The sequence below is a fragment of the Hemitrygon akajei genome, chromosome 1 (genome assembly GCF_048418815.1).
Source record: "Hemitrygon akajei chromosome 1, sHemAka1.3, whole genome shotgun sequence".
NCBI lineage: Eukaryota > Metazoa > Chordata > Chondrichthyes > Myliobatiformes > Dasyatidae > Hemitrygon > Hemitrygon akajei.
In genome coordinates, this window is record NC_133124.1 from 176,432,609 (window position 1) to 176,504,697 (window position 72,089).

Here is a 72,089-nt window from a genome sequence, read left to right on the forward strand (position 1 = left end):
TAAATTTTCTCAGTACTCTTTCAATCTTATTTACATTTAGGCGACCAAAACAGCACCTTGTACTCCAAATTAGACCTCACCAATGTCTTACACAACTTCAACATAACATCCCATCTCCTGTACTCAGGACTTTGATCTATGAAAGCTAATGTGGCAAAACTCTTCTTCTTGACCCTAACCTCCTGTGACAGCACTTTCAATAAATTATGGACGTGTATTCCCAGATCCCTTTGTTCTACTGCACTCCTCAGTGCCCTACCACACGGGGTTGGGGGAGGGAACAGTTTTAGGGGCAGAAGATGTGGCCATCCTGCCCACTACAGGGCTGGAGATGGTGGAGTGTGATAGGAGAGGACAGAAGGCCATGGAGGAAGGAAAAGGAGGGAGGAGCACCAGAGAGAGGCAGTGGGCAGGTAAGGCGATAAGGTGAGAGAGGCAAAGAGGGATGGGGAATGGTGAAAGAGAGAGGGTGCCAGTATCGGAAGTTCGAGAAATCGATGTTCATGCCATCAGGTTGGAGGCTGCTCAGACGGAATAGAAGGTGGTGTTCCTCCAAGCTGAGTGTGACCTCATCGCGATAGTAGAGGAGGCCATGGATAGACATATCAGAATAGGAAGCGTAAGTGGAATTAGTGGAGATGGAAACATTTTGGTTTAACGTGTATTGTCTATTTGTAGTGAAGTAATTGTGTTAGTCACTGCTTTGTATATATAACACTGAATTTGTAATAAAGATATTTTGTATGGGAGAGAAAACCCTCAAAAGGCGACTGGATTTTACTCTATTTTCCTCTCCCTCATCCCTCTCACTACCAGACACTCCCTCACTGGCCCTGAGTCACTTGTTCTCTGACCCAGCGCTGCTTCCTACTTGATCCACACACGCTCCACCTCCGAGGGACTCTCTTTCGCCACTCCCAGCAGCGTTCCCTCCTGTTTCCGGGGTGCTTCCTCATCACAGGAGTGAGCTCCGCCATGGCGGTCTATTATTATTCTCCTCCTCCTCCTCCTTTCTTTTTATGACTTAAATGTGCATTACTTCCAGCAACGGGACTGCAGTGTGGTGTAGAGTGTTGGGAAATAAAACCCCTACAATTTCTTTATCAACTGAAAACTAAATTACCCGAAAAGTCCTATACAGTAACATGCAAACGATTGGGCACCCCTGGTCAAAATTTCTGTTACTGTGAATAAATGGTCTGTGAACCCACGGTCTACCTCACTATTTTCCTCCTTTTTCCAGGTTATACCCCTCTTTGTTGACTGTCCCTGTCAATCCAAATCCTCAATCATCCAGTCCCCATACCATTGATGTCGACTCACTGGCCTATAATTTCCTGGATTATTCTCAGAGTCTTCCTTAAACAGCAGAGCAACATTAACCATTCTCCAGTCATCTGTTACCTCATCTACTCTAAATATCTCTGCCAGGGCCCCTGCAATTTTTGCACTTGCTTTCCAAAGGGACACCTTGTCAGGCCCTGGGGATCTGTCCACCCTGACTTGCCTCAGGACAACAAACCCCTCATCCTCTGTAATGTGTACAGAATCCACGGGCTCGATGCTGCTTTGCCTCTCTTCCATCGACTCTGTCCATCTCCTGACTGAATTCATATTTATTACGAAATGCATTTCTTCTACTCCTCAACTACCTCATTTGTTCCTACCTACATACACCCACAATGAACCTTTTTTTTTCTTAACCAGGAGCACATTATCTCTCAAAGCAAGGTTCCCTGAACCTGTAATTCTTGCCTTTTATTCTGACTGGCACATTCGAGCTTTGCCTTGTCAAAATTTCACTTCTGAAGGCTTCACACTTACCAAATACACCTTTGCTAGAAAACATCTTGTCCCAATCCAAACCTGCTAGATCCTTTTCAATACCATCAAATTTGTCCTTTCTCCATTTAGAATGTCAATCCCAGGACCAGATTTACCCTTTTCCATAATTACCTTGAAACTAATGGCACTGTGAAACCTAGTGTGTTACTTGTCTGAGTTAAACTCCATCTGCAATTCCTTGTCTCCGTTCCCCAGGTCATCTGGAACTCACTATAATGTGAGATAACACCCTTCACTGCCCACTACCTCACCATATTTGCTGATATGTGCAAAGTTATTTGAACAGGATGAGGGTATCTGTAGATTGGGTGTTTGTAAACCTGTGACATATGGTCTCCTGTCTGTTTTCACTCCCTAACTGCTCCCAATCACTCAGTGAGTTTGTCTGCACCTTCCCCCCGTGGTTACCCTGGTTTTAGCCCATCAGAGACATCCTCCACCCCCACTTCCCCCTGCAGTTCCACAAGCAGAATTTACAACTTACCTGCTTCTCCATTTTGAAAATTGCTTTATTATTCTCACTTGTACTGAGGAACAGTGAGGAGCTTTAATTTGTGTGCTGTCCTGTCCTGAAAGATCATGCCTACATCAGCACCTCAGTGCAGTGCAAATGGGAAACAGAATACACAATACTGTTAGAGTTACAGAGAAAATTGGTGCAGGTAAACAATCAGGGCTGCAATGTTCTCATTGGAATATCGGGAGGCCACAAGACTCGTACAAGAGCCCCTGCAGATGCTGACTGACCTGCTGAATGTTTCCATTATTTTCGGATTACATTTCCAATTTCCATCCCCCACTCCCTCACTCTGGGCCGAACACTTCAGTTAACAACAATATATTGCCATTAATACAAGATAACTACAATAAATATTTACAATACTGATCCCTCTCACACAGGGAGGGCTAGTTGGTGTTCTCATCCTAGAAAGCAGACTTTGTCATTCCCACATCCAATCCTTTGAGAGATGTGTGGAAAGGTGGGTATTACTCCCATGGGATTGTGGATTGCATGAAAAACCCATGCTTAGTATCTGCAGTTGAATGCCTGGAAGCTTGGTTTTACATAACTGACCCAGGGGTGCAGAGTTTCCCCCATACATTGGATGCCTGGTAGACAAACAACTATCAATTCCAAACGGGAATTGGTTGGCCTGGAATGTCACAGAACTATACAGGCCCTTCAGATCCTCCTTGCACAGGGGAATTCAACCCCCTCCCAGGAGTTTTTTTTAAGGAGATGACTTTTTTTAAGGAGGTAAGCTGGTTAATTGGATCCAACATTAACTGGTGATGAGAAGTTGAAGGTAGAGTTGGGAGGTTGCTTCTCTGATTGATGTCTGTTACTCTGTGATGTATCAAAGGGTAACTCGTGTGATATGATAACAACTGAGTTGTGAATGTCGAAGATATAATTGGTAGGTTTGTGGCAAAGACAAGTTGATGGTACTGTGGATAGGAGGAAAGTTGGCTTGGATACAGATCGGAGGGAAAGTTGTGCAGAGAGGGGCAGATGGAGTTGAATGCAAAGGAGGGCAAGGTGATGTGTTCTGCCCTGATGGAATGGAGAGTAGACTCAATGGTCGAGTGCCTAATCCAGTCCCTATGTATTATGGTCCAAGTGTAAAAGTGGACTGGCTCCTAGTCTAATGTATGAGAGATATTGGGGTGCAGATCCAAAGCTCGCTGACTCTGGATATGGTGGTTAAAAGGCTAAACTGGTGAATTCGTTGATAACTTAGTTTATTATTCCCGGGGGTCACGTGATGACGTGGGGATTCCAGCTCCCTCGCAAAAAGTAATGAAATAGGGTTTAAATGAAGGAGAGTTATTAAATATCTATTAGAAACAATCTATAAGTAACTCAGGATTATCTTTTGATATGGCTCTTAAACTGAAACAAAAGGAAGTTACTACTTCGAAGACGGCGCAAATCGGCAGGGAAAAAGGCCTAGCCGCTTCGGCGAAGCCTCGGACTCAAGTTGGATCTCCTTCCGAGGAAGTGTATGGCATTTTTGAAGATGTGGGAAAAGAAGTTGCAGCAATGTCGGCGGTCTCGAAGAAGAAACGGCAAGAACAACGCATGCGCGAAAGTATGCTTGAACAGATATTTGCAAAACCACAAACCCCAACTACGGCTGGAAGTGAACTTGGAAGTGAATCGGATTCAGGAGAAGAAAGAAGAGATTAAAGGAGACATAAAAGATATCCTGATGTATATAACAAATGAATTAAAAGTTATAAAAACAGATATGACGAATGAATTTAAAGTTGTAAGAACAGAGATAAGAAGGATGCGGAATACACTTGATAACGTGGTGGAAAAACAAAAGAAGATGGATAATAAAGTCAAAGAGATGGAAGTAAAAATAGAAGAAAACACGGAAAGAATAGATAAGGTAGAATATGATAATCTTGCCTGGACAACAGAACGAAAACGGATGTTGGGAAAAATGGATGCACTTGAGAACTTTAGTAGACGAAATAATATTAAAATTGTTGGTCTTATGGACGGTATAGAGGGAGAAAATCCAATAAAATTCTTTCAAAAATGGATTCCGGAAATTTTGGAAATGAAAGAAGGAAGTCAAGCAATTGAAATTGAAAGAGCGCACAGAGCTTTAAGACCAAGATCGCAACAAGATCAAAACCCGAGATCAATTTTGATAAGATGTTTAAGGTACCAAGATAAAGAAATGATCTTGAAGGCAGCTACGCAAGGTGCAAAAAAGAGAAAAGGGCCATTGATAATAGAAGGGAAATGAGTTTTTTTTAATCCAGACATAAGCTATGATCTGTTAAAGAAGCGGAAGGAATTTAACCCAGTGAAAAAATCTTTATGGGAAAAGGGCTATAAATTTTTATTGAGCTATCCAGCAAAATTGATAATTTTCCTGGAGGATGGAGAAAGAAGATTCTTCGTTGACTACCGGAAAGCGGAGGAATTTGTACAAGAACTACTTGATGTCCATGGAGAAGGCTAAAGAATTATAGAAATGAAATGGACTAATGATGAAAACTGAAATAAGGTTGGATTTGATGGACGATTATAAGAAAAAAATGGTCCAGGAGTATTAATTGGGAGTAGAGACATTAATTATTATTTTTTTCTTTATTAATATATTTTCTTTTTTTTTTGCGGGGGAGCTGGAGGAGCTCCTGATCGATAGCTGCAAGTTCCGCATGTACAACCATGGCGATTGCCATGACCCGAGAAATGGGGGGGGGATAATGTTGTGTTCTTTTTATTTGCAACATTAGTAGGGGGGTATTTTGTTTTTTTTCTTATATATTAGTTATCTTTCTGCTATTTTTCTTCTTCTTTGCCTGGATGATTGGGGAGAAACTCATAGCAACATGGAGAACTTTAAAGAATTCCCAAGGTACTATGAATGATTAATTTACTTAATTTTTCAAGTTTTAATGTTAATGGAATTAATGGACCTGTGAAAAGAAAAAGAGTTTTAACATATATTAAGAAAATGAAAGGAGATATAGCTTTTTTACAAGAAACACATTTAACAGAAATAGAACACAAGAAATTAAAGAGAGATTGGGTTGGAAACGTCATTGCAGCTTCATTTAATTCAAAATTGAGAGGGTTTGCAATTTTGGTTAATAAATTTTTACCAATTAAAATACAAAATGTAATAATTGATTCTGGGGGGAGATATGTGATTATACATTGTCAAATTTTTTCAGAATTATGGACTTTTATGAACATTTATGCACCAAATGAAAATGATGCAAAATTCATACAAGAAGTTTTTTTGAACTTGGCTGATGCACATGATAAAATATTAATAGGTGGAGATTTCAATTTTTGTTTAGATCCAATTCTGGATAGATCAACTAAAGGTGCCATAAAATCAAAAGTAACAAAATTAACTTTATCATTAATGAAAGATTTAAATTTGATTGATATATGGAGAAGAATTAATCCAAGAGAAAGAGATTATTCATTTTATTCAAACAGACATAAAACTTACTCAAGGATTGATTTTTTTATTATCAAAAAATACTCAAGATAGAGTGAAAAGTGTGGAATATAAAGCAAGAATATTGTCAGATCATTCCCCCTTGATAATGACAATGATAATGATGGATAAGGAGGAATCGATTTATAGATGGAGATTTAATTCAACTCTATTAAAACGTCAAGATTTTTGTGATTTTATGAAAAAACAAATCCAATTTTTTTTGGATACAAATCTACATTCAGTTGAGGATAAAATTGTATTATGGGAAGCGATGAAAGCATATTTAAGGGGTCAGATTATAAGTTATACATCTAAAATTAGAAAGGAATACGCAGCAGAAATAGATCAATTGGAAAAAGATATTATAAAGTTAGAAAAAGAATCTCAAAGATATATGACAGAAGAAAAATGAAGACAACTTGTTAATAAAAAACTACAATATAATACACTTCAGACATATCGTACAGAGAAAGTAATTATGAGAACTAAACAGAAATATTATGAATTAGGTGAAAGATCACATAAAATTCTTGCTTGGCAGTTGAAAACAAAACAGGTTTCTAAAACAATAAATGCAATTAGAACAAGTGTAAATAAGGTTACTTATAAACCTTTAGAAATTAATGAAACTTAAAAAATTTTTTATACTGAACTATATCAATCAGAATCACAAAATAAGATTGCTGAGATAGATAAATTTTTATCAGAAATAACCCTTCCAAAATTAAATTTGGAAGAACAGGAAGGATTAGATATGCCCTTTACATTAAAAGAGGTTGAAGAAGCTTTAGGAGCACTTCAGAGTAATAAATCCCCAGGAGAAGATGGTTTTCCTCCTGAGTTTTATAAAAAATTTAAAGATTTATTAATTCCTCCTTTTATGGAATTAATATACCAAGTGGAAAGAATGCATAAACTTCCACAATCTTTTTTAACAGCGATCATAACTGTATTGCCAAAAAAAGATAGAGACCCTTTAAAACCAACATCATATAGGCCTATTTCTTTGTTGAACACAGATTATAAAATAATAGCAAAAATTTTATCTAATAGAATATCTAAATATTTACCAAAATTAATACATATGGATCAAACAGGTTTTATTAAAACTAGACAATCAATGGATAATATAACTCGGTTACTTAGTATAATGCATTTGGCAAAAAAAAGAGAGGAAATGAGTGTGGCAGTTGCTTTAGATGCAGAAAAAGCATTTGATAGGTTGGAATGGGATTTTTTATTTAAGGTATTGGAAAAATATGAGTTAGGAAAATCTTTTATACAATGGATTAAAACTTTAAATACTAATCCTCAAGCTAAAGTAGTTACAAATGGTCAGATTTCAACACCATTTTGCTTAACGAGGTCAACTAGACAAGGCTGCCCATTATCACCTGCTTTATTTGTATAAAGTAAATATACTTTATACCATTAGCAGAACTAATTAGAACAGATTCAGATATTGGGGGCTTTGGAGATAATCAAGAAGAATATAAGATTAATTTATTTGCTGATGATGTTTTGATTTATTTAACAAACCCATTGCAATCCTTGCAAAGATTATCCTTTAGATTGGAAGAATATGGGAAAGTATCAGGTTATAAAGTAAATTGGGATAAAAGTGAAATTTTGCCCCTCACCAAAGGAAATTATAATCAATGTCGATTAGCAACTCAATTTCGATGGTCAATGAACGGGATAAAATATTTAGGTATTAGAGTTGATAACGATGTTAAAAATTTATATAAACAAAACTATTTGCCATTATTAAAAAAAAAGAGGATCTTGATAAATGGATGATGTTACCAATAACATTAATAGGTAGAGTTAATGCTGTAAAAATGAATATATTTCCTAGATTGCAATATTTATTTCAAAATTTACCAATACAATTGCCTGAGAAGTTTTTTCAAGAACTGAATAAATATGTAAGGAAATTTCTTTGGAAAGGTAAGATGTCAAAAATATCATTGGAAAAATTGACATGTAAATTTGATTTAGGGGGGTTACAACTTCCAAATTTTAAGAATTATTATAAAGCAAATCAACTTAGATTTATTGCGTCTTTTTTTGATGAAGAAAAATCAGCATGGATTAAAATAGAATTAGATAAGATAGGAGAAAATATACCAGAGGATTTTATATATAAATGGGAATCCAAATGGATACGGGAAAAAAAAGAATCTCCTATATTAAGACACTTGATTGATTTATGGAATAAGGTAAATATGGACGATGAGATAAAGAAATCTTTATTAGCAAAAAGAACTTTAATTCAAAATAGGCTTATTCCTTTTACAATGGTTAATAAACTTCTACATAATTGGTTCCAAAAGGGGATTAAATATATAGGTGATTGTTTTGAAGGAGGTATATTGATGTCGTTTGATCAATTAAAAAATAAATATCAAATATCAAATAATACTCTATTGTTATTTTCAATTAAAAGCCTATTTACGAGAAAAGCTGGGACAAACAATGTTGATGCCAAAACCTAGTGAAGTAGAAATATTAATTCAGAAAGGAAAAATTAAAAAATTTATATCTTGTATGTATAATTTGATTCAAAAGCAAACAATTAAGTTAGGAATTCATAAATCAAGACAAAAATGGGAATCTGATCTGAATGTTAAAATTGATGGAAAAAATTGGTCAAGACTATGTTTTGATAGTATGAGAAATACAATAAATGTTCGACTTGGATTAATACAATATAATTTTTTACATCAATTATATATAACACCACAGAAAATAAATAGATTTAATTTAAATATGTCTGACCAATGTTTTCGATGTAATCAAGAAATTGGTACTTTTTTACATTCTACTTGGTCTTGTTTTAAAATCCAACCATTTTGGATAAATTTAAGACTTTTATTGGAACAAATTATTGGAGTACAACTCCCACATAGTCCATTATTATTTTTATTAGGAGACATTGAGGGGACAATACCGAAACTTAAATTGAACAAGTATCAGAAAAAATTTATAAAAATTGCATTGGCAGTAGCCAAAAAAGTTATCGCAGTTAGTTGGAAATCTGATTTGATTTATATTTAACTATGGATCATTGGAATAATGAAATACATAGTTGTATTCCATTTGAAAAAATTACATATAATCTAAGAAATGAATATGATATATTTTTGAAAATTTGGCTCCCATACTTACAAAAGATAGGATTAAATACACAGGTCCTTTGAAGATAAAATCATAGTAATTGGGGAAAGTAAAAATAAATATCAAAATTATTTTGAACTCCATGGAGCATGTGGGGGTCCTCCGATATCCAGGCAATCTTTTTCTTCTTTCTTTCTTTTTTTTCCCTTTCTTTAGATAAGGGTTAAGGGGGGGGGGAGGGTTAAGGGGAGGGGGAGGGTCAACATTATTTTTCTTACTATTTTATTATCACATTTATTCTTCGAAATTTCTAAAATTTAATAAATAAATAAATAATGAACCCAGCAAAAAAAAAGTTTATTATTCCCACATTTCCGAGGTACAATGAGTTTTTCTTTTCATTTTTTCTGGCCTGGCGAGATTGTCCTGTAGCAATTCGATTGGGGCCATCAGCAGCTGATTAAGAGGCAGGTGTGTGTGTGTGTGTGTGTGTGCGTGTGCGTGTGCGTGTGCGTGTGTGTGCGTGCGTGCGTGGTCCCCTCTGAGAGTTACTATCTATGTGTGTTTCTGTGTCTGTGCATAAAGTGGAGAGGGACAAAAGGGGACCTTTTGTGCTGTGCTTTTGTTTGGGGACAAAAGGAGTCAGTGTGGGAGGTGGGGTGGTGAGATGGAGTTGGGGTGTCAGTGGTAGGAGAGGGAGAAGGGGTTTCTGAGAGGGAGAGGAGAATGTCGGGTATGTGGGATCCCAGCCTGTAACCTACTCCCAGCGATCTGTTATTCTGTATATAAACCCCCCAATCCCCTGGATTAGACCCCAGCCTGTAACCCACTCCCAGCGATCTGTTATTCTGTGTATAAACCCCCCAAGCCCCTGGATTAGACCCCAGCCTGTAACCCACTCCCAGCGATCTGTTATTCTGTATATAAACCCCCCAAGCCCCTGGATTAGACCCCAGCCTGTAACCCACTCCCAGCGATCTGTTATTCTGTATATAAACCCCCCAAGCCCCTGGATTAGACCCCAGACTGTAACCCACTCCCAGCGATCTGTTATTCTGAATATAAACCCCCCAATCCCCTGGATTAGACCCCAGCCTGTAACCCACTCCCAGCGATCTGTTATTCTGTATATAAACCCCCCAAGCCCCTGGATTAGACCCCAGACTGTAACCCACTCCCAGCGATCTGTTATTCTGTATATAAACCCCCCAAGCCCCTGGATTAGACCCCAGCCTGTAACCCACTCCCAGCGATCTGTTATTCTGAATATAAACCCCCCAATCCCCTGGATTAGACCCCAGACTGTAACCCACTCCCAGCGATCTGTTATTCTGAATATAAACCCCCCAATCCCCTGGATTAGACCCTAGCCTGTAACCCACTCCCAGTGATCTGTTATTCTGTATATAAACCTCCCCAAGCCCCTGGATTAGACCCCAGCCTCTAACCCACTGCCACAATCTGTTATTCTATAAATAAACCCCTGAACCCCTTGATTAGACCCCAGAAGGTAACCCAGTACTGCTGTGTGTGGGGGCACTCCCACTCCAGATTCCACCTGTGTTACAGGTGCATTCTCCTGCTCCATCCCTCCGTGTTACTCCCTCCATATGATACAAACAGCTCCCTCACCACCTTCCAAGAGCTGATGTGGCCCCTGAGGCTGGGGGTCCCGATCACTCCATTATGAAGTTGAGGGGTCATTGAGCCCTGGGAGATGACCAACCCCTGGATTAGATGCTGATTTCTAACCCACACCTGATGATGGGTTATTAAACACACTCCCAGTGATCTGTTATTCTTTATCTACAACCCTGAACCACCAGATTAGATTTCAGCCTGGAGCTCACTCCCGGGGATCTGGGGTGTTCCCCAGCCACCACGCCTCTGGCCTGAGAGAGACTGGAGCGAGATGCTGTGGGAGTAGCCGGGCGTGTGCCTTCTGTCGGCGGTCTGCACTGCAGCCACTGTGGAGGGAGGGGTCGCTCAGGGTGAGTGCGGGGTGCTGATCTATCGGGCAGCTCTGTCCCAGGCAGTGTTGTGCTTCGAGAATTGTTGGAACTGAAAGTGCACGGTGCTGTGTCACACTCTGATTTATTCTAAACCGGCAGCAGTGCACGAACGGCATTGGGACGACATCCTTCTGATTTCGAGACGGGACAGAATGTCGAGGCAATCTGCCTTTTATACTTTTATTAATAGGAAAATAGTGAATACATGTCAATAATCAACAGGACATTCCTTTTCCTTAAAAAGTGCATATTTATTGTTATAAATTAATGATAAACTCTGCTTAAAATTACAATGGCACACGAGAGAGTTCTCTTTGGAACATTACTCCCTTTTTTGGCACAAGTGATCAAAAAGGTTCACCACCCCTCATTTCCACCATTGCCTGATTCTATTCCCAATCTCTTTGCACAGTAACTAACTCCAGGCTGAACACTTTAATAATGTATTGTCATAAATACAAGAATAATTTATAACCATAAATACTGAAATTAATATTTATAACACTGATCTCTCTCACACCAGGGGTAGCTTCTGTTCACGTCCCAGAAAACTACATCCGTCATTCCCACAGATTTGGGAAAGAGGCAGGAATTACTTCCAGGAGATCCCAGACTGTGTGCAAATCCCACACCTGGGCTTGCAGAGCTGACCCAGGGTTGCATGCCCACCCAGGGGTTCTGTAGATTCCCTTATACATGGCACATCCTGGGAGATGTGCAATTTACAAGGGACAATCATGGATCCGACTGGCTTTTGGCTGGGAAAGTCACAGAATTTCCCAGGTACAGGCACTTCAGCTCATCTTTGTAGAGTCAATTCCTGTCCATCTAATTTGCCTGAGCTTTTTAAGGTGGTAAAGTTTTTTAAGGCAGGGGGTTATATGGGAGGCAGGGTTTGAGGGTTGGCACAACCTTGTGGGCCGATAGGCCTGTAATGTGCTGTATTATTCTATATTCTACGTAAATAAAAGGATTGATAAGGGGAGGGAGGTAGATGTTATCTACCTACACTTTAGTAAGATCTTTGATATGGAGGACTGGTCTGGAAGGCACTTGGAATCCAAAGTGAGCCAGATAATTGGATCCAACATGGCTGGTGATCAGAGTTTGAAGGTCATGGTGGGAAGATACTTGTCTGATTAATGTTTGACCTGTCGTTTACCACAGGGTACCAAATGTGTGATTTGTTACCAACTGAGTTGTGAAGGTTGCAGGTATGATTGGCAGGTTTGTGCTAAGACAAGTTGGTGTTGTGGAGGGTTGGGAAGGTTATCAAGAAATCACCTTCATTGTACAACTACCAGGATGAAAGATGTCTTTCAGTTTGCTGGCAGCTTCCCTGAGTCAGGGGGATCATAGATGGAGTGTTTTCAAATGGAAATGTTAACTCCGTGTCTCCCCCCCACAGATGCTGTCTGACCAGCTGAGTGATTCCATCATTTCCTGATTACATTTCCAATCTCCATTCCCCACTCCCTCATTCTGGGCCGAACACTTCAATATAACAATAATATATTGTCATAAATACAAGATAACTACAATATTTACAACACTGATCCCTCTCTCAGCAGGCAGGCCTAGTTGGTGTTCACATCCCAGAAAACCGACTTCATCATTCCTACATCTAATTCCTTAAGAGGTGTGGGAAAGGCAGGAATTAGTCGCATGAGATATTGAACTGTGTGAAATGCCTGTACTTAGTGTACACAGTCCAATGCCAGGGTTTACATAGGTGACCCAGGGGTGCATGTACACCCAGGGTCTAGTGTCCCCCCCCCCCCCCCCCCATACATTGGATGCCTGGGAGAACCATCAAATCTAATCCAGAATAGGTTGGGCTGGAATGTCACAGAACTATACAGCACAGATAGAGGTCCTTCAGCTCGTCTTTCCACAGGGGAATTCCTCCCCTCTGCAAGTGTTTTTTTAAGGAGGTAACTATAAGAATTGACAAGGTTGGCTCAGATACAGATTGGATGGAAAGTTGGGCCGATAGAGACAGATGGAGTTTAATACCAATGAGGACAAGGTGATGTATTCTGGGATGTCAAATTCGGGCAGAACATCCACAATTTATGATGGGACACTGGGGGTGTGGAACAGAGAGTCCGTGGGATACAATTCCAGACAGCCCTGAGAGCAACTACACCATGGGACAGGATGGTGAAGAAGTCGTACAGTGCAGTTCCCTTCAGAGATCAGGGGATGGAATGGAAAAGCTGGGATGATATGTTAGAACTTGACAAGATACTGGTCAGACTGCACTGGGATCACTGTGTACAGTTGAGCCGACTGCACTACAGGAAGGCTGGGGTCACATTGGAGGGAGAGATGAGGAGATACACTATGATGTTGTCGGGATCGGCTGGTGGGGGTTTAGTCATGTGGAGTGATTGGACAGGCTGGAGCAGATTCCTCTGGAGTGTCGGAGGCTGAGGGCAGACTTGATCGACGTGCTGCTTGAGGTATCAACACTGCTGATAGTGGGATCTCACTGTGCACCTCCATCTTGACCGACCTTCTCCGACATCTTCTCCGGCATTGCCTCCTGGAGCTACAACAGAGGGGAAGGTTACTGAGAGTCTGTTCACTGAGCAACAGAGATGGGTCACGGAGGCGGTGAGCGATGTGGGGTACTGGACAGGCGGTGAGCGAGGTGGGGCACCGGAGGGTCAGTGAGTGAGTTGAAAGAACTGAACACTAGGATTCTCCAGGAAGCAACGAGGTCACTTACCACAGAATGAGAACCGGGACACCAATTAAGACTACCACCACCACCAGCATCACTGTAGAATGGAAATGTTACAATTAGACTGGTTTCACCAGAAACATACTCGATCGAAATGGGAAAGTCTGATACCCATCCTCCTCCCCACTCCCACATCCACATCACCATCCACATCCATCCCAGCCATACCTCCATCCATCCCATAGTCCCACTTACTCCCCATCTTCACTGCCTTTTGTATCACTCCGTCCCTTTTCTAAATCGCAAGTACAGGGTTCTGTAAACATGGTGTCACCGGTAGACGGGATGGTGAAGAAGGCGTTTGGCACACTGGCCTTCATCAGTCCAGGCACCGAATACAGGAGCTGGAACATTACGTTGCAGTTGTACAAGACATTGGTGAGGGTTCATTTGGAATATTGTGTTGGTCAGTGTGTTTCTAATTACTTTGAATGAAAGGTGCCATTCCAGAGGGGTCAGTCCAGAAGTTTACAATAACTACTGGGAAGTGTTTGATGTTTCTGGGCCTGTATTCACTGGAGTTCTGGACAATGAGGGAAGGGGGTCTCAATGAAGAGTCCTGGATAGAGTGGATGCAGGGAGGACCTATCCATCAGGATCCGAGGAAACAGCGACAGGATAAAGGGACACAAGCAAAATGCTGGAGGAGCTCAGCAAGCCAGCGACATCTATGGAGAAGAGTAAACAGTCAACGTTTCAGACTGAGACCCTTTATCAGGAATGGTTTACTCTTTTCCATAGATGCTACCTGTCCTGCCAAGTTCCTCCAACATTTTGTGTACATTGCTTGGATATCCAGCATCTGCAGCTTTCCTCTTGTTTGTGACGGGATAAAGGGAAGTCACTTTGGAATTATGAGTAATTTCACCATTCTGAAAGTGTTGAATCTGCAGATTGAGACCAAGTCATTAGGTGGACAATAAAGTAGCCACTGAGTGTATGTACATGGTCTCTGCTGCTGTCACACATCCACTTCAAGGTTTGACACCTCATGTGTTCAGAGATGTTCTTCTACACACCACTGTCGTAATGGTCCAGGTGACGTATCTACCTGCAGACCTTCCAGCTTCCCAGTCACATTCTCATTAGAAATAGCAACAACACTCACTTCTGCCCTGACACTCAGATTTTTGGCATACTGCTGGTGTCTTACACAGTGAAGACAGATGCAAAACTCTTATAAATTACATTGGCCTCATTCTGCTTCTACATCCTAGAACAGCTCACTCAACCTTCAGGTACGGAGTGGGAAGCCTCACCTGGAATTACTATCTCCATACGTGCACTTGTAGTGGTGTCCTGCACCCGTCTTCCGTCTGTCTCGGTGGACAGTGGGTTCGCAGATGTCACCAGTGGTGGGATAGACAGCTGGTCTACTTGTGTCCTCTGGCTGGAACCCTCCCCGCCTGAAAAACACAGTGGGTACATCTCAGAGTCGAGCGACTGACCTTCGATCCACGCTTCTGAGGTCGGATGGGTCCCGTGGGGAGGAGCGGTGAGCTCGGTGCAAAAGGAGCAAGAGATGAGCCTGTCCCACAGAGCTGGTCTGTCCCAGGACTCATTGACACAGTCACACACCGGAGAAACATGCACTTTGGGGCACAAACCAACAGAGCCAGTCCTATTGGCCTGCGTTCGCTCTGAAACCTTTCCCATCCCTGTACCTCTCCAAGTGACTTTTAAACGTCGTTATTGTACCTGCACCAGACCCTTAGTTTGGCTGCTCATTCCAGGTATGGACCTTCTTCTGGGTGAAAATGCTGCTTCAAACTCTGCATAACCTTGGGAGAAAGGCCATGTGTATTCACCCCATCCATGGCCCTCGTGATGACAGATAGATTATCATCATGCACCTTATCGTTTACCTGCACTCCACTTTCTCTGTTGCTGTGACACTTCTTTCTGCTTCCTGTCATTATTTGACCCTGTTCTATTGTGTAATGATCTGATCTGTTTGAACAGTGGGCAGGACAAGTGTTTCACTATCTCGGTACACGTGACATAATGAACCAGTTCTGATTTCTAATATGATGAAGGCATTCAGGAACCTCTTAGAAGCTGATGTGATTGGGCAGAAACTGGAGGGATGTGGACAATCGGGCAAGCAGTAGAGAGTTATTTAGTTACCGGTTAATTACTGGTTTAATTGATTTGACAATGTATTTTGGGCTGAAGTGCCTGTTCCTGTGCTGAACTGTTCTAAGTCTGGAAACCAGAGTCTCCCTCTAGTGGCACGGAGAGAATGTACATCAGAATGGTGGCAGTCTGGAGTATCAGACACTCACGGTACTTCCTCTCCCATCGGCACTTACCCGACGTGTTGTTGTAGATCTCACAGAAGACGGTGCCAGGGAATCCCCGGGTGTAGTTCAGGGTGACAACACCAGCTTCCACCCTGGCTTCCCTGGCGATCTGACAGCGGAGTTCGTTGCCTGTGCCTCTGGTGCAGTTATCCTGGAACTGTCCGAGGTTGTGAAGCCGCAGGATCTGCTCAGCATTCGGGGACCTGGACATTGTACAGGGACAGTTGAGGAAGCTGGTGTTTGGAATGAACTTACAGAGGCCTTGATCACCTGCTGGGAGAGGAGTATCAGGGTCAGTGGGTTCAGAGGGAGGTCATCCTCCCCTTCATAGAGTGGTTCCCTATACACTGCCCCATCACAGCCCCAGGGTCAGACAATCAATTAATCTCTCCCTCCCCCTGCTATCCCATGATAGACAATCATTCGGCCCTTCACGTCAGCACTGCCATTCAATGTGATCATGGTTGATCATCCACAATCAGTACCCTGTTTCTGCCTTCTCCCCATATCCCTTGACTCCACCATCTTTAAGAGCTCTATCTAACTCTTTCTTGAAAGCATCCGGAGAATTGGCCTCCACTGCCTGCTGAGTCAGAGCATTCCATAGATCCACAACTCTCTGGGTGAAAAAGTTTTTCCTCAACTCCGTTCTAAATGGCCTACCCCTTATTCTTAAACTGTGGCCACTGGTTCTGGACTCCCCCAACATCGGGAACATGTTTCCTGCCTCCAGCATGTCTAATCCCTTGATAATCTTAATATGTTTCAATCAGATCCCCTCTCATCCTTCTAAATTCCAGTGTGTACAAGCCCAGTCGCTCCAATCTTTCAACATATGACTGTCCCACCATCCCAGGAATCAACCTTGTAAACCTACGCTGCACTCCCTCAATAGCAAGAATGTCATTCCTCAAATTTGGAGACCAAAACTGAACACAACACTCCAGGTGTGGTCTCACCAGGGCCCTGTACAACTGCAGAAGGACCTCTTTGCTCCTATACTCAATTCCTCTTGTTATGAAGGCTAACATGACATTAGCTTTCTTCACTGTCTGCTGTACCTGCATGCTTACTTTCAGTGACAGATGAACAAGAACACCTAGATCTTGTTGAACTTTCCCTTTTCTGAACTTGACACTATTCAGATAGGAATCTGCCTCCCTGTTCTTGCCACGAAGGTGGATAACCTCACATTTACCCACATTAAACTGCATCTGCCCACTCACCCAACCTGTCCAAGTCACCCTGCATTCTCATAACATCCTCCTCACATTTCATACTGCCACCCAGCTTTGTGTCATCTGCAAATTTGCTAATGGTACTTTTAATCCCTTCATCTAAATCATTAATGAAATTGTAAATAGCTGCAGTCCCAGCACCGAGCCTTGCGGTACCCCACTAGTCACTGCCTGCCATTCTGAAAAAGACCCGTTAATCCCTACTCTGTGTTTCCTGTCTGCCAACCAACTTTCTATCCATGCCAGTACCCTACCCCCAATACCATGTGCTCTAATTTTGCCCACTAATCTCTATGTGGGACCTTATCAAAGGCTTTCTGAAAGTCCAGGTACACTACATCCACTGGCTCTCTCTTGTCCATTTTCACAGTTACATCCTCAAAAAGTTTGTTACTGTTGTTACGGATTCAAGCAACAATAAATATGAGTGAGGCAGGGTTTTGATAACAAACAAAACGTTTATTAAACACTGAAAAACAAACCCCCAAAAGTAAACAAATCACTAACGTAACCGGAAATCAGCTGCTGTGCGGCAGCTTAAACAGTTCTTAAAGCGATGTGGCAAAAACAGTTCTTCAAAGTAGTATTGCAAAGGTTCGAAATGCTTACAGTCCATTTAAGGGAGAGACTTTTTAAGACGATTTAAATTCTCTTTCACGTCGTGTCGCCACAGTTCCCCATCGAACTACACTTTTCCCACGAAGAATTTACGAAGGTGAAATGAAACGGCTTAAAGGCACTGACCTTTCCTTTACAAAACTGTTCCCAATCCTTTCTGCTATTCACGGGGATTAACACGAGCACAGTCAACGAATTCCTTCCGAATGAGGATCAAACAAGGTCGAACCTGTTTCACCGTCGAAATCGACTTTCCTTGATCTTTTAACTCCCGAACTCCGATCTTCACTCTCCACTAATTCTCAACTAGCAGTATTATAAAGAAACTGCTGGCAATGACCTTTTAAACTTTAGGCATTAAATAAAACTCCATCTTTCAACTAAACTGCGTCATAACATTAAATCACGCAGTGGCATGAAGTCAACATAGCAAATCCAGCCACGAACTGCCCCTCCTCACAGGGAGGAGTCTTCCTTTTATACCCTGTGAAAAAACCTGTCACATGACCTCTACTGGCGGGAAAATGATGTCGCTCCACCATCACAAGACCATTACCTCAAGTCCAGTATAGATTCAACACCTGTCACGTGCCACGGGTACGTAACACTGTTAACCAAATGTGCCGCTATTTCATCTTTTATAATTGACTCCAGCATCTTCCCCACCACTGATGTCAGGCTAACTGATCTATAATTCCCTGTTTTCTCTCTCCCTCCTTTCTTAAAAAGTGTGATAACGTTAGCTACCCTCCAATCCACAGGAACTGATCCTGAATCTATAGAGCATTAGAAAATGATTACCAATGCATCCACGATTTCTAGAGCCACCTCCTTAAGTACCCTGGGATGCAGACCATCAGGCCCTGGGGATTTATCAACCTTTAGTTCCATCCTGTCTACACAACACCATTTTCTGCCTAATGTGAATTTCCTTCAGTTCCTCCGTTACCCTCGGTCCTCTGGCCACTATTACATCCGGGAGATCGTTTGTGTCTTCCCTAGTGAAGACAGATCCAAAGTACCTGTTCAATACAATACTCGAACCAGATACAGGGTGAAACTCCCTCTGCAATATCCCATCGCCCACTCCATGGGTCCGATGAAATGCAGTTCCCTGCACCCTGTCCCGTCACAGGGATCGGACACAATGAATCTCACTCAACCCTGGACACAGAATCTGCCTCTATGCTATGTTGTACTTACGAGCAGCAGATACGACCGTGAACAGCCACACACAGACTGGGATGAACCTGAGGAGAAAGATAGGTTGAGGTGAGGAGTGAACTCTGCAGAATCTGTCAGCCGTCTGCTCTTAAATGTTCCCGGGCAGCAGGCGCACGACCGGTAGGTCGAGAAGCAGGAGCACCGGGATCTTTACCTGAGGAACATCATTCTCCGGGCGGACATCCACTCCAAATTTCTTCACGGCCACAGTGTGGAAAATACACCGATGACTAATCCTCTTTCTGAAGCGTGCCCGCCTCACATTTACTACTTGCTCCCGCCCACGTTCTGAGCACTGATTGGTTCTGCTTTGACGCTGCTAACAGGACAGCCAATAGGAAGTCCGCATTTAGTAACCCTTAATAACCCCGAGTCAATGGAGAGATACCGGACAGCATTTTGATGCTTGTATTGCGGAAATTCCGTAAATCTGTAAGCTTCTTTGCAGTCTGTGTCATGCAAGTTGAACTTGATAGGTAACTCCTTATTTTGGAATGTCTTATTAACTCCATCTTTCTGGTTCTGGTTTAGAAGGGGTTAAGTGTTCGCAGCAGTAATTGGGCATCTCCCCTCCTCTAATCCCTGTAAACGGAACAAGTGCTACACCTACCCTTACACTTCCTCCCTCACCACCATTCAGGGCCCCAGACAGTCCTTCCAGGTGAGGCGACACTTCACCTGTGAGTCGGCTGGTGTGGTATAATGCGTCCGGTGCTCCCGGTGTGGCCTTTTATATATCGGTGAGACCCGACGCAGACTGGGAGACCGTTTCACTGAACACCTACGCTCGGTCTGCCAGAGAAAGCAGGATCTCCCAGTGGCCACACATTTTAATTCCACGTCCCATTCCCATTCTGATATGTCTATCCATGGCCGCCTCTACTGTCAAGATGAATCCAAACTCAGGTTGGAGGAACAACACCTTATATACCGTCTGGGTAGCCTCCAACCTGATGGCATGTACATTGACTTCTCTAACTTCCGTTAATGACTCTCCTCCCCTTCTTACCCCATCCCTGACATAGTTAGTTGTTTGCCTGTTCTCCATCTCCCTCTGGTGCTTCCCCCCCCCCCCTCCTTTCTTTCTCCTGAGGCCTCCCGTCCCATGATCCTTTCCCTTCTCCAGCTCTGTATCACTTTCACCAATCACCTTTCCAGCTCTTAGCTTCATCCCACCCCCTCCGGTCTTCTCCTATCATTTCGCATTTCTCCCTCCCCCCACTACTTTCAAATCTCTTACTATCTTTCCTTTCAGTTAGTCCTGACGAAGGGTCTCGCCCGAAACGTCGACATCGCTTCTCCCTATAGATGCTGCCTGGCCTGCTGTGTTCCACCAGCATTTTGTGTGTGTTGTTGTTTGAATTTCCAGCATCTGCAGATTTCCTCGTGTTTGATCTCCCCTCATCTCTCCCTGCATCCTGGCCCTTCCCCCACTCCTTTCCCGTCTCTGTGCTGCCGGGCAGTTTGTCAACAGAAGGCAAGGGAGCAAAATTAGGCCATTTGGCCCTTTGAGTCTGTTCTGCCATTTAAATAGGATTTTTCCCATCTCTCTGCTCCCTTTTATATGTTTCCTCTCACCATAAACATGTCTCCTTGCTTCCCCAACTCTGGGGGTGGGAACTTGTTTATATCCTTCAAATTTTATACCCTCTGTCAGATCACCCCTCAGTCTCCGACGCTACTTACTGTGCAGAAAGTCCCAATGAATTCAACATCTGTCCCTCAAATCCCCTCGGCTCTCTCTGCAGCTGAATGGCATCTGTCCAATAGCAGGGTGATCAATATTGTAAATCTCCTGATTGCTGAAGGCCAGCGGTCCTGTCTACCTGTGCCACTGCGTACAAAACATGTACTTGACTATAAGAGGACTTGACATATTTCTTGACACAAAATGCAGTGGGACAGGGTGGGAGAATTTGTATTCTGTGTTTGTTCCATGTGAAATGCATTGTTTGTATTAACGACTAACAGCTGAAAGAGGTGCAGGGGGCACAGTAGCATAATGGATAGCAGGTCACTATTATAAAGCCAGTGACCCGGGTTCAATTCCCACCACCGTCTGTAAGGAGATGTATGTTCTCCCCGTCTCCGCACGGGATCCGACGAGTGCTCAGGTTTCTGGTCTCCTCCCACATTCCAAAAGGGACAGATTTGTCTGGAGTAACACACAGTGCAGGTTTGTCCAGTTGGAAGGGCCTGTGACTGTGCTTCATATCTAAATAAAAATTTTAAAAATACCTTTTCAGTACAACTTCCAGTTTACCATCAGATTTCTGAATGGTCTGTGAAGCTATGGTCTACCTCACTATTTTGCTCACTTTTCCTGGTTATATCCTGCTTTGTTGACTGTCCCTGTCAATCCAAATACCCAATCAACCAGTCCCGATAATACCTTATCATAACTTGTCCACCACTGATGTCGACTCACTGGCTTATAATTTCCTGGATTATTCTCAGAGTCTTCCTTAAACAGCAGAGCAACAGTAGCCATTCTCCAGTCATCTGGTACCTCATCTGCTCTAAATATCTCTGCCAGGGCCCCTGCAATTTTTGCACTTGCTTTCCAAAGGGATACCTTGTCAGGCCCTGGGGATCTGTCCACCCTGACTTGCCTCAGGACAACAAACCCCTCCTCCTCTGTAATGTGTACAGAATCCACGGGCTCGACGCTGCTTTGCCTCTCTTCCATCGACTCTGTCCATCTCCTGACTGAATTCATATGCAAAACGTCCATTTAGCATCTCCCCTCATTTCTTTCGACTCCACGCACTGATTACCATTCTGATCTTCCAGAGGGCAAATTTTCTGCCTTGCAATCATTCGGCTCCTTCACCTTGTCTGCTAGAGCAAGCTCATGCCTCCTTTTAGCCCTCCTGATTTCTTCTTTAATGTTCTTCTGCATTTCTCCTACTCAGCTACCTCACTTGTTCCTATCTGCGATGCACCTCCTTTTTCTCCTCAACCAGGACAGCAATATCTCTCAAAGCAAGCTTCCCTAAACCTGTTAACCTTGCCTTTTATTCTGACCAGCTGATACAAGCTTTGTCCTCTGAAAAGACCTCCCACTTATGAAGTTACCTTTGCCAGAAAACATCCTGTCCGAATCCACACTTGCTAGATCCCTTCTGATACATCCAAGTTGCCCTTTCTCCAATTTAGAATGCCAATCCCAGGATCAGAGTTACCCTTTTCCATAATTACCTTGAAACTAATGACATTGTGATCACTAGGTACAAAGTATTCCCCTACACAAACATGTGTTTTACTTCTCTGAGTTAAACTCCATCTGTAATTGCTTGATTCAGTTTCCCAGGTCATCTGGAACTCACTATAATGTGAGATAACACCCTTCACTGCCCACTACCTCACCATATTTGGTGATATGTGCAAAGTTATTTGAACAGGATGAGGGTGTCTGTAGATTGGGTGTTTGTAAACCTGTGACATATTGACTCCTGGCTGTTCTCACTCCCTAACTGCTCCCAATCACTCAGTGAGCTTGTCTGCACCTTCTCCCCGTGGTTACCCCGGTTTTACCCCATCAGGGACATCCTCTACCCCCACTCCCCCCTGCAGCCTGACCTGCTGAGTGTTTCCATTATTTTCGGATTACATTCCCAATCTCCATCCCCCATTCACTCACTCTGGGCCGAACACTTCAATCTAACAATAATATATTGCCATAAATACAAGATAAACACAATAAATATTTACAACACTGATCCCTCTCACACAGGGAGGGATAGTTGGTGTTCTCATCCTAGAAAGCAGACTTTGTCATTCCCACATCCAATCCTTTGAGAGATGTGTGGAAAGGCAGGAATTACTCCCATGGGATTGTGGATTGCGTGAAAAGCCTGTGCTTAGTATCTGCAGTTGAATGCCTGGAAGCCAGGTTTGACCTAACTGACCCAGGGGTGCCCATGCACCCAGGGGTCCAGAGTTTCCCCCAGACATCGGACGCCTGGTAGACAAACAACCATCAATTCCAAATGGGAATTGGTTGACCTGGAATGTCACAGAACTATACAGGCCCTTCAGATCCTCCTTGCACAGGAGAATTCAACCCCCTCCCAGGAGTTTTTTTAAGGAGGTGACTATAATGATTGGCAACAACAGTGAGGTAGATGTTATCGCCCTACACTTTGGTTAGATCTTTGATAGGGAGAGCTGGTCCAGAGGCTCCTGAGGTCCAAGGCAAGCTGGTGAATCGGTTCCAACATTAACTGGTGATGAGAAGTTGAAGGTGGAACTAGAAGGTTGCTTCCCCTGTGGGAAGACGAGCAGAAGGGCCTGTATCTGTGCTGTATAGTTCTGTGACATTCCATGCCAACCTATATCCGGGTTGGAATTGACCGTTGGTTGTCTACCAGGCATCCAATGTATGGGGCTAGGAGAGAAACACAGGACTCCTGGGTGCAAGAGCATCCCTGGGTCATCTGTGTAAACCCTGGCACTGGACCGTGTATACCAAGCACAGGCATTTCACACAGTTCAAAATCTGGGATGTTATGTTAGAACTTGACAAGATACTGGTCAGACTGCACTGGGATCACTGTGTACAGATCAGCTGACTGCACTACAGGAAGGCTGGGGTCACATTGGAGGGAGAGCCGAGGAGATACACAATGATGTTGTCGGGATCGGGTGGTGGGGGTTTAGTCATGTGGAGTGATTGGACGGGTTGGAGCAGATTCCTCTGGAGTGTCGGAGGCTGAGGGGAGACCTGATGGATGTGCTGCTTGAGGTATTGACACTGCTGACAGTGGGATGTCCCTGTGCATGGCACCCTGCACATCTCCAGCTAGGCTATCATTTTCGGACACATTTCCTGACGATGTCTCCTGGAGGTACAACAGAGGGGAAGGTCACTGAGAGTCTGTTCACCGAGCGACAGAGATGGGTCAAGGAGGCGGTGAGCGATGTGGGGCATCGGAGTGACGGTGAGCGAGGATGCCGCAGTTGAGAGAACTGAACACTAGGATTCCCCAGGAAGCAACAAGGTCACTTACCACAGAATGAGAACCGGGACACCAATTAAGACTACCACCACCACCACCAGCATCACTGTAGAATGGAAATGTTACAATTAGGCTGGTTTCACCAGAAACATACTCGATCAATATGGGAAAGTCTGATACCCATCCTCCTCCCCACTCCCATGGCTGCATCATCATCCACATCCATCCCAGCCATATCTCCATCCATCCCATGGTCCCACATACTCTCCATCTTCACTGCCTTTTGTATCTCTCCATCCCGTCTCTAAATCACAAGTACAGGATTCTGTAAACATGGTGTCACCGGTAGACGGGATGGTGAAGAAGGTGTTTGGCACACTGGCCTTCATCAGTCAAGGCACAGAGGTCAGAAGCTGGAACATTACGTTGCAGTTGTACAAGACACTGGTGAGGGTTCATTTGGAATATTGTGTTGGTCAGTGTGTTTCTAGTTACTTTGAATGAAAGGTGCCATTTGGGGGGTCAGTCCAGAAGTTCACAACAACTACTGGGAAGTGTTTGATGTTTCTGGGCCTGTGTTCACTGGAGTTCTGAATGATGAGGGAAGGGGGTCTCATTGAAGCCTCCTGGATAGAGAAAATCCTGGATAGAGTGGATGCAGGGAAGGACCTTTCCATCTGGATCCGAGGAAACTACGACAGGATAAAGGAACATGCAGAAAATGCTGGAGGAGCTCAGCAAACCAGGTGACATCTATGGAGAAGAGTAAACAGTCAGCGTTTCAGACTGAGACCCTTCATCAGGAATGGTTTACTCTTTTCCATAGATGCTGCCTGGCCTGCCGAGTTCCTCCAACATTTTGTGTACATTGCTTGGATATCCAACACCTGCAGCTTTTCTCTTGTTTGTGACGGGATAAAGGGAAGTCACTTTGGAATTATGAGTAATTTCACCATTCTGAAAGTGTTGAATTTGTGGATTGAGACCAAGTCATTAGGTGGACAATAAAGTAGCCACTGAGTGTATGTACATGGTCTCTGCTGCTGTCACACATCCACTTGAAGGTTTGACATCTCATGTGTTCAGAGATGTTCTTCTACACACCACTGTCGTAATGTCTGGTTCTTTGACTTACTGTCACCCTCCTGTCAGCTTGAACCAGTCTGGTTGTTCTCTCTGACCTCTCTCATTTTCACCCACAGAACTTTGCTGACTGGATTTTTTGGGTTTTGTTCTGTTTTCACATATTCTGTGTAAACTCTGAGACTGTTGTGTGTGAAAATGCCAGGAGATCAGCAGTTTCTGAGATACTCAAACACCCTGTCTGGCAACAATCAGTCCACACTTTCTACCAAAGTGCATGACCACACACTTCCCTACACCGTGTTCCATCTGCAACCTCTTTGCACATTCTCCTAATCTGTCCAAGACCTTCCACACACTTCATGTATCCCTAACACTACCTACTCTTCTGCTTCTATTTGTATCATCAACAAACCTGGCCACAAAGCAATCAAATCCCTCATGCAAATTATTGATATATAATGAGAAAAGAAGTGGTCTCAACACCAAAACCTGTTGAACACCACTACCCACTGGCAGCCAAGCAGAAAAGGTCTCCCTTCCCTCCCACAACTCTTTGCTTCCTGCCAGTCAGCCGATCTTCTATCCATAGCAGATGCTTTCCTGTAATACCATGGGCTCTCAGCTCTCATCTTGTGTAATAGCCTCTTGTGTGGTGGCCTATCAAAGGCTTTCTGAATATCCAAGTAAACAGCACCCACTAACTCTCCTTTGTCGATTCTGCCCGTTATTTCCTCAAAGAATTCCATCAAGTTTTCCTCTGAAGGAAATCATGCTGACTTTGGCCTATTTAATCATGTGCCTGCAAGTATCCAGAAACCTCATCCTCAATCTTCCCAACCAGTGAAGTTGGGATAACTGAATGATCATTCCCAATGCTGCAATGTCTTCAGAATCCTGGTGTATTGTCCATGCTCCAGGTGACGATTCTAACTGCAGACTTTCCAGCTTCCCAGTCACATTCTCATTAGAAATAGCAACGACACTCACTTCTGCCCCGACACTTTCGGATTTTTGGCATACTGCTGGTGTCTTACACAGTGAAGACGGATGCAAAACTCTTATAAATTACATTGGCCTCATTCTGCTTCTACATCCTAGAACAGATCACTTCAACCTTCAGGTACAGAGTGGGAAGCCTCACCTGGAATTACTATCTCCATACGCGCACTCGTAGTGGTGTCCCGCACCCGTCTTCCGTCTGTCTCCGTGGACAGTGGGTTCCCAGATGTCACCTGTGGTGGGATAGACAGCTGGTCTACTTGTGTCCTCTGGCTGGGACCCTCCCCGCCTGAAAAACACAGCGGGTACATCTCAGAGTCGGGCGGCTGACCTTAGATCCACGCTTCTGAGGTCGGATGGGTCCCGTGGGGAGGAGCGGTGAGCTCGGTGCAAAAGGAGCAAGAGATGAGCCTGTCCCACAGAGCTGGTCTGTTCCAGGACCCATTGACACAGTCACACACCGGAGAAACATGCACTTTGGGGCACAAACCAACAGAGCCAGTCCTATTGGCCTGTGTTCGTTCTGAAACCTTTCCCATCCCTGTACCTCTCCGAGTGACTTTTAAACGTTGTTATTGTACCTGCACCAGACCCTTAGTTTGGCTGCTCATTCCAGGTATGGACCTTTTTCTGAGTGAGAAAGCTGCTTAAAACGCTGCATAACCTCGGGAGAAAGGCTATGTGTATTCACCCCATCCATGCCCCTCGTGATGACAGATAGATTATCATCATGCACCTTATCGTTTACCTGCACTCCACTTTCTCTGTTGCTGTGACACTTCTTTCTGCTTCCCGTCATTATTTGACCCTGTTCTATTGTGTAATGATCTGATCTGTTTGAACAGTGTGCAGGACAAGTTTTTCACTGTCTCGGTATGTCGTGGTTACTTGAAATGACCTGGAGACACAGACAATTCTTCAAGAAAATTAAACTTTTATTTGTAAACAAAGGCTGAGGCAATCAATGAACTTGTCACCGAAAGCCCCCCGAGCTCCGGTGTACAGCATTCTTTATAGTAATTTCTTATCTCAGTTACATTTCGGTTTCATCGCCATACCCAATCAAGTTTTAATTGCATATCAGCTATATATGAATTAATTAATCGCTCTTGCCTAGCTCTCGGTGCGTCACCATTATTTTTCACCCGTTCGCATTGGGGCCTTATTCGTGGCCAAGATTATGTTTTCCAGACAACCTCCCTCACAGTACATTCCTGCTCGCAGCATCCTGTCCGCCACCGTTATCTCGTACTAAGCAAAGGCTGAGTGTAATACATGGGATACATCGCAGCTAATAGTGTTGCAAAACAAACAGGTGTACTGTAAGTGCCATAATATGCAGCTAAGAGAGTACAAAGTATTCTAGTGAAAACAACACATAACAAAATGTGCCTAGTAAAATAATACATTGTGGCGACCCAATTACTAGCACACTCGAACCGGCTGACAATTAGCCAGCGTGCAGGCACAAAGGCTAGGTCCGCAACAAAGGGAGAAAGCCTGAGGCGGTGTCAGTACGTGCCTCTCGAGGCATCCGGCGGGGGAGGGAGGCTTTAAAGCAAGGCTGTGAAGTTGGAATAAACTTTAACTTTGACTGCAGTTTACCGACCCCGTGTCATTATTTTAGCGCTTCGTGTAGCACACCGCTACAACATATTAATATTCGGTACCTAAAAGTGATTACATAGTATAGTAAATAGCTAATACATAGTGATTATATTTCAGGTATATATAGTGGTTATGTTTCAGGTATATTTCTCAATATAATCCCCCCTTTGAGACCCACAGGGTCTCACACAGAAAGAGAACACTCAGAGGCCGTGCACCAAAGCCAAAATAAAGTCCAGCATTTTAATCCCAAATTTAGGTCAACTACAATTTCCATACTCGGAGCTCAAAATGATCTCTCTCTGTTATCCTAGGCTGTTGAGCCAAAAACCTGTCCCTCCGTAGATGAGACAGGAAAAAAGACTCAGACACCCTTACAGACTAGTATTCACATTATTAACACCCTCCAGTCCGCTTGATGCATCGTGCAGACTGTAACAGTACATCATCGGCTTTTCTCCTTGTCTAGGGTCAGATTCAACAATTTCCAGGAGCATCGGGAATTGTTTTGCTGTCGCACGCATTATCAGTCTTGAGACATGGAAGAAAACAGCACAGAATAAATGCACAACTTATCAGCACAATGCCTGCAGTCATTGCCAATTTAGTCAGCCACGCACCCCATCCCCCTAGTTTGCTTTCTAACCAGTCAAACCACTGATGCCCAAATCCTGCATTCTGTTTGACCTCCTTCCGCAGATCCTTTAATTCATTCACCGCTCTGGTGAAAGACCCCTCAGGGCCAGCACTGCTCGGCATGAAAGTGCAGCACCGATCTCCAAACATCACACACACACACCCCCTCTTTCTGCCAAAAGCCAATCCAGTACCTGTCTGTTTTGCCACCTTCCCTTTGGACGGTCTCCGGCTCTTTCTGTTTTTCCTGTGTATAAATAGACTGATGGATCATAGTTAATTGTCGCATATATTGTCTTAGTTCAAGTTCCAATTGCTCTAAACTGGGTCCCTTATATGGTCCTCTCCATTGGGGCACTGGCATGGGCCTTCCAGTTAGCATTTCATGTGGTGTCAAGCACGTTACTCGATTAGTCTGCATACGGTAACTCATTAATGCTAACGGTAATGCATCAACCCAATTCAGTCTAGTCTCTGCACAAATTTTGTTTAGTTTGGCCTTCAGAGTGCCATTGATTCTTTCCACCATGCCCTGTGACTGTGGGTGGTACAAACATCCAAACCCTTGTTTTATTCTCAGTACTTGTAATACCAATTTGACCACCCTTTGGATGAAGGCCGAACCGTTGTCCGAGCTAATCTCCGTAGGTATTCCAAATCTTGGGATCACTTATTTGTCAGGAACTTTCGAGGGTACTGCCTCTACCCATCTGCTGAACCTGTCAATTACCACCAGAATGTATCTTTTCCCTCTTACCGTCTTTATCATATCTACGTAGTCGATCACCAGATGTCAAAATGGTCCTTCAGGCACGGGTATGTGACCTATTGGGGTTGCAATCCCCCTTCGAACATTATTCTGTGCACAAACCTCACACTGTGCTAAAATATAGTCTACCGAAGCCTGTAAATAAGGCGACCAGAAACCATCCTTTTTTTATTTTCTTTATCACTTCCCCCCTTGCACAATGGTCCATCCCATGCGCTTCTGAAATCAGAATTGTCAGTACAGGGGTGGGCGCTACCAACAAACCGTCTTCCATGCTCCACAAGCCTTCCGGGTTCTGCTTGGCCCCCCTTTTTCTTCACATCGTCTGTTCTGCCAAAGTTGCCTTACCTTGTATTTCAATTAGGTCCTCTACCTCAGGTTCTGGAGTTAGGCTTACCTGGGGGGCAATGACAGCTGACATACACCCAGACACTTTTCTGGCTGCCTTGTCTGCAGCTTGATTTCCCTTTGTTATTACATCGTTTCCCTTTTTATGTGCCTGGCATTTTACTATAGCCAATGCTTTAGGTTTCATTATGGCTTTTATTAAGTCTAGAATTTGCTGACAATGTTGTATGGGATCTCCATTACTTTTTTTAAAACCTCTCTGCTTCCACACTGTAAGCCGTTCTTCAAATTTGTATGTCCTGCTTCTTTCATTATCTTTCTCAAAGGTGCCACAATCTCAGCATATTCTCCTATCCAATCTGAACTGTACCCTGCCATTCCCAAAAACGTCATCATCTGTCCTACAGTCTGGGGTTTGGGGGCCTTAGTTATTGCCTCAATCTGATCTGGTGCTATTGCCTTTACGCCTTTAGATACCATCCTTCCTAAATATTCCACCTGCTGCTTACAAAATTGCAGCTGTTTCTTAGATACTTTATGTCCTCCATATGCCAGTTTCTCTAAAAGTATCACAGTATCCCGTTCACACTGCTCTTCACTTTCAGAGCAAATCAACAAATCATCCACATACTGTATCAGTGTACTTTCCGGCGAAATGCCATCCAAATCTTCCTTCAATACTTTATTAAAAACATGTGGTGAATGTTTAAATCCTTACGGCATTCTGGTATAGGTATACTGAGCACCTCTGTAAGTAAATACAAACAAATACTGACACTGATCGGCTAGAGGAATGCTGAAGAAAGCCGAACACAAATCAATCACTGAAAAGTAACTTGCTTCTGGTGGAACATTAGTCAATTAGTGTGTGGGTTGGGGACTACCGCTGGCCAGTCCTCTACCACATTGTTTACCGCTCGCAAATCATGCACCAATCTCCACTTAGATTTATCTGCTTTTAAGACCGGCAGCAACGGGGTATTGCATGGACTGTTTGTTCTTTTAAGCACTCCTATTTCAAGCAACCCCTGCACTGTCGATGCTCTTCCCTCTTCTGCTTCTGGTCTTAGAGGGTATTGTGGTCTCCTGGGTGGAATTGCTCCCCTTTTCAGCCTTATTTCCACCGGACTAGCTGTTTTTATTTTCCCTACGTCCGTGTCATGCTGTGACCACAGAATAGACGGCAACTCATCTAACCTTTTATCTTTCTGCTGACCCCTTGCCTTCCCCAACAACGGCATGTGTGGCTGAGGAGTTACTTCAACTTCCTTCATAGTTCCTGTCACATCTATGTTTACCCCTATTTTAATGTAGTTGTTGGCTCCGGATATCCATACCTCAGGCATAACCTTTCTCCAAACCGTTACGGTGCTTACCTGCTTTACTAGGGGTCCTAAGTCTTTAGACTGGTATCCCTCATTTACCAGCAGGGTTATGTGGGGTACAGCTTCCGGTATCCTGTACCATTCTTTCAAGAAGGTATTCCACCTGACTTGCAGGGCTGCCCCCTGCTTCCCAATTACTATGGCTTCCCCTTTTAGGTGTTGTCGAATATCTGTCCTTATGTTCCATCTCCTCTCTATCTCCTTATTCTGAGCCTCATCGAAAATTACAGTACAATGTAACTCAGATTTGGGCGCTACAGCCTCAGGTAATATGGCCTGCACACCCTGTTTCCACTTTTCCCAGGTATCCCAGATCTGATCTTCTATGTCCCCTATCCAAAAAACATTGGCTCTCTTATCTTCTCGCACTATTAATTGAGCCCCTGCCCCTTCCCCACTTAACCCATTTCTGGTGCATTCTAATTTTAATTCCAGTTCGAATAGAGCATCTCTGCCTAACAAATTAATCGGAGTTCCTTTAGATACTAGTACTGGTAAGACAATTCCTTTATTTCCCATTTTCAAATGCACTGGAGCCGTGTACTGTGTCAACTGTGTTTTCCCCGAGTACCCTACCGTCTTAATAAACTTTCCTGACATGGGAAGGTGAAGGGCATACTGTGGCTGTACACAAGTGTACGTGGCTCCAGTATCTATCATCATTGGTGTCAGTTGCCCTTCTAACATAACCTGAACAATGGGTTCCTCATCTTCCTCCCTTGTTATCATTGGGTAATGTTCCTTCCCACTCAAGTTCTCGGGGCACCCCTAATACCTTACATAGGGGTTTACAGGTCCACTTGGGCCCGTGAAGGCTGGTCCTTGGCTAAACTTTAATTCCCTTCTTATCGGTTCCTGCTGGTGTGTGACAGGCCATAGTGTAAACGGACAATCTCTTCTCATGTGACCTGGCTGATTACATCCCCAGCACAATCTCTCTACCTCTCTTTCCCCCTGTTTCCTCACTGGTCCCCTCTGCCCATAGCTTCTCTGTCCCCCTCCTTGGAACTTCCAGTCCTGTCTGGGCTGTTTGAATTTAGTCTGTTCCTGATAGGGCATTTGTGGGAATGCTCTCCCAAAGATGATTATTGGCATGGGGTTTTCCAGCCCTTGTCTTACAGTATGATCGGTCCCTCCATATAGCAGTGCTTTGTCCAGTTCGATGGCTGTGCTCGAACCGATGGTTGCTGGCAGCATCTTTTTGTTTTTCTCTTTTTCCTTCTTTTTGAGTTCTTCGAGCTGCATTTGTATTAACTTTCTTTGCACCTCTTCCTGCTGCTCAGCCAACCTTCGTTTGTCTTTCTGGTATTTCTCAACCGCATGGACTACATGATTTCTAAATTCTTGTGGGGTCATTGACATCAGCCCAACCACTTCCTCCAGTTTGGATTTTACTTGTGGAGGCATTGCATCCAAAATGCTATGTCGGAACAGTGAGGTCATAAATAAGCTATTCTCCACCTCTTGCTCAGTCTCCAGTCTCCACCTTTTCAACTGGTTTTCTACGTAGGCTGCTGGGTTTTCAGTGTCTCCCAGTGGATCCCCTTTTAAGGCTTTGGGGTCCACTTTGGGTGGATAAAGCTTTCTGAGGGCTTGCCATACCCTCTGCCTCACTCTGTCAAACCCGTCTCCGTCAGTTCTCGGGTCGCTCGAGTTTACTATGCCAGCCATTTCCATTAGTTCGTTAAATTTGGAGGTTCCCATCAACCTTATCAACAGTGCCTTCAAATCTCCCATAGCCAATAATAGTCCTGCTGTTTCTTCTTCAAAGGCTCTAATCCATTTCCCTGCTCCTTCATGTAGATTGGGCAGAGTGTTTTTCAGCCCTTCTAGGTCCTGGGATCCCCAAGGGATATACTGCACTTGTCCTGATCCTTTAACTAGCAACGGCATCATTCTTCCTCCTTCTTCCCACCTGCCCTGGCTCTCCTCCTCGCCTGACTCCCCATCTGTCTCAGGGTATGTCTTTACTGCCTCCCACACAAATGTCTCCGGGGTCCTCTTCTTCCCTCGGTCTCCCTGTGGAGTCCTTCCTTTCTGTCTTGATTCAATACTTGCTTGGCCCCTGGAGTATTTTTCGCATCTCCTCTGGCAATCCCCTTTCAGTAACTTATCTGGCTTTCTCTCTACTTCTGCAAGTCGCTCCCCTACTGCCTCCTTCTGTCCTTCTAGGCTTCTGCCTCCTACCTCTTCCCCACAAATTCTTGCATCCTCTCTCTCTCCACTTAACTCTTGCTCCTCCAATGAGTCACCTTCTCTTTCTTCCTGTCCGTGTCTGTACACCTGTGGCAGGGACTCCTCATGATCCTTACTCGTGCTTGTTTCCCTTCTCTCTTGTGTTTCTCCAAGACTCTCATCTCCTATCTTTTTTCCACTTCTTCTTGAATGCCTCATCTTTTCCTGCCCTGATGAGCCACTTTCTTTTCTAGTCTGTTTATTTCTATAGTATAACCGATACTCCTCATACTCCTTTTCCTCTCTCAAGTATTTCATCCGTTCAATCCCTTCTTCCATTTTTCTCTGTACCTGTTCCATCTTTATCCTTTCTGCCTGTATCTCCTTCCATATCACCGCTTTTTCCTTCTCGTATTGTTTATTTTCCTCCTCATTATCCCAAACTTGTACTTCTCCCTGCATGTTTACTGTTCCCGTCAGCAGGGGGCACTACTTAGGGGTTCCTTCCTCATTATAGGGAGGGGGCTTTTCTGTTTCTTTCGCATCCGGGTACGGAGCTGAAGCCAGCTTCTCACCGTACCCTCCTCTCTCTCTAACAGGCTGTTTCTCCAGCATCTTAGTGTCTTCCTCGCTTGTAATCAATATTCTACCTGTCCTCCTCAGCCTTTCTCCCTCCGTTCTGAAGAGTTTTAGCACTTCCATTTCTCGTTCTCTTTTTTGCCCTCTTTTCTTAGATTTATCTTTTGGTTTGTAATTTTTAATTAGTCCCTCCATTTCTTCGCACAAACTTACCGTACATCAAACGTTCCTTCTCTTGGCCACTTTGTGACCAGGCTATTGGTTCTTTTTTCCCATCTTTCTGAAATTTTTTCCCATCTTTCAGTAATCTCACCTCTACTTACCGGGAATTTCTTGCACAGTATGTCTACTGCTGTTCCTTTTTCCCTCCGCCATGTTATTTTCTCCTTCTCTTAGGTACTATTTCTTAAAAGTCTCATAGTTCAAATACTTCCCCGATCCTATCTTTACGCCTAGCCCTACAGTTTATTCTACCAGTGTTTAAGCAATTTATCAAATTCTTCTTACCTTCTATTCCGTTCTGCCTGAACAGCCCTCAACCTAGGGCAGTACTCACAGAAGTTTCTTTTCCTTACCCTGCCCGTGCAGCCCTTCGCTCTGTGCGAAGTGGTACCCACAGGGATTTACCAACACCACGTGGACTTTTTCTTAACTTATTATTAACTTATTTGTACTTACCCTCACTGCAGTGTTCTTGATCAATCCTCTGAGCCTCCTGTTAACCCCCAATTCTGCCAGATTCTTTGGACCAGAGAGACCCTTCGGCAGCGGTTCCACACTTCTGAGACTCCAAGACCTCCCCAAAGCCAACAGAATTCTTAGTCCAAATTGTCGCAAAAAGCGCTTTCCTTTTGTTTGGGTGCACCCTTAATTCTGTTAGTCTTGTGGGGTCCCGGAGGACTGGGAAGCGTCCCCAATCTGCCGTTTCCTTTCCGCGGGTCTCTTTCCGGTCCTGCCGCGGTCGCCAATTTTGTCGTGGTTACTTGAAATGACCTGGAGACACAGACAATTCTTCAAGAAAATTAAACCTTTATTTGCAAACAAAGGCTGAGGCAATCAATGAACTTGTCACCGAAAGCCCCCCGAGCTCCGGTGTACAGCATTCTTTATAGTAATTTCTTATCTCAGTAACATTTCGGTTTCATCGCCATACCCAATCAAGTTTTAATTGCATATCAGCTATATATGAATTAATTAATCGCTCTTGCCTAGCTCTCGGTGCGTCACCATTATTTTTCACCCGTTCGCATTGGGGCCTTATTCGTGGCCAAGATTATGTTTTCCAGACAACCTCCCTCACATTACATTCCTGCTCGCAGCATCCTGTCCGCCACCGTTATCTCGTACTAAGCAAAGGCTGAGTGTAATACATGGGATACATCGCAGCTAATAGTGCTGCTAACCAAACAGGTGTACTGTAAGTGCCATAATATGCAGCTAAGAGAGTACAAATTATCTAGTGAAAACAACACATAACAAAATTTGCCTAGTAAAATAATACATATTAATATTCGGTACCTAAAAGTGATTACATAGTATAGTAAATAGCTAATACATAATGATTATATTTCCGGTATATATAGTGGTTATGTTTCAGGTATATTTCTCAATAGGTACACGTGACATAATGAACCAGTTCTGATTTCTAATATGATGAAGGCATTCAGGAACCTCTTAGAAGCTGATGTGATTGGGCAGAGAATGGAGAGGATTTGGACCATGTGTAGTCAGGAGGGATCTGTTCAGTTATGGGTTTCATTACTGGTTTAATTAATTTGACAAAGTATTTTTGGCCAACGTGCCTGTTCCTGTGCTGAACTGTTCTAAGTCTGGAAACCAGAGTCTCCCTCTAGTGGCACGGAGAGAATGTACATCAGAATGGCGGCAGTCTGGAGTATCAGACCCTCACGGTACTCCCACTCCCATCAGCACTTACCGGACGTGTTGTTGGAGATCTCACAGAAGACGGTGCCAGGGATACCCCGGGTGTAGTTCAGGGTGACACCACCAGCTTCCACCCTGGCTTCCCTGGCGATCTGACAGCGGAGTTCGGTGCCTCTGCCTCTGGTGCAGTTATCCTGGAACTGTCCGAGGTTGTGAAGCCACAGGATCTGCTCAGCATTCGGGGACCTGGACATTGTGCAGGGACAGTTGAGGAAGCCAGTGTTTGGAATGAACTTACAGGGGCCGTGATCACCTGCCGGGAGAGGAGTATCATGGCCAGTGGGTTCAGAGGGATGTCATCCCCCCTTCATAGAGTGGTTCCCTATACACTGCCCCATCACAGCCCCAGGGTCAGACAAACAATGAATCTCTCCCTCCTCCTACCATCCCATAATAACATACTGGAACCAGATACAGGGTGAAACTCTCTCTGTCCCATTGCCCACTCCATGGGTCAGATGAAATGCAGTTCCCTGCAGACTGTCCCATCACAGGGATCAGACACAGAATGATTCTCACTCAACCCTGGACACAGAATCTGCCTCTATGCTATGTTGTACTTATGAGCAGCAGATATGACCGTGAACAGCCACACACAGACTGGGATGAACCTGAGGAGAAAGATAGGTTGAGGTGAGGAGTGAACTCTGCAGAATCTGATCCCACCTCAGATAGTCATGAACAGCTGAAACTGTCCAGTCAGCCGTCTGCTCTTAAATGTTCCTTTGGGTTGGTCTTCATTGGAAAACCATGGCTGAATTGGGGTCAGTCAGCCTGCCATTGTGTGTAGTAAGTGGTGTGATTATTGGGACTTGATTGAATTTTTTGATGAGGTGACAAGGGTGATTGATGAAGGCCGAGCTGTGGATGTTGTCTACAAGGTCTTTGACAACGTCCCTGATGGGAAGCTCATCCAGATTAGATGTGTGGATTACGCTGTGTGAATTTAGAAGACAGGGCAGTGGTTGATCAGGTGTCAAAGACTTCCATTTGGAATATTAGAGGCATTCTGCAGGGTTTCTGTACTGGGATGTCTGCTGGATGTATGGGTCAATACATTTGCAGATAATGGCCCATTGAGTCCAGTCCAGGAAAGTTGGGCTGTTGGAGTTTGAAAGATCAAATGTAAAGGGACAGTGCACAGTTAAAGGCCAGACCATTAACACGGTTGATGTACAGAGGGATCTAGGAAGTGGCTGCACTGTTTGATGGGGTTGTTTGTGGAGTGTTGGAGAGTGAGGGGTGATCTGATAGAAGTTTATGACATTACCAGAGGCATGGACAGCCACCATCTTTTCCTCGGGATCATAACAGCTCACACTAGGAGGGATGCAGGCTCTCTCCTCCTCCCCTCGTACTAGGGAAACGTGACTGGAGGCAGTGGTAGATCTGCCAGTAAGTACCATTCAGCAGATCCGAAGAACTGAGACAGATCTGTTCCATACATACAGCTTTACTGCTCTCCAGGTAGGGACATTCACCCTTCAATTAGCAGTGACGTGTTACCTGATTAAACCCCTCCATTCCAGAAAAAGGCATTGGAAACCCTCTCAATTGCTGAGGAACCTTCAGTGTATAGAATCAAATCCTTGGCAGAGTAATAACCAACAGGATGCCGTCAATCTCCCTGTTCTTGAATTAAGACTGTTATCATGTGTTCCTCTTTGAGAATTCAGTGCAGTGTATCAGATACTCAATGGAGGTACAGAACACAATGTCAACTTTCAGTTGTTCTTTGAGAATCACAGGTTCATTCTTCAGGAGATGGTTGAGCAATAGTTGATCGATCTGCCACTAGTTTATCAATACATTAATTAGCAATAGTTTCATCTGACATAGTTGTCAATCTTTTTGTTTCATCGCTGTCATTCTCACGCGAGCCGCTAGGGGTTCCTGTAGAGCCTATGTCGTGTCCATTCCGTAATCCCTCGTAATACCGATGGTGTTGCTGTTCCCGGAGTCTTGTAAGTCTCCTGATCTCCAATGGTTGCGCTGTTCTTCAAGACAGTTTCACCTGACATTTCCCCGGGCGGAACTGCACAAGTAGCTTGGAACAGCATCTGAGCGTGGCCGAGACCCTTACTTTCCAGTCCTGCTGAAGATAACCATTCTGATCTTCTAGAGGACCAGCTTTGTCCCTTGCAATTCTTTTGCTCTGAACATGTTTGTAGAATCCTTTAAGGTTTTCCTTCACCTTGCCTACTTCTGCAACCTTGTGTCTTCTTTTAGCCCTCCTGATAGTTTGTGTTCTGTTGCATGCCTGTACTCCGTAATTACTTCATTCGTTCCTACCTGCCTGTACCTGCTATGCACCTCTTTTTTTTCTTAACGAGGCCCTCAATATCTCTTGAAATGCAAGGTTCCCCAAACCTGTTACCTTCATAATTTTATTCTGACAGACACATAAGCTCTAATTGCAAACAAGAGAAAATCTGCAGCTGCTGGAAATCCAGGCTACAGACACCCTAAATCTTGTGGGGTGGCTGATGGAGGGAAGAGATACAGGTGAGGACAGTGTTGATGCTGGAGTAAAGGAAGCCCATTTCTTTGAAGAAGGAGGACATACATGTAAAAATGCCATCCCCTTCTCTCATTTCCTCCATTTCTGTTGCATCTGCTCTCAGGATGAGGCTTTTCATTCCAGATCTATGACTACTTCTTTGGTAAGGACTGATGACCCTGTCTTCTGTCTTCATCCCTCCTCCTCTTCCTGGACACCCCACTCTGGAGTTCTCCCTGCTCTGGATATTTTCATTGCTAACTGCCGATGAGATATCAAATGTCTTGACTTCACTCCTGTCTCCAATTCTAACCGCTGTCCTGAATGCACTGCTCTCCGCTCTCCACACACTAATGCTAGCCTCACCATCACACCTACAGATGGGGGTGGCGATGCTATAATAGTTTGCCCAACTGACTTCCACCTTGCTGAGGCCAGCGGACAACTCTCAGATACTCCCTTTTGCTTACTCTTTGAACAGGACCCCACTAAGGAGCACCAGACCCATTGTCTCCTGCACCCACTGACCTAATCAACTCTTAAGGATCTGCCACCAACCCCCTAGTTCACTTATAGCACAACTCCCATTTCTACCTCCTACCCAAAATCCACAAAGCTACCTGTCCAGGCAGACACATTGTTTCTGCTTGATCTTGCCCCACCAAACTTGGATCTGCATAATCCTGGTTCAGTCTGTTCCCACCTACATCCATGATTCTTAACACACTCTTGGTTTTTTAAAAACATCAAGGTCCCTGGCCCCAATTGTCTTATTTTCACTATTGATGACCAGTCCCTATACACCTCCATTCCTCCATCAGGAAGGCCTCAAAGCTCTTCATTTCTTACTGAACACCAGACCCTACCAGTTCCTCTCCTCCATCTGACAGAACTGGTCCTCACTCTCAATAATTTCTCCTTTGGCTCCTCCCACTTCCTTCAAACCCAAGGTGTAGCCATGAGCACTTGCAAGGGTCACAGCTGTGCCTGCTTTTTTGTCGGATATGTGGAACAGTCCACGTTCCAAGCCGGCGCTGGTATCACTCCCCAACTTTTCCTGTGCTACATCCACAACTTCACTGGTTCCTGCACCCATACGGAGCACATGGACTTCATCAACTTTGCCTGCAACTTCCACTGTGCTCTCAAATGTACCTGTCTATTTCCAGCACCTTCCGCCCCTTTTTCCATCTCTCTGTCTCTATCTGACATCTTTTATAAGCTAGATTCTCACAGCTACCTGGACTGTAACTCTTCCCAACATTGTTACTTGTAAAATTGCCATCCCCTTCTCTCAATTCCTCCATCTCAGGATGAGGCTTTTCATTTCATAACTAAGGAGATGCCCCCCTTCAAAGAAAGGGGTTTCCCTTCCTCCACCATCAACACTGCCCTCGCCTGCATCTCTTCCATTTCACACATGTCTGACCTCATCCCATCCACCTACCTACCCACCAGGGAAAGGGTTCCTATTGTCCTCACCTACCACTCTATCAGCCTCCACAACCAGTACATAATTATCCGTAACTTCTGTCATCTCCGATGGGATTCCACCTCCAAGGACATCTTTCACTCCTTCCACTTTTCATGTTCGACAGGGATCGCTCCCTATGTGACATCCTTGTGTATTCATCCCTTCCCACTATCTCCCACCCAGCACTTCACCTTGCAAGTGGAACAAGTGCTACACCTCCTTGATCACAACCACACAGGGCCCCAAACAGTAACACTTCACCTGTGAATTTGTCGCAGTCATCTACTGTATCCGGCTCTCCTCGTGTGGCCTCTTGTATATCGGTGAGGCCTGACGTAGGTTGGGAGAACGCTTCACTAAGCACCGAAGCTCCATCTACTAGAAAAAGTGGGATCTCCTGGTGGCCACCCATTTTTATTCTGCTTCCTATTCCGACATGTCAGTCCATGGCCTTCTCTGCTGCCACGATGAGGCCACGCTCATTCTGGAGGAGCAGCACCTGGGTAGCCACAATTTTGGCACAGCAATGTACAAACAAAATTACCTGTAACATGTTCATTTGTGGCTTGTACACAGGGGTAGGGGAGAAGAGTGGGAGAGGAGCTGGGATCCTGGGAGGGAGGAGAGGAGAGCCCCACTCACTGCTGGAGTCTTTTAACCCCTTCTGAACCCAACTCCTCCAGTAGTTCACTTCAAGGCCCAGGTTCAGAATGAGAACCTGCCCCTCAGTTTCTATTGAACCTCCCCTCTCTGACCTTGTTTTGTGGCAGCTGTCCATTACAATACATAATAATAAAAATACTATAAATTGCAATAAGAATATATATATAAAAATAGCGCAAACAGAGAGCAAAGCAATGATGAGGAAGTGTACATGGGTTGATTGTCCATTCAGAAATCTGATGGGGAAGGGGGAGCTGTTCCTAAAACTTTAGGTGTCTACCCTTAGGCTGTGAGCATCCTGCTTGATGGTAGCAATGAAGAAGGTTGTTGTTGTGACACCACTTATCCAGCTGATCTATCTCGCTCCTGTATGCCTCCTTGTCACCATCTGATACTCTGCCAATAATAGTTGTGTCATCAACAAATTTATGCCTGGCATTTGAGCTGTGCCTAGCCGCACGGTCATGGGTGTAGAGAGAGTTGAGCAGTGGACTAAGCACACACCCCTGAGGTGTGACAGTGTTGGGTGTCAACGAGGTAGAGATGATCTTTCTGATCCACACTGACTGCGGTGCCCCGATGAGGGAGTCAAGGGTCCAGTTGCAGAGGGAGGTACAGTTTGCGTTTTGAGTTTGTTGATTGGAATTGCATACATGATTGTTAAGGATCTGAGCGTATGATTATACATGTATCTTGAAGAACTTTTACTGTTGACAAAGTCAATGTGAAATCTCATAGCTTTAACGATGTTTACAGTTGACAACTCTACGTGTAACTTTTAATGTTGATGAGTTTGTTTATTTATTGAGATACATCACGGAACGGGCCATTCTGGCGCTTGGAGACACACCACCCAGTAATACCCCGATTTAATCCTAGCCTAATCACAGGACAGTTTACAATCACCAGTTAATCTACCGACTGTCTGTGGGAGGAAACTGGAGCACCCTTAGAATACCTTCTGATAACTTTCCCACTGCTGATGTCAGGGTCACTGGCCTACAATTCCCAGTTTATTCTTGGAGATTTTCACGAAAAATAGAACAACATTAGCTATCCTCCAATCCTCCAGCACCTCACCAGTTGTGGGAGGCAAATGACACTTTAAATACCTCAGCTAGAGCTCCAGTAATTTCTACAATAGCCTCCCACTAGGTCCAAGGGAACATCTTGTCAGGCCCTAAGGATTTATCCACCCTAATTTGCCTCATTAACCTCCTCCAATCTGTGTATACTCCATGATGCCACTAGTGCTTTGCCTCAATTCTATGGGCACCGATGAAGATCTGTATATCTGTATCTACAGATCTACATATCTGTAGAAGATCAAAGGATTTCCCTCCCTCTGGTCTGCCAGAGCAAATTCATTCCTTCCTATAGCCCTCCTGATTTCCCTCTTGAGTATTCTCTTGCATTTCTCATTCTCCTCGGGTGCCTCGCTTGTTTCTTCCTGCCTCGACTTGTTATGCATCCCCTTCTTATGCAGGGCCTCAATATCTCATGGAAACACAAAATTTTTCTAAACCTGTCCTCCTTGTCTTTTATTCTGACAGGAGCATATAAACTCTGTACTCTCAAAATTTCACTTCTGGAGACCTCTCACTTACCAAGCATACCTTGCCCAAATAACAACTTACCCCGATCCACACTTCCCAGATCCTTTCCAATACCAACAAAACTGGCCTTTCTCCATTTTACAATCTCAGCCCCGCGTTCACCACGGCCTGTACAGGCCCTTTTATACTAAACACGGCGCGGAGCTCGCCGGTAACTGTACTTCTCAAGGAACGAACCAGCTGCTGTCAATCACAGGTGTATAGCCAATCAGATGGGTGTATCAGACAGACCCCAGTGCATTGATTGACGGAGGTGTTTGTGCCGGCAGGGTCTGCATTGAATGATGCGGAGAGGTCTGGAGAAAGGTGAGAAGTCGTGTTTCATTGTTCATCCCCAGCAGTTGCGTGACAGAGGACTCTCCCATCGCCGGGCTGTTCGCAGGGACACACAAGGAGACGGACATCAAGCGCAGCTGGCAGATCATCAACTCGGTGAAAGGCGCCATTTGGTCCGCCCGGACCTGACTGGTCATCGAGATGTCCGTGGATGGGAGCTGCCGACTGGCGACAAGAGACCGTGCTGAGGGAGGTGCTGAAGCTTGGCTCGGGCACCGCAGGGCTCGGTGAGGAAGGGGCCCAGTGCAGTGTTCCTTCACTACTGGAGAGGGAGGGGCCGGGTTGGGTGAAGAAGCCCCTCAATTATTGTAGTAGTGAACGTGAGTGACAACGATCCTATTGGTGTTAAGGAATGTGAAACATAGAAACATAGAAACATAGAAAACTTATAGCCCATAACAACCCTTCGGCCCACAAAGTTGTGCATCTACCTTAGAAATTACTAGGCTTACCTATATCCCTCTATTTTTCTGAGCTCCATGTACCTATCCAAAAGTCTCTTAAAAGACCCTATTGTATCCGCCTCCACCACCATTGCCGGCAGCCCATTCCACGCACTCACCTCTCTCTGAGTAAAAAACTTATCCCTGACATCTCCTCTGTGCCTACTCCCCAGCACCTTAAACCTGTGTCTTCTTGTGGCCACTATTTCAGCCCTGGGAAAAAGCCTCTGACTATCCACATGATCAAGGCCACTCATCATCTTATACAACTCTATCAAGTCACCTCTCATCTTCTGTCGCTCCAAGGAGAAAAGGCTGAGTTCACTCAATCTGTTTTCATAAGGCATGCTCATCAATCCAAGCAACATCCTTGTAAATCTCCTCTGCTCCCTTTCTATGGCTTCCACATCCTTCCTGTAGTGAGGCGACCAGAACTGAGCACGGTACTCCAAGTGGGGTCTGACCAGGGTCCTATTTAGTTGCAACATGACCTCTTGGCTCCTAAATTCAGTTCCACAATTAATGAAGGCCAATACACCGTATGTTTTCTTAACCAGAAAGTCAACCTGCGCAGCAGCTTTGAGCGTCCTATGGACTTGGACCCCAAGAACCCTCTGATCCTCCACACTGCCAACAGTTTTACCATTAATAATATATTCTGCCATCATATTTGACCTACCAAAATGAACCACCTCACTCTTATCTGGGTTGAACTCCATCTGCCAATTCTTAGTCCAGTTTTGCATCTTATCAATGTCCCGCTGTGACCTCTGACAGACCTCCACACTATCCACAACACCTCCAACCTTTGTGTCGTCAGCAGACTTACTAACCCATCTCTCCACTTCCTCAACCAGGTCATTTATAAAAATCACAAAGAGAAGGGGTCCCAGAACAGATCACTGAGGCACACCACTGGTCACCAACCTCCATGCAGAATATAACCCGTCTACAACCACTCTTTGCCTTCTGTGGGCAAGCCAGTTCTGGATCCACAAAGTAATGTCCCTTTGGATCCCATGCCTCCTTCCTTTCTCAATAAGCCTTGCATGGGGTACCTTATCAAATGCCTTGCTGAAATCCATATACACTACATCTGCTGCACTTCCTTTATCAATGTGTTTAGTCACATCCTCAAAAAATTCAATCAGGCTCGTAAGGCATGACCTACCTTTGACAAAGCCATGCTGACTATTCCTAATCATATTATGCCTCTCTAAATGTTCATAAATCCTGCTTCTCAGGATCGTCTCCATCAATTTACCACCGACTGAAGTAAGACTCACTGGTCTATAATTTCCTGGGCTATCTCTACTCCCTTCCTTGAATAAAGGAACAACATCCACAACCCTCCAATCCTCCAGAACCTGTCCTGGCCCCATTGATGATTCAAAGATCATCACCAGAGGCTCAGCAATCTGCTCCCTCGCCTCCCACAGTAGCCTGGGATACATTTCATCTGGTCCCGGATGCTTTCCAAAAGCTCCAGCACATCCTCTTTCTTAATATCTACATGCTCTGGCTTTTCGATACACTGCAAGTCATCACTACCATCACCAAGATCCTTATCCATTGTGAATACTGAAGTGAAGTATTCATTAAGTGCCTCTGCTATTTCCTCCGGTCCCATACACACTTTCCCATTGTCACACTTGATAGGTCCTATTCTTTCACGTCTTATCCTCTTGCTCTTCACATACTTGTAGAATGTCATGGGGTTTTCCTTAATCCTGTCCGCCAACGCCTTCTCATGGCCCCTCCTGGCTTTCCTAATTTCCCTCTTAAACTCCTTCCTAGTAGACTTAAAATCTTCTAAATCTCTAACATTACCTAGCTCTCTGAACCTTTTGTAAGCTTTTCTTTTCTTCTTGACTAGGTTTATTACAGCCTTTGTACACCACGGTTCCTGTACCCTACCATAACTTCCCTGTCTCATTGGAGCATACCTGTACAGAATTCCACACAAATATCCACTGAATATTTGCCACATTTAACCATATAACCATAACCATATAACAATCACAGCACGGAAACAGGCCATTCCGGCCCTCCTAGTCCGTGCCGAACTCTTAATCTCACCTAGTCCCACCTATCCGCACTCAGCCCATAACCCTCCACTCCTTTCCTGTCCATATACCCATCCAATTTTACCTTAAATGACACAACTGAACTGGCCTCTACTACTTCTACAGGAAGCTCATTCCACACAGCTATCACTCTCTGAGTAAAGAAATACCCCCTCGTGTTTCCCTTAAACTTTTGCCCCCTAACTCTCAAATCATGTCCTCTCGTTTGAATCTCCCCTACTCTCAATGGAAACAGCCTATTCATGTCAACTCTATCTATCCCTCTCAACATTTTAAATACCTCGATCAAATCCCCCCTCAACCTTCTACGCTCCAATGAATAGAGACCTAACTTGTTCAACCTTTCTCTGTAACTTAAGTGCTGAAACCCAGGTAACATCCTAGTAAATCGTCTCTGCACTCTCTCTAATTTATTGATATCTTTCCTATAATTCGGTGACCAGAACTGTACACAATATTCCAAATTTGGCCTTACCAATGCCTTGTACAATTTTAACATTACATCCCAACTTCTGTACTCAATGCTCTGATTTATAAAGGCCAGCGTTCCAAAAGCCTTCTTCACCACCCTATCTACATGAGACTCCACCTTCAGGGAACTATGCACTGTTATTCCTAGATCTCTCTGTTCCACTGCATTCCTCAATGCCCTACCATTTACCCTGTATGTTCTATTTGGATTATTCCTGCCAAAATGTAGAACCTCACACTTCTCAGCATTAAACTCCATCTGCCAACGTTCAGCCCATTCTTCTAACCGGCGTAAATCTCCCTGCAAGCTTTGAAAACCCACCTCATTATCCACAACACCTCCTACCTTAGTATCATCAGCATACTTACTAATCCAATTTACCACCCCATCATCCAGATCATTTATGTATATTACAAACAACATTGGGCCCAAAACAGATCCCTGAGGCACCCCGCTAGTCACCGGCCTCCATCCCGATAAACAATTATCCACCACTACTCTCTGGCATCTCCCATCTAGCCACTGTTGAATCCATTTTATTACTCCAGCATTAATACCTAATGACCGAACCTTCTTAACTAACCTTCCATGTGGAACTTTGTCAAAGGCCTTGCTGAAGTCCATATAGACTACATCCACTGCCTTACCCTCGTCAACATTCCTCGTAACTACTTCAAAAAATTCAACAAGGTTTGTCAAACATGACCTTCCACGCACAAATCCATGCTGGCTACTCCTAATCAGATCCTGTCTATCCAGATAATTATAAATACTATCTCTAAGAATACTTTCCATTAATTTACCCACCACTGATGTCAAACTGACAGGTCTATAATTGCCAGGCTTACTTCTAGAACCCTTTTTAAACAATGGAACCACATGAGCAATATGCCAATCCTCCGGCACAATCCCCGTTTCTAATGACATCTGAAAGATCTCCGTCAGAGCTCCTGCTATCTCTACACAAACCTCCCTCAAGGTCCTGGGGAATATCTGGTCAGGACCCGGAGATTTATCCACTTTTAAATTTCTTAAAAGTGCCAGTACTTCCACCTCTTTAATTGTCATAGGTTCCATAACTTCCTTACTTGTTTCCCACACCTTACTCCATTCAATATCCTTCTCCTTAGTGAATACCGAAGAGAAGAAATCGTTCAAAATCTCTCCCATCTCCCTCGGCTCCACACATAGCTGACCACCCTGATTCTGTAAGGGACCAATTTTATCCCTCACTATCCTCTTGCTTTAAATATAACTGTAGAAGCCTTTCAGATTTACTTCCACCTTATTTGCCAAACCAAACTCGTAACTTCTTTTAGCTTTTCTAATCTCTTTCTTAAGTTTCCTTTTACATTCTTTATATTCCTCGAGCAATTCCTTTACTCCATGCTGCCTATATCTATTGTAGACATCCCTCTTTTTTCGAACCAAGTTTCTAATATCCCTTGAAAACCATGGCGCTTTCAAACCTTTAACCTTTCCTTTCAACCGAACAGGAACATAAAGATTCTGTACCCTCATAATTTCACCCTAAATGACCTCCATTTCTCTATTACATCCTTCCCATAAAACAACTTGACCCAATCCACTCTCTCTAAATCCCTGCGCATCTCCTCAAAGTTAGCCTTTCTCCAATCAAAAATCTCAACTCTAGGTCCAGTCCTGTCCTTCTCCATAATTATATTGAAGCTAATGCTATTGTGATCACTAAAATTGTGATTTCTTCCATACTTTTTCCTGAGAACATCTGTTCCCAATTTAAGCTTCCAGTTTCCTGCCTGATAGCCTCAAAATTCCCCTTACTTCAATTAAATGCTTTTCTAACTTGTCTGTTCCTATCTCTCTCCAATGTTAATGTAAAGGAGATAGAATTGTGATCACTATCTCCAAAATGTTCTCGCACTGAGAGATCTGACACCTGAACAGGTTCATTTCCCAATACCAGATCAAGTACAGCCTCTCCTCTTTTAGGCTTATCTACATATTGTGTCAAGAAACCTTCCTGAACACACCTAACAAACTCCACCCCATCTAAATCCCTTGCTCCAGGGAGATGTCAATTGATATTAGGGAAATTTAAATCTCCCATCACGACAACTCTGTTATTATTACACCTTTCCCTATCTGTACCTAAAAAACACCCAGTAAACTTATTGACCCCTTCCTGTTCCTAACCTCCACCCACAGAGACTCCGTAGACAATCCCTCCATGATGTCCACCTTTTCTACAGCCGTGACACTATCTCTGATCAACAGTGACACACCCCCACCTCTTTTGCCTCCCTCCCTGTCCTTTATGAAACATCTGAAACCCGGCATCTGAAGTAACCAATCCTGTCCCTGAGCCATCCAAGTCTCTGTAATGGCCACCACACCATAGCTCCAAGTATTGATGCATGCTCAAAGATCATCCGTTTTGTTCACAACACTCCTTGCGTTAAAATAGACACATCTCAAACCATCTGTCTGAGCGTGTCCCTTCTCTATCACCTGCCTATTCTCCCTCACACTGTCTCCTAGATTCCTCTATTTGTGACCAAACACCTCTTCCCCAGTTTCTTCAGTTCGGTTCCCCCCCCCCCCCCCCAAACTATTATAGTTTAAACTCTCCCCAGTAGCCTTAGCAAACCTCCTTGCCAGAATATTGGTGCCCCTGGGATTCAAGTGCAACCCGACCTTTTTATACAGGTCACACCTGCCCCAAAAGAGCTCCCAATGATCCAGAAATCTGAATCCCTACCCCCTGCTCCAATCCCTTGGCCACGCATTTATCCTCCATCTCATTCTATTCCTATACTGACTGTCACGTGGCACAGGCAGTAATCTCAAGATTACTACCTTTGAGGTCCTGCTTCTCAACTTCCTTCCTAACTCCCTGTAGTCTTTTTTCAGGACCTCTTCCCTTTTCCTACCTATGTCATTGGTACCAATATGTACCATGACCTCTGGCTGTTCTCCCTCCCACTGCAGGATATCTTGGATGCGATCTGAAACATTGTGGACCCTTGCAACTGGGAGGCAAACCACCATCCGAGTTTCTTTCCTGTGTCCACAGAATCGCCTGTCTGATCACCTAACTACAGAATGCACTATCGCTACTGCTTTCCTCTTCCTTTCCCTACCCTTCTGAGTCACAGGGCTGGACTCTGGAAATTAAAGTATGAGGAGCATTTGATGGCTGTGGGCCTGTACTCGCTGGAGTTCAGAGGAATGGGGGGGGGGGGGGGTCTCAATAAAAGTTACTGAGTTCTGATCGGCGTACACAGAGTGGATGTGGAGAGGATGCTTCCTATAGTGGGTGAGTCTAGGACCAGAGGACATAGCCTCATTTAGAACAGAATTGAGATTGGAGTTCTTCAGCCAGCAGATGGTGAATCTGTGGAATCCATTACTATGGTCAGCTGTAGAGGCTAAGTTGTTGAGTGTACTTAAAGCAGAGTTTGGTTAGGGCAGCAAAAATTACAGGGATAAAGTGGGTGAATGGGTTCAGAGGGATAATAAATCAGCTAAGAGCAGACAGAATGATCAAGTGGCTGAATTTTGCTCCTATGCCTTATGGAATCCAGGAGGAGACAGTGACTGGATTTAGAACTGGCTCAGTGGTAGGAAGCAGAGCGTGACGGTCGAGGGCTGATTGTGGAACTGGGAGCCTGATTTGGATGTGTGATATGACACAAGTGAGAGCTCCTCCTACTGGCATTGCATGGAGTAGACGTGTTTCTCGAACGGCTCCGTTCCTTTTAAATTACTGAATCCAATCTGCTTTGGAAACTTACTTTTGGAGTATTATGACGTCTCGTGCTAAATCTTCTAAAATAGAAGAGGATCCTTCTGTGACTATGGAAGCTATTGTGGAGCTAATTTGGAAAGCTCAGAGTGAAACGTGTGGACAACTTTCGGATGTGTGTTTAAAAGTTACCACAGAGCTTAAACAAATGGAGATTCTGCTGCAGACTAGATAGATAGATAGATACTTTATTCATCCCCATGGGGAAATTCAACTTTTTTTCCAATGTCCCATACACTTGTTGTAGCAAAACTAATTACATACAATACTTAACTCAGTAAAAAAATATGATATGCATCTAAATCACTATCTCAAAAAGCATTAATAATAGCTTTAAAAAGTTCTTAAGTCCTGGCGGTAGAATTGTAAAGCCTAATGGCATTGGGGAGTATTGACCTCTTCATCCTGTCTGAGGAGCATTGCATCGATAGTAACCTGTCGCTGAAACTGCTTCTCTGTCTCTGGATGGTGCTATGTAGAGGATGTTCAGAGTTTTCCATAATTGACCGTAGCCTACTCAGCGCCCTTCGCTCAGCTACCGATGTTAAACTCTCCAGTACTTTGCCCACGACAGAGCCCGCCTTCCTTACCAGCTTATTAAGACGTGAGGCGTCCCTCTTCTTAATGCTTCCTCCCCAACACGCCACCACAAAGAAGAGGGCGCTCTCCACAACTGACCTATAGAACATCTACAGCATCTCACTACAGACATTGAATGACGCCAACCTTCTAAGGAAGTACAGTCGACTCTGTGCCTTTCTGCACAAGGCATCTGTGTTGGCAGTCCAGTCTAGCTTCTCGTCTAACTGTACTCCCAGATACTTGTAGGTCTTAACCTGCTCCACACATTCTCCATTAATGATCACTGGCTCCATATGAGGCCTAGATCTCCTAAAGTCCACCACCATCTCCTTGGTCTTGGTGATATTGAGACGCAGGTAGTTTGAGTTGCACCATATCACAAAGTCCTGTATCAGTTTCCTATACTCCTCCTCCTGTCCATTCCTGACACACCCCACTATGGCCGTGTCATCAGCGAACTTCTGCACATGGCAGGACTCCGAGTTATATTGGAAGTCTGATGTGTACAGGGTGAACAGGACCGGAGAGAGTACGGTTCCCTGCGGCGCTCCTGTGCTGCTGACCACCGTGTCAGACCTACAGTCTCCCAACCGCACATACTGAGGATGTTCAGAGTTTTCCATAATTGACCGTAGCCTACTCAGCGCCCTTCGCTCAGCTACCGATGTTAAACTCTCCAGTACTTTGCCCACGACAGAGCCCGCCTTCCTTACCAGCTTATTAAGACGTGAGGCGTCCCTCTTCTTAATGCTTCCTTCCCAACACGCCACCACTATTCAAAAAACTTAACAGGAACACACTACTCTAGAACATGAAGATGCTGTAACGAGACACGATACTAATTTATAGAGAGTAATTTATCCCCTCTCTTAATACCCTGCACAGAATTAGAATCCCTAAGAGCGACAACAAGTGGTTCCAAAACCAAATTAAATAATAAAGGACTAAGAGGACAACCCTGAGGGGTTCCTCTATATAATCTAAAATAAGGAGACTTTTGATTATTAGTTATAAGCGCAGCTACCAGGGCCTGATAAATCAATTTAATCCAGGAAATAAATCCCGGACCAAAATTAAACCTCTTCAAAACCTGAAACAAATAAGGCTACTCCACCCTATCAAAGGCTTTCTCTGCGTTTAAAGATACAATACATTCAGATTCTTTGACTGAGGGGGAATAATTGATATTTAACAATATTTGAATATTAAAATGTGAGTACCTATTTTTAATAAATCCTGTTTGATCATTTGAGATAACATTAGGCAAAATATTCTCAAGTCTATTAGCTAGAATCTTAGAGAGAATTTTAAAATCTACATTCAATAAAGAAATAGGTCTATAGGATACATATTCCAGTGGGTCTTTTCCTTTTTTAGGAATCAATGAAATGAATGCCTCATAAAAAGTTTTTGGGAAGCTTCCAGAGGATATAGATTCGGTAAATGTTTGATGAAGATGTGGTATAAGCATTTCATGAAAGGTCTTGTAAAATTGTACCGTATAACCATCAGATCCCAGAGCTTTCCGTAATTGCATAGAGGATATAGTCTTGGTTATCTCCTCTTGTTTAATAGGTGCATCTAATATATCAACATCTTGAGTCGAAATTGAGGTATAATTAACTTTTGCAAAAATCTATTCATGATAATAGTATCAGAATTCAGATTTATAAAGATTAGAATAGAAATCCATAAATATCTTATTATTTTCATAAGGATCTAAAGTTTCAATTCTATCTGGTCAGCGAATTTTTAAAATCTGTCTTCTGACCATCCCAGCCTTTAACTGACCCTCCAAAAGTTTACCAGATTTTTTCCCCATGTATATAAAATAAACTTTTAGATTTAAGAATTTGCTGTTCAATGGGAAAGGTCAGAAGCAAATCATACTGTGATTGAAGTTCGACCCTTTCTTTATATAGGTCTTCAGTAGGTTTAACTGAATACGCTTTATCTATCTCTCTAATTTTATTAATAAGCACTGACAATTCCGCTTTAGTTTTCTTTTTCAAAGCTGCTGAGTATGAAATTATTTGTCCCCTAAGAAAAGATTTCAACGTGTCCCATATAACCAGGTTTGACATTCCTTCAGTTGTATTAATTCAAAAAATATAGAAATTTGCTCCTTAATAAAACTAACAAAAGCTGGATCCTGTAACAATACCGGATTCAGTCTCCACTGTGACGTTTTCAAAAAGCTATCCGAAAGCTTCAGGGTTAACTTTAAAGGCACGTGATCTGACAGCGCAATGATGTCATACGCACACTCAACAACGGAGTGTAGCAAACATGCATCTAAAAAAAAGTAATCAATTCGAGAATACTTATGATGAATGTGTGAGAAAAAAGAGAAATCTTTGTTGTCGGGGTGTTTATATCTCCAGATATCGACCAGGCCATATTCTAGTAAAAAAGAATTAATATACACCGCTGCCTTATTGGGAAGCAACGGATTGGTTGATGACCTGTCAGCCGCCGGATTTAAACAACAATTAAAGTCAACCAACGGTATTTGCCAAGGGAACGAGGAGGTGCGCGGACAGAGCCGGTGGAGGTTCAGCGGCGTCGGTTTGCGGTCAGAGGCTGTGTTAGTGGGGGGTTGGAGAGCGCAGCGGCGGCTACGCTAGCGGGAAGGCCGGCTCCGGGAGAGGCGAGAGGTCGGAGAGGAAAGGCCTGGCTGTGAAATCGAGGGGGCAGTCGGGGCCTGGATGCCCGTGAGCAGCTGACGGGGCTTCAGCAGCGCTGCGCCAGCTTAGGGGAGGTAGCGGTGAACGATCCAAGTCTGGCCGCAATGTTGTGCTACGTGACCAGGCCCGACTCCGTGGTGATGGAGGTGGAAGTCGATCCCAAAGCCAACGGCGAGGACTGGGGGGGGGAAAGTCAACCAACAACACACACAAAATGCTGGTGGAACGCAGCAGGCCAGGCGGCATCTATAGGGAGAAGCGCTGTCGACGTTTCGGGCCGAGACCCTTCGTCAGGACAGGCACCCATTAAAGTCAACCACCCATGATCAACTTATATTCATTCAAATTTGGTAACTCAGAAAAAAGTTTCTTAAAGAAATCAGAATTATCTACATTAGGTGTGTATATACACACCAGAGCTACCTTTTGCTCACATAGTAAACCAGTAACAATTAAGTATCTTCCAATCGAATCAGTAACAGTAATAAAGTGTACAAAAGGGATTTTGGGGCTAAGAAAAATAGATATGCCTCTTATTTTATTATTCGACAACGAATGGTACAAAGGTCCTTTCCTTTCCAAAAAAAAAGGTCCTTTCAAAATTCATCCTGTTTCCGTATATGATTTTCTTGCGCAAAAATAATATCTGCATTGTGTTTTTTATTTCTTGAAAATCTTTTTACGCTTAATGGGGTGATTCACATCATTCCAATTCCAAGATATTATATTAATTTTATTAACATCCATGTTTAAAATTTGATTTAATATTATATAAAAGAAATGTTACGCAAGCACAGATTAAACCAAAAGGCACGGGTACAACTAGAAGGAGTGACGTGTTTACGAGAAAAAAATCCATCAAAAGAACTGCCCGATCCAGAAAAAAACCTACTTTAATAGCCGTCTCCCCCTTCCCAAAATTTGAGAAAAACATTGACCAATAGGCTGGCCCCATGCTAAACTAATAACCCTTGACCCTATTCTCCATTTTGCAGCTACATATATTAAGTTAAAGCAAAAATCCCACCCAAAATAGCCATAATAAAAGGAACAAACAAAATTCAACTACTTCAATGTTCTGTCTAACAGTAATAAAAAAATGATCGGCAATGGCCATCTTAAAATCAGCTAAAGTATCTTAATCACATATTCAAAAAAGAATAAATCCGAGCAAATAATATTACAAAGTTCTTTCTCTCAAAAAAGAAAAAAGAATAAATGAGTATATATATATATATATATATATATATATATATATATATATAAAACAAACCTAAAACTATATTAGTATCGAGACAAACAAAAGAAATAAAAAGATTAATGCACAACAGGTCCTGTGCGGACCATTAGAGTATAATATTATAAGAGTTCCCTACAAAACAGTTATGTATCTACTAGTTATTGATAGATAAAAAAAAGTTTAATCAGCCATGTACCATACCAGAGACTAAAAAAGTATAGAATAAACTTAACTCAGAAGATCCATAAACATCTTATACAACAAAATGCTTCAGAATTACCTATTGAGTAATCAGGTTAACTTTAAGATTTTATTCAGTAATCGGCTTAACTTTAAGATTTTTAATGTACTCCCATCCCTCCTGGGGAGAGTAGATTCTCAATGACTGAGACCTTGCAGGAAAAATTATCAGCCGTGCTGGATAACGAAGAGAGGGGTAAAAATCTAATTTATACATTTCACTCATGACTTCTTGGTATTTCCTTCTTTTAGCAAAGATCTCAGGGGGATAATCTTTGACTATACGAATTTCTGTCAATTTAAAGATTATCTTTCACTTTTTTCTGGCTTCTCAAAATGTGGCTTCTTTGGTTGTATGATAATGCAGACAAAGTACAATTGGTCGAGGATGTAATTCAGGTGAATGCCGAGAAAATGGAATTCTATGGACTCTGTCAATTAAAGGGCTAGCTTCCAGGGTCTCACTAAAAAGTGAGTACAGCATATCTGAGAAGAATTTTAACAGATCGCCAGCTTCAGTATTTTCAGGCAGTCCCAGAATACGCAAATTCCTCCGATGCCCTCTACTATCTAAATCAACCATTTTTTCTTCGTTTTAGATAATTCTGAGGTAATTTCATTGATTTTCTTTTCCACCGAAGATATCTTCATTCCTTGATCTTTAATAGTTTGCTTGAATAGATCATGTTCGTTCTCAATTCTTCAAAAACTGCTTTAGTGTCTGAAGCTGAAAGTCCAAATTCTTCTGAGAATCTTGAACCATAGAGACAGATTTTTCAAGCTTCCTGTTGGAGTCCTTCAGCTTGTCAATCTTAGTGTTAAGCAACCGGAATTCCAACTTCATGTCTTGTATTGAAGAAAATATTCCTGCTAATATAACAGGTTCCTTCGTTTTCTTGGTTTGTTCAGTTTGCTGCGTTTCAGGAAAAGCCTTGCCGCTTCTCAGTTCGATAGCAGAACAACTTTTTTTGGCCATTGTCATTAAATCGTAAATCCTTCAGTAGAAGTAATAAATCATCAAACTTAAAAGGGATCTGTCAGTGGGATATAAAGTATTAAAAAAGTGGGGCCACTGGGAATGCGGCTTACTCCATGCGCTGCAAAATGGCGAATCCAAACTACACTTCTTTAGCTTGACTGATTCTTTGTAGTTGGAAGTTTGCAGTCTAACGGTTTAGTACGTCTTTCTTTTGAACAATTCGCTCTTCTATTCTCATATACTCTTGTAATTAATTTCTGTTCTTATTGTATTTTCTTTGCTGAGTTTATTTTTTTTAACATGATATTTGGAATTCTTCTTTAGCTCTTTTGAATAATACTTAGTCTATCAACTCCAGAAGTTCCCTCAGTTTGACTGATCAATTTGTTGCAATTTTGCAGTTTATTTGTTTATTACTTCTTTCTTTGAACAATTCTTTTTTTTGATATATTTTCATAAATATTCCTTTTTTCTTTTTTTTCTGTTTAGAAAATTGTAGACTTGATTTCAGTAAGTTTTCTTTGTAATTATTTTTTGCAAACACTGTTTTGAATTTTTTTTAGTTCTTTTGAAGGTCATTTAGTCTAAGTTGGAATTAATTTTGTACTAATCTTTTCTTCTCTTGGAGCTCTGCCAGTAGGGTGTTGGGGTGGGATTTATCAATGGATTAGCTTTTGCCCTCTCTTGGGTGATTTTTTTCTTTGGGGGGGGTGGGCAGGAGTGGGCTGTTTTCTTTCTTTTTCCTTTTCATTAACTGTTTGGTTATCCCCGCCTCATCTATTGCTTGGTTAAGTATTTTGAATTTTAAGCTTTGGAATTTTGGTACATTCCAGTGGCTTATATGTTTAACCTCTGCTTTAAACATATTTAAATGGTATGCAATATTAATTTTCTTAGTTTAAATGTGAAAGATTTAAACCACCCTGTTAAACAGAATAAGAATTTTACCTATATTAAGAAATTGAATGTCTCGATTTTTTTAAAATGCGAAACACATGTTCGCAGATCTGACTGTGGGCATTTGTTTGAACGTTGGAATGGTTTAGCTTTTCATTCTTCCTTTCAAGCCAAGGCCAAAGGTACTTCAATTTTGATTGACAATTCAGTTGCCTTTGTTCAACATGATGTAATGTCTGGCCCCAATGGGTGGTTCGTTATAGTCTCAGGGAAATTAGATAATAAACTAATGGCTTTTTCTAATCTCTGTGATCCAAATATGGATGATCCTGGCTTTTTGAAATGTTTTATTTCTTTTTTACCAGACTTAAATTTGTACTCTTTAATCTTGGGAGGTGATTTTGATTGCTGTCTTGACCCTGCTGTCTTTAAATGATCGAATATTAGTAGATCTGCTTCATATATCCAACTTTTTCTAATGAAATGTGACATTATTGATGTTTGGCGGTTTTTACACCCAACAAGTAGAGAATACTCCTTTTTTCTCATGTTCTTCATACCTATTCCAGGATTGATTATTTTTATGTCGATAGTCATTTGATACCCTCTGTTCGAGCCTGTGAATATAAAGAAATTGCTGTTTCAGATCATACCCCCGTCTTTTTATCTGTAAATCTTTTGGGTGTTTCTCGATCAAACAGATTTTGGCGTTTTAATCCAATTTTACTATCAGATAAGGCTTTAAAAATTTTTTTAGAGAGTCAAATTACTTTTTTCTTTGAAGAGAATACGCTAGATGGCACTCTAGCCTTATTATTTGGGATGCTTTCAAGGCTTATAATTGAGACCAAATTATTTCCTATACAAGCAAGTATTAAGAAAAAAGCTAATATGGAGAGAACTGATTTAGCCAATCAGCTGAAACACTTAGATCAAAACTATGCTTGTGATCCAGATCCCGTCTTATATAAAAGACATGTTGAAGTTAAAACTAAATATGATCTGTTCTTAACTTAGCCCATTGAAACTCAGTAAATATTATGTTCACAGTGATAAAACAGGCAATCTTTTGGCTAATCAACTTAAAACTTTAATAGTTAAACATCAAATTAAGGAAATCTCCAAATCAAATGGTGCTATAACTTCTGATCAATTAGAAATAAATGATACTTTTAGAGAATTTTACTCTAAACTGTATAGCCCCAATTCTCCTAAAGCTAACTTTGCTATGAATAATTTTCTAGATTGTTTAAATGTTCCCTCACTTTCTGAGGTTAATCGAAAATGGTTAGATCAAACTTTTTCTTCTGAGGAAATTACCTAGGTGGTCCATTCTCTGAGTTCGGGGAAGGCTCCCAGACCTGACGGATTTTCTGGAGAGTTCTTTCAGGCTTTTGCTCCTTTGCTTATTCCTCATTTACTTTCTGGCCTTTCTGACTCTTTTAAATTAGGCAGGTTGCCACTATCTTTTTATGATGCCTGTATTTCACTTATTCTCAAAAAGAATAAAGATCCAACTGATTGATCTTCCTACAGACCTATTTCTTTACTTAATATTGATGCTAAAATTTTATCTAAACTTTTGGCTCATAGGATGGAAAATATTCTGTCTTCTATTATCTCTGATGACCAGACCGGATTTATTAAAAATCATTATTCTCATTTTAACATTCATCATTTACTGAATGTTATTTATTCTCCCTCTAAAGAAACTTTGGAATGTGTGATTTCTTTAGATGCTGAGAAAGCCTTTGATCAGGTTGAATGAAATTATTAATTCAAAATATTAGAAAAATTTAACTTTGGGTCCAATTTTATTCAATGGATTAAATTACTTTATTTATCTCCCACTGCACAGGTTCTTACTAACTCTCAGAGTTCTAAACCATTTAATCTCCAATGTGGTACCAGACAAGGATGTCCTTTGAGTCCTTTGCTTTTCAATTTGGCTTTAGAACCTTTAGCCATTGTGTTTTGTGAATCCGTTGACATCTTAGGTATTATAAGGAGGAGTATCACTCATAAGTTGTCGCTTTATGCTGATGACCTTTTGCCCTACATCTCTAATGTGGCGTCCTCTCTACCCTCAGTACTTCCTTTCTGAATTTCGTCAGTTCTCAGGATATAAACTTAATCTTCATAAGAGTGAACTTTTTCCTTTGAATATTTTGGTATCAGTCAACTCTGACCTTCCTTTTAAAATTGTAAGAAATAAATTTACTTATTTGGGTATAACAATTACTAGGAATTATAAATTTCTTTTTAAAGAAAATTTTATCACTCTTTTAGAATATATTAAGAAGGTACTAGCAAACTGGTCTCCCCTTTTTTTTAAATCGCTGATTGGACGTATCAATTCTATTAAAATGAATATTTTGCCTAATTTTTATTTCAAGCCCTACCTGTTTTTATTCCTAAATCCTTTTTTGACTCTTTAGACTCGATTATATCTTCTTATTTATGGAAGAATAAAACCCCCGATTAAATAAGGTTCGTCTTCAGAACACTAAAGAAAAATGGGGGATTAGCTCTACCCAATTTTAGGTTTTACTTCTGGGCAGTCAACATATTTAGTTTTTCACTCTCTAGTCCCATTTTTTCTAATTATTTTTTTTAACCTTTTTTGACTGATGTAGTTTTTAAAGAGTGGAATAGACTAGGTATTAAATGTTTTCAGGACCTGTTTGATGGAAATAGTCTTTCCTCATTTAATCAACTATATTAAATATAATCTTCATAAAACTCACTTTTTTAGATATTTACAAATTAGAGACTTCTTGTGTTCTCAATTTCATACATTTCCTTAATGTCCAGATAAAGAATTTAATCGATACAGTTTTTACTCTGAAACCTTTTCATAATGGATCTATTTCTAATATTTATAGTATGTTGTTGGCAATGAGAAACGTTCCGTTAGACAAAATTAAAAATCTCTGGGAACTAGACCTACAGATTTCAATTGACGAGGACACTTGGAATGAAATTTTTAAACTTGTTCACACCTCTTCGTTATGTGCGCGTCACTTTCTTTTACAATTTAAAGTGGTTCATAGAGCCTATATGACTAAAGATAAACTCTCTCATTTTTACTCAAATTTTTCTCCATACTATAATAGGTGTAATGACAAAGAGGCCTCTCTAATTCATATGTTTTGGTCCTGCCCACAGCTTGATAAATTTTGGAAAGAAGTATTTCAAACTTTCTCGGAGCTTTTTAAAGTAAACTTTAAACCCAACCCTCTGACTGCCTTGTTTGACATTGTTGGAGGAAATGATTTTACTCTTAAGCTGAATGATTTGCATATTTTGGCTTTTATTTCTCTTTTAGCCAGAAGATGGGGTTTTGAGTTTCCTTTAGATTACTATAAAATATACCTTTTCAATATTTTGGTTAACTTAGTATACATAGGTATGGGGCATTTCAACCTTGTTTCTGTTTCCATAATATCATAATGTATTTTGTATTTGTTTATGCAAGTAATTAATAAAAATATTGAAAAAGAAATATGACAAGTGATGGGAAGTCTGCAGATCATGATAATTTACAGGAGAGCAGGAGGCTGTGGGCTGAGCATTGGCAAATGGCTTTTAATCTAGATAAATGCAAGGTTGCATTTTGGGAGATCAGTAAAGGCCCCCATTACCATGACAACTCAGTTCTCTGCTCAATGCATCCTGTTAGCGTGCAACGATTCAAGAAACACATAGAGGACGAGTTAAAATAATATCCAAAAATCCAGAAAATTTAGCTTGTCTGTCAGGAAAAAGCAATCAGCCGTAGCAGAATGGTGAACAGGGTCAGTGACTGAATGGCCTAATGATGTTCCAATGTCCTAGTCTCAGAGCTTTATTAGCAATGCTATGTTTAAGGCTCGTAATGTTCGTATCCAGGCTTCCTATTGCCTGCCAAGTAATCCCCGCCCATCTAGGTATCCTGCTCCCTGTCGCTGATGCTGCCTTGGCTCTGTCCCAGACTCAAACTTCTGTCTCCTCTCTGCCCCCGCCCCCGATTATGTCCACCTGCCAAAAATACGCCAAGATACAAATGAATATGTTACAGGTAACTTTTGTTTGTATATTCTGGTGCCAGATCTTTTTGCGCACTAAATGCACAAAGTTTGTTAATTACGACGACATTGTAGGCAGATCTTGAGTGACCAGGGTCTACCAATCAGCACTCAGATCCATGGTGGGGGTTGGGGGTCACAGGAAATTGCATCAAATGCTGGAGGGGCCAGTGTTCCCACACAGCGTGATAGTTTGATAGTTGGGGTGGGGAGGAAAAGGGGGAGGGGAGAGGCAGACAGGATTTATAGCTGCTTGCTCCTACTATTAGACGTTATGAACCTGGGAAAAGATATCGGCTGTCTGCCCTGTGTATGCCTCTGGTAATGTCATAAACTTCATCAGGTCTCCCCTCAAGTCTCTAACACTCCACAAACTGCAGTTAGTCCAAGCTCACCATGTAGCGTGTACCCACTAATCCAGGCAACATTCTGGTTAACCTCTTCTGCACCCTCTCCAAAGCTTTCCCGCCCTTCCTGTAACTGGTGGCCAGAAATTAACACAACGGTCCAGAGGTTGCAGCTTCAGAACCTTAACTGCCCGACTCTCAACTGGATGCCTAAAACAGCAAGCATGCTGGATGCTTTCTCCACCATCCTACCACTCTGTGCAGCCACTTTCAAGATCCCCCTGTTAAACTCTGGTCATTGACCTTGCACCGTCCCTTTAAATCTGATCTCGCAAACTCCAACACCTCACACTTGCCCAGACTGGACTCCGCCAACCATCGTCTCCAAGCATATTGACGCACACATCCACAGTTTCATCCAGCTGAGGTCCCAGTACGGATCCCTGCTCAACACCACTGGTCAAATACTTCCAGTCAGAATACATCCCATCAACCACTACCTTCTGTCTGACGTAGGCAAGCCAATTCTAAATCCAAACAGCCGATTCACTCTCCATCCCACGCACCTTAAACAGAGTCCCATCGGGGATTTTGTCAAAGGCCTTACTAAAATCCACGTCGGCAATATCCACTGTTCAGACTTCATCAATCACCCTCCACCTCGTCAAAAAACACAATAAAGTCAAAAACACACAACGGACCCCACACAAGAACAGCCTGACTGACCCCGATTTGGCCATGGTTTTCCATTAAATCCAATCCCAAAGAAACATTTAAGATCAGGCTACTGGCTGGACAGTTTCAGCTGTTCATGACTAAACTCTGGCTGCTGTTGACTCCTGTCTGAGGTGGGGTCAGGTACCGTAGAGTTCACTGCTCACCTCGACCTGTCTTTCTCCTCAGGTCCATCAGTCTGTGTGTTGCTCTTCACGGTCGGATCTGCTGCTCGTAAGTACAACGTAGGGTAGAGAGAGAATCATTCTGTGTCTGATCCCTGTGACGGGACAGTGTACAGGGAACTGCATTCCATCTGACCCATGGAGTGGGCAATGGGACATTACAGAGGGAGTTTCGCCCTGTATCTGGTTCCATTATGGTATTTTGGGACGGCAGGGAGAGGGAGAGATTCACTATTTGTCTGACCCTGGGGCTGTGATGGGGCAGTGTATAGGGAACCACTCTATGAAGGGGAGGATGACCTCCCTCTGAACCCACTGACCATGATACCCCTCTCCCGGCAGGTGATCACGGCCCCTGTAAGTTCATTCCAAACACTGGCTTCCTCAACTGTCCCTGCACAATGTCCAGGTCCCCGAATGCTGAGCAGATCCTGCGGCTTCACAATCTCGGACAGTTCCAGGATAACTGCACCAGAGGCAAAGGCACCGAACTCCGCTGTCAGATCGCCAGGGAAGCCAGGGTGGAAGCTGGTGGTGTCACCCTGAACTACACCCGGGGTATCCCTGGCACCGTCTTCTGTGAGATCTCCAACAACACGTCGGGTAAGTGCGGATGGGAGAGGGAGGGTCTGATACTCCAGGATGTGACCATTCTGATGTATTCTGAGTTTCCCAACTTAGAACAGCACAGGAACAGGCAGTTTGGCCAAAAATACTTTGCAAATCGATTAAACCAGTAATGAACCCCATAACTGAACGGATCCCTCCTGACTACACATGGTCCAAATCCTCTCCATTCTCTGCCCAATCACATCAGTTTCTAAGAGGTTCCTGAATTCCTTAATCATGTTAGAAATCAGAACTGGTTCATTATGTCATGTGTACTGAGATTGTGAAAAGCTTGTCCTGCCCACTGTTCAAACAGATCAGATCATTACACAACAGAACAGGGTAAGATAATGACAGGAAGCAGAACAGAGCAAGTGCAGTGCAGGCAAATGATAAGGTGCCGATCATAATGAGACCGAGTCAATCTACTGCACTGAGGAACCACACAACAGTCTGAAGAGAGAAGGGCAGAAGCTGTCTTTGAGTCTGGTGGTACGTGTGTTTTTAGATTTCTGTATCTTCTAACTGACAGGAGAGGGTGGAAAGAGACAGGGGTGGGGGCAATCATAAATACAAGTGATTCTGCAGACGCTGGAAATCCAGAGCAGTGCAGACAAAATGCCGAAGGTAGCCTGCAAGTCAGGCAGCATCTGTGAAATGAATAAACAGTCGACGTTTCAGACTGAGACCCTTCCTCAGGACTGAAAGAGGAGAGGAAAGAACAAAAGGATGGGGGTGGAGAGGAAGGAGGACTAGAGGGGAGGTTATAGGTGATGCCAGGTGGGATGGGAAAGGTAAAGGGCTGTGGAGGAAGGAGTCTATATAATGAAAGCAGAATGGACCTTGTGTGAGAGAGAAGAAGGTCACAAGGTTGAAGTGATAGGCTGATCATGAGAAGAGGTAAGAGACCAAAGTGTGGACTGGAAGAAGAGGAATCTGTGTCTGTATATAGATAGATAGATAGATACTTTATTCATCCCCATGGGGAAATTCAACTTTTTTCCAATGTCCCATACACTTGTTGTAGCAAAACTAATTACATACAATACTTAACTCAGTAAAAAATATGATATGCATCTAAATCACTATCTCAAAAAGCATTAATAATAGCTTTTAAAAAGTTCTTAAGTCCTGGCGGTTGAATTGTAAAGCCTAATGGCATTGGGGAGTATTGACCTCTTCATCCTGTCTGAGGAGCATTGCATCGATAGTAACCTGTCGCTGCCACCTTTGTAGAGTAGCCAACAGAATCAGTCCATGGATGGGAGGATAGTTTCTGAGATGTGTCTAAACTTCCTGCAGTTTCATGCAATCTTGTAGAGAGCAGTTTTCTTTGGTGTCTTGATAATACATTACTACTACTACTACTATGTCGACTTAGCCCTAGGGGGCCGACGTCGGGCAAAATAACACAACAGGGAAATTTCATTCACCACAACTTGGTTCACTTCACTTCTCAGTCCATTCTAGTATCATGCAATGATTCAAGGAACACATAAAGAGGTTGAATTAAAATAACATTCAGAAGTCCAGAAAAGTTAACTTGTCTGTCAGGGAAAATAACTCAGCTGTAATGGAATGGTGGAGCTGACTCAGTGGGCTGAATGTCCTAATTACGCTGCCGTGAGTCTTGTCATTGGAGCTTCATTGGCAATGCCGTGGCTGTAATGATTAGGATCATGGGGACGGAACTACGAGATGAGAGAGCAGTCATTTTAAAGTGTGTGGAGACTCCTGGCAAAGGTGGAGAATCTCAGGGATTCTCTCCCCTGGAGAATGGCTCATCTGGGGATGGGGATGTCGCAAAAGAGAAATTAAGGCGGGAGGGATGTAAATGTCTTGAGGACCAGCGGTGGGGGAGAACTGAGAGCAATGGAAATCTGGATAGGGGCAACATGAAAGACATTGGTGAAGCCACACCTGGAACTTTGTTCAGTTTTGGTCATGTTGCAGAAGGGAAGACCACCGTGGGGAGAGGACGGTGGAGTTGTGTGGTCAAGAAGGCGCAGGTTTAAGGTGAGAGGAAAGATTTAAAAGGGAGCATAGGGTTGAGAAAAATCAGTCAGGGTTCAATGGCAGAACAGACCCAATGGGCCAAATGGCCTCATTCTATTCCTATGCTTTTTTTGTCAAACTGCCCCTGCAGCAGAGCGATGGGAAAAGAGTGTGAGAGGAGCTGGGATCCAGGGAGGAGGGGAGAGCACCACTCACTTCTAGGGTTCATCTAACCCCTTCTGAATCAGGCTCCCTCCAGCAGTTCGCTTGAAGCCCTTGGTACAGAACGAGAAGCCTCACCTTGTGCCACAGCTTCACTCGTAGCGGTGTACCACGTCTCCTCCGTCTGATCTGCCCCTCTTGATAGACACTGGCTTCGATAAATTCACCTCTGGTGGGCTGGGCCGCCTACCTGCTGCTGCCCACTGTCTGGGACTCTTCGAACCTGGAACACACACCGGTACACCTCAGTGCTGAGCTCCTCTCCCCAGTTCCCCAAGTCTTTTGGGCCAAAGTGCCTGTTCCTGTGCTGAACTGTTCTGAGTCTAGAAACCAGAGTCTCCCTCTAGTGGCACGGAGAGAATGTACATCAGAATGGTGGCAGTCTGGAGTATCAGACCCTCCCTCTCCCATCGGCACTTACCCGACGTGTTGTTGTAGATCTCACAGAAGATGGTGCCAGGGATAACCCGGGTGTAGTTCAGTGTGTCAGGAGGGAGCTGTTCAGTTATGCGGTTCATTACAGGTTTAATTGATTTGACAAAGTATTTTGGGTCAAAGTGCCTGTTTGTGTGCTGAGCTGTTCTGAGTCTGGAAACCAGAGTCTCCCTCTAGTGGCATGGAGAGAATGTACATCAGAATGGTGGCAGTCTGGCGTATCAGACCCTCACGGTACTCCCACTCCCATCGACACTTACCCGACGTGTTGTTGTAGATCTCACTGTAGACAGTGCCAGGGATACCCTGTAGCTTCAGGGTGACGCTGGCAGCTTTCACCCTGGCTTCCCTGGCGATCTGACAGCGGAGTTCTTTGCCCGCACCTCTGGCGCAGACGTCCCAGAAGTGTCCTCCGAGACTGTGAAGGTGCAAGCTCTGCTCAGCCGTCAGGAGGCAGGGACAGCTAAGGGAGCTGGTGTCTGGAATGAGACGGCAGATGCTCCACTGACCCGTTGAGAGAGGGGTATTATGGTCAGTGGTTTCGAGTGGGTGGTCATCCTCCCCACCATCCCATCACGCATTCCGGTGGTCAGACACAGTGAAACCCCCTTTGCACTGTCCCGTCACACACTCCATGGGTGAGATGAAATGTAGTTCCCTGCGCACCATCCCATCGAACACTCCCAGGGAACAGACACATAATAATGCTCTCTCCACCCTGGATACAGGGAGAATCTCTCTCTACCCTGTGTTGTACATACTAGCAGCAGATTCGACCAAGAACAACCACACGCTGACTGTGACAAACCTGAGGAGGAAGAAAGCTGGAAGTTACGGATCTGGCTTGCCGACTTCCCTTACCTACATTGTTCCAACATGCCAGAGGCTGTTCACCTTGGAGACCTGCTGCGGATATGGGTACGGCCCGGCGCGAGACTTACACCATCTCCCCCGGATTTTCAAGGCTGCAGAGGAGTGAACTCTGCAGAATCTGACCCCACCATAGACTGGAACTGTCAACAGCAGCCAGGGTTTGAGTCTGGGACAGCTGGAACTGTTCAGCTGGCTGTCTGGTCTGTCTTGATGCTCTGCAATATTCCTTTGGGATAGGGTTTTTGGAAAAGCATGACTGAAGTAGGGTTAGTCAGCCTGGCTGTGTGGGGTTAGTCATGTATTTTTGTCTCGATTGAGTTTTTTGACGAGGTGGAGGGTGATTGATGAAGGCTAATCAGTGGATGTTGTCTATGTGGATTTTAGCAAGGCCTTTGAGAACGTCCCTGATCCAGATTAGGGCTCGTGGGACCCACAGAGAGTTGGCAGTTTAGATTCAGAACTGGCTTGCCTATAGATGACAGGGTGGTGCTCGAAGACACATATTCCAACTGGAGGCCTCCAGTTGAAGAGTCGGGCAGTTACGTTGCAACTTTGCAAAATCTGCTTAGGCCACACTTGCAGGATTGTGTTCATTTCTGGTCGCCATTTTCAGGAAGGACGTGATGCCTTGGGGAAGGTACAGGAGAGGTTAACCAGGATTGCCCGGATTAGTGGGTAGGAGCTGCGGACATGTTTGGATGCTGCAGTGGAGACTGAGGGGATATCTAAGGTGGGGGTGGGGGGCACAGTAGGTCAGAGGTTAGCAGAGTACATAGTCAATCAAGGACCCCCATGCACTCTTCTCATTGCTACCATCACGGAAAAGGTACCAGAGTTTGAAGACATACCTTCTGCATTTCAGGACCGGCTTCTTTCCCTCCGCTATCACAAAGAACTCGTGTACACTACCTCACTTTTTTCTTTTATTTTGCTCTTTCATTGCACCATTTATTTATTTTATGACTCATTCTCCTTCACCTTGTCTGCTAGAGCAACCTCACGCCTTTTTTAGCCCTCCTGATGTTCTCCTGCATTTCTTGTACTCCATAACTACCTCATTTGTTCCTGCCTATAATCAACCTCCTATCTTTCTTACCCAGGGCCTCAATATCTCTTGTAAAAATGAAGGTTCCCTAAAGCTGCTGTCTTTATCTTGTGTTCAGACAGGCACATCTAAACTCTGTTCTATCTCTTAGACTCTAACATCCAATCTCCATCCTATCCAGCCTTTCTACAGTTTAAGGGTCTCAGCCAATCTTTGGAAAGTTAATAATCACCTGCTATCACAACCTTATTTTTCTTGCAGTTGTCTCTCTACAAATTTGCTCCATGATCCCATTACCCTAGGCATCCCTTTCTTGTTCCGCAGTTCCACACATACAGCATCAGTAGACAAGTCCCCCAGTCTGTCCTGTCTGAGCACTTCCATGACATTTTCCCTCACTAATAATGCTACCCTTCCCACTTTAGTCCCTCTGTAAACAACAAAACACTGGAGCATTGAGCTGCCAGTCCTGCCCCCATTATACCAACGGCTAATGGCTACAATGACATAATTCCACGTGTTGATCCATGCTCTATGTTCATCCGCCTTTCCAATGATATTCCTTACAGTGAAATAGATGAAACTCAAAATTAGTCCCAAGATGCTCAACCTTTCAATTCCTGTCTTTGTATATAGGCTTAACATCTCTCCCCACAACCACTCCAATATCTGTTCTAGTGTTCTGGTTACCAGCCTCCATTATTCAATGTATACCGGGGGGAGAAACATTTGGTACAATTTGCATATTACCGGGCAGCTTACCTTCATATTTCATCTTCCCCACACCCCCATTTTTTTGCTGCCTTTAGTTGGTTTTAAAAGCTTCCCAATCATCTAATTTCCCACTAATTTTTGCTGTATTAAATGTCGTCCTTTCAGCTTTTATTCTGTTTTTGATTTCCTTTCTCAGCCATTGATCCTTCGTCCTCCCTGTAGAATACTTCCTCATCTTTGGGACTCAGAATCCATATGCATAACGTTACAAAGCACTCTGGTATAATATAGGTTCCATTTTGTTACAAGTAAAGTACATTTCCACATTGCCTTCTTTTTGTCATTTCATGACAACACTACATTTCACCAAATACTATAATTGAAATATGTATATATTTGTACTTAAAGCGAAGATGCAGTTTCAAACCCTATCCAAAATTTCCTTTTCATCCATCCACCTCAATGAGTGCCCATTCCTTTCCTTAATATCCTCTCCTTCATCCTGTTATTTTATACAATAATTGTAAAAGAATACCAGCCATTTCTATAATTCTGATAGTTATACTAGAACACAGAATGGTTGTCCACCATCCTCCCAGTGTCCTGAAAGTTCGCCATCCACCTACTGGAGTGTAATAGTTGTGATATTAATCCCCCTCTTTCCTAATCTCTTTGGTAGCTTCTCCGATGTGGTTTGCCAAGTTAGTTCTATTTTCTGATTGGTCAGGTTTGTAAGTACAGCAACACAGGAGACCCTTTCTCTGAAAGAACTGAATCCCAAGCCACTCTGTTCTGTAATGCTACTGTACGAGCAGCCATCGGTTCTGAAACAACTTGGTTAATGCTTATTGGGTTTAATCAAAGGCAAGTGCAGTTTCATTCATTATTTTCTACAAATCCAATGCCATATTAATCAGTTCCCGTGACAGCCTCACGGTCCCATATCCCGGCAAGGCAATCGTCCAGAATCACTCAGCCTCTGTTTTGGATTTCTGGTGCCACCAGACCAGAGGGTGGTGAGGTGGTGAATTGAATTGAATTAAATTTATTTCTTACAGCCTTCACATACATGAGGAGTAAAAATCTTTACATTAGGTCTCCGTCTAAATGTGCAATGTATAGTCATTTGTAATAAATAATATGTACAATAGGACAATCAATATAACATAGAAATACAAATTCCCAGATGGTAGCAACTAGATCAGTTTGTAGTTGGGTGACTCAGGTCCACAATGATCCTTCGGGCCCTTTTTACACACCTGTCAATGTAAATGCCCTGTACAGTGAGGAGTGCACATCTGCAGATGCACTAGGCTAGATGCACTCTCTGCAGAGTCCTGCGATTGAGGTTCCCATACCAGGCAGTGATGCAGCCAGTCAGGATGCTCTCAATTGTGTCCCTGTTGCATGTTCTTAGGATTTGGGGGCCCATACCGAACTTCTTCAACCGTCTGAGGTGAAAGCGGCGCTGTTGTGCATTTTTCACCACACGGCCGATATGTACAGACCACGTGAGATCATTGTTGATGTGTATGGCAAGGAACTTAATATGCCAAGTTTAAATATTGCAAGTATCGCATGTGGAGTATTGTGTAGGCAAGATAATCGCAGCCTTCCAGGGCCAATGCTCTTTCCACTACCCCTTGTACTCAGGGAAGATGCCCGACAGACGGGGGTAGGTCCAGTAACCACATAGCCAATGAGTACTCTTCAGCAGACGGGCAGGACTGAAGTTTGTTAGTTCCATATATACACCTTTACTGCTCCCAGATAGTGACCTTCAAGATGCAGTGATACGTAACCTGGTCAATACCGAACTTTTGAATCTCCTCTCAATCACTGACGAACCATCAGTGTATTTATTTTTCTCGATATTTATCATGTGTAACCCTCAGGTTGGGCTGGCGGTGTAAGTCTAGGGAAGACAGTCTCCGGCTCCACCAGATGTGTGAAACCTGAGGTGTAAAGCCTCTTGTTTGTGTGGATCTGTGTGATCTGTTCCCCCGTTACAAATCAGTACCACAAAATAACAGAGTTCACCATGTGCAGTTAAATGATTTAGCTCTTTAATTCTTGATTTGACTAAAGGGTTAGTAAAGTAAAACAAAAAGAAAAGGGCCCATTTTAATGAAACAGTCTAATGTGCACAAGTTGGAGCTCACAGTTTCCTCCCGCTGGTCCTCCATCGATTTCCCCGGGCTCCGTTGACTCCTGGCTCCACTCCAAGTCCACTCCGTCCTGCTGTCTACGACCTTTCCTTTCTGGCGTCTTCTCTCTTCATCTCTTGTCAAACAAAAGACCCAGACACCTCGTTCTCAGGCACAGAACAAGAAAAAACTCTCTCTTTATTGGACGGTACACATTCCAAATTCCCCGTTATCTCTAGCCATAACCCAAACACTGTTGCGACAGAGAAACCCATTGAAACCTTTCCCAGGGCATTACACATGTAATGCATTGTACTGCTGCTGCTAACTTAACAAATTTCACAACATGCCGGTGATATTGAACCTGATTCTGACTTTACTCTCCTCGTTAGTTTTCAATCACTGACACATTTTACTGAGCTTGTTTTACTTTGCCTTCTTTACCACCCTATCAATCGTCTGGAAAGTGGAGAGAGCAATGGACCTGGACTAGGAGATTCCTCTTCCCATCTCTGAGGGGCTCACCATTAATGATGCACCGTCAATTTACATTTGATCTCCCAAAGAGCAATACCTCACAGTTGACCAAATTAAACTCCATTTGCCATTTCTCTGCCCATATCAGTAACTGACATCCCGCTGTGGCAGACTGTTACACTATCCAGAACACCAGTGATGTTCATGTTGTCTACAAACTAACCAAGCCACTCATCCATATTCGCAACTTCAATAAGTCACAATCAGTGTAGGTCCCAGACGGGTCCCTGCAGATTACCATTAGCCACGGGCCTCCCACCACTACTCTCTCTTCTGTGAGCAGCCAGCTGTGAAGCCAAATGGCCTATAGACTGGATCCCATGCATCTTAACCATCTGAATGTACGTCCCATGAAGAATCTTGCCAAATGCATTACGAAAAGCCACGTAAACAATATCCACAGCTCTACCTTCAATCACCCTTGTCACCTCCAGTTAGTAAGACACAATTTGTCTCCCACAACACCGTGCTAACTGCCCCAAATTAGGCCAAATGCTTGTGAATCCCAGTCATTCCCCCACCTCCGACTGAAGACTCTCTGGTCTATAGTTTCCAGGATTGTCCCGATTTCCCTTTAATAATGGAACAGCAAATTCTTGATAATCCTGTGGCCGGAAAGGGCATGAAGATATTGATCAAAGCCACAGCAATCTTCTCTCTTGCCTCTCTCACTAACTTGTGGTATATCATGTCAGGCCCTGGGGACTTATCCACCTTCATGTTCTTCAAAAGACCCAACACTACCTCCTAGTGCATATATAGAGATGCCCCAGTAAATTATCTCAGTCCACACTGATCTCACCATCCTCACTGGTAATACTGATGTAAATTACTCATTTAGGACCTTGCCCACATCCTCCACCTCCAAATACATGTTCCGTCCTTAATCCATGAATGGTCCTACTCTCTCCCCTTTACACTCTGCTCTTGATCAACTGTATGAGTAGAGTGCCCTGGATTCTCTTTAGTCCTACTTGCCAAGGGCATTTCACAGCCACTCCTGGTTTTACTAATTCCCTTCTTGAGTTCTTTTCTGGTTTCCTTAAAATTCTCAGTTTCTCTGGTTGAATCTGGCTTCCTAAACCTTATCTACAATTCCTTTTCTTTTTGACTAAATTCACCACTTCTCTCAACATCCAAGATTCCCTGACCTTGACATCCCTGTCCTCCTGACATGGAGCATACCTGTCCTGTACTCTGTGAAGTTGGTTTTTTAAACACCCTCCACAGGTCGGATGTGAACTTGCCTAAAAACTACTGTTCCAGTTAATTATCCCTAGTTCCTGCTGAATAGTCTTGTAATTTGCCTTGCTCTAATCTAGTACTCTGGCACGATTTGTACTTGCCCTTATTGTTAGATATCTTAAAACTTGTGGTTAGTGTTCGCCTGACAATTCTCCCATGGGAATGTGTCAGTCTGGCCAGGCTTATTACTCAACAGCAGGTCCACCTCACCTCACCTATGTTTTAAGAGACACTCCTGGATGAATCTACCAAATTCTGTCCTGTCTGATCTCTCGCACTACGGAGCAGTGTATTTTGGAGTAACTGAAATCAACCACGACAAAAGCCCTGATACAATCAGAATGATTGCATCTTTATTGTTTTGAGTTTTACCCGTACAGACTCAATGGATCCAATCACCTTTAATCTCCTTCTATCGATTCTGAAACATTGAAACGGTGGAACATTCAGCACCCATTCCAGTTCCCCAGCCCCTGTCAAACTACTGTCCCAAGTAGCTACTGGGTGCACCAACTGCAGATATCGTCATCGGGGAGACCATGAGACAAGACCATAAGACATGAGGACAGCACCATAGTGTGGTGGTTAGCACAACGCTTTACAGTACAGGTGACCCGTTATCAATTCCCACCACTGCCAGGAAGGAGCTTGTACGTTGTCCTTATGACCCTGTGGGTTTCCTCCGGGTGCTCTGGTTTCTACCCAGAGACCAAAAGGGTACCGTTTGGTAGGTTGATTAGTCATTGTAAACTGTCCCGTGATTGGGCTAGGATTCTTGCTGGGCAGAATGCCTTGAAGAGCCTATTCTGCTCTGCATCTCTGTCAATACATAAATAGATAAACCGACAGATATAAATGAATAAATATATCAACACACAAACATAGGAGCTGAATTAAGCCCCTCTGCTCTGCCATTCCAAGATGGCAGATTTATTTTCTCTCTCTACTGCATTCGCCTGCCTGCCCCCGTAATCTTCGGTAATTTCCTAATCAAGGATCTGTTAAATTCAGCTAAAGTTTTGCCCAATGACTTGGCCATAAATTTCTACAGATTCACCAACTTCTGCCTAAATAAATTCCTCATCATCTCTTTTCTAAAAGGACATCCTTGTATTCTGAGGCTGTGCCCTCTGATCGAAGACTCCACTGTAGAAAACGTTCTCTGTATGTCCACTCTATCTCAACCTTTGATACTTTTCAAAACTCCTTTCTTTTAAGCTCCAGCGAGAACAGGCCCAGAATCATCAAATGCTCCTGATATATTAACACTTTTATTTCTCATTCTCATGAACTTTCTCTGGACCCTCTCTTCTGTTTATTCAGTGTTGATAACAAAACAAAATAATGGTTATCAGCTTGGTCTACTGTAAGG

At 43.4% G+C, this 72,089-nt stretch overlaps 1 protein-coding gene across 3 annotated transcripts; it reads right to left on the reverse strand.

The window, feature by feature from the left end:
* Positions 1-12,763: 12,763 nt before the first annotated feature.
* LOC140732504 (uncharacterized) lies at positions 12,764-35,829 on the reverse strand. Of its 3 annotated transcripts, none has more exons than XM_073055281.1 (6): positions 19,244-19,938; positions 19,069-19,115; positions 16,019-16,279; positions 14,966-15,112; positions 13,692-13,743; positions 12,764-13,511 (listed from the first exon to the last, which is right to left on the reverse strand). In XM_073055281.1, the coding sequence occupies exons 1-6, from the start codon at positions 19,270-19,272 to the stop codon at positions 13,334-13,336; spliced, it is 714 nt and encodes a 237-aa protein (XP_072911382.1). In that variant the 5' UTR covers positions 19,273-19,938; the 3' UTR covers positions 12,764-13,333. The 3 variants fall into 3 exon arrangements, with proteins under 3 accessions (XP_072911382.1, XP_072911376.1, XP_072911387.1); XM_073055275.1 differs by having other exon boundaries at positions 16,019-16,282; XM_073055286.1 differs by lacking the exons at positions 14,966-15,112; positions 16,019-16,279; positions 19,069-19,115; positions 19,244-19,938 and adding exons at positions 26,278-26,424; positions 35,572-35,829.
* Between the last annotated feature and the right edge of the window lie 36,260 nt (positions 35,830-72,089).

Bases quoted from the DNA above. Each gene is read 5' to 3' on its own strand.
- LOC140732504 (XM_073055275.1), bottom strand. From the start codon at position 19,272: ATGTCCGCCCGGAGAATGATGTTCCTCAG. The intron at 13,744-14,965 runs GTGAGGCTTCCC...TCCATTCTACAG, and splicing joins TATGGAGATAGTAATTCCAG to TGATGCTGGTGGTGGTGGTA. The intron at 13,512-13,691 runs GTAAGTGACCTC...CCTCTGTTGTAG, and splicing joins GTCCCGGTTCTCATTCTGTG to CTCCAGGAGGCAATGCCGGA.